This window comes from Saccopteryx bilineata, chromosome 6, assembly GCF_036850765.1.
Source record: "Saccopteryx bilineata isolate mSacBil1 chromosome 6, mSacBil1_pri_phased_curated, whole genome shotgun sequence".
NCBI lineage: Eukaryota > Metazoa > Chordata > Mammalia > Chiroptera > Emballonuridae > Saccopteryx > Saccopteryx bilineata.
In genome coordinates this window covers 209,616,007-209,682,343 of record NC_089495.1, presented here as the reverse complement: position 1 = coordinate 209,682,343, position 66,337 = coordinate 209,616,007, and the positions used below count along the sequence as shown (strand labels likewise).

The following is a 66,337-nucleotide window of genomic DNA, read 5'->3' as shown; positions in this document are numbered from 1 at the left end:
CCCCAGGATACACAGCAATGCTCAGCTGTCACAGCTCAGGAAGGGGACAGTGGGTGGAGGCCAGGGATGGTGTGCAACACCCCACAGTGCCCAGGACAGCCCTGCAGGGAGGCATCGGCCCAGATCGCCAGTGGTGCCTGCTCTGAGGCTTCGAAGGGCGATGACCCAGCTGAAGGCCTCTCTGAGGAGGTGACATTGTCATGCAGTGACCAGCCCTGAGAGGGAGACTGGGAGTGGCGGTGGGGCAGGTGGGGCCTGGTGCCTCCGCACCACCCCCTCCCCCAGCGTCCAGCTCCCAGCAGCCTCTGCCACGTTGGCCCCCACCCCCTGGGGTGAGGGGCGCAGCACATTCCTGGTGCAAACAGAAAAGGCAGGCTGCGTCAGCCCCCTGTGGTACCAGATGGCCCCGATTCCTGGAACCAGAGCCCAAGGACCTGGCTGAGGACACTCAGGGTCAGCCTTTGGTCTAGAGCATGTGGGTGCATGTCCAGCCACCAGCAAAGCTTTCTGGATGGGGGAGGAGCGCCTTGCAGATAAGGCCGGGACTTACCAGCCCTGGATGGCCATCCGTCCACAGGGTCACAGCCTCTCTGACCCTCGGTCACCCTGTCCGTCCATACTCTGCTCTGGGAGCATCACAGTAAGAGGCGTACCATGTCAAGTGCTGGCCCAGCCCAGGCAGGAGGGCACTGGGTGTTGGGCACAGAGCAGCGGGTGGCCAACGAGCCCAAGTCACATAGGTGGTGGAGGCAAGGCGGAAACAACAGCCCACTTGCTCGGGGACCCAGGGAGGCCGTGCCTCTGACTGGAGGTCACACAGTGAGCCTGGGGGAGCTGGGAGCTCTCCGATTTTAGACCCCAGACACCCCCACACACACACACACACACCAGGCCTGGGAGAAGGCCTCCATGTGTCTACATGTTTACATTCCCCTAGGAAGTATCTCCCCAGAAGAGTCTGGGACCGATGTTTTGTAAATGTTGAAACTTGAGGCAAACAGAAGCCTGGAGCTGAGCCCATGCCCTCCCCCAGGGGGTGGTGAATCTGGAGGGGGTCACCCGGCAGGATCAGAAGCCCCCCAGGCCAGCCCAGCCTAGCTGAACCTCCCTGCCTTCCCCCACCTTTCTGGTATTCTCGAGCCTTTTATGAAATTGGGGTGACTGTAGATAGAAGTGATTAGGGTGTTACTTGTATTGGAAGCACTGGTGACAGGGGTTCCCCCAGTCAGGCCTCCTGGGACATGGGTGGCTTTCACTGTCAGGATTCAGGTGACCAGGGGCCTGGTGGGTGGAGCTCCCCAAAGACAGGGCGGGAGAGGGCCATGACTCAGCCATTTCTGCATCCAGACCCCGCAGAGGGCACCTGGTGCTCCAGGCTGAGTCAGTCCCCTGTGTAGGGCTGGCTGTCTTGGGTTCCCTGTGGCCCTAAACACAGGCCCACGCCTCCCGGTTGGTCTGGTCGGTCACAGGAAGCAGGGACCAGCTGGTGAGCATCAGCTAGCTGTGTGGGTGGTCCCCCCCAGGCACCCTGAGATGACCATCTCCACCTGAAGGCCCTAGGGCACCACTCACTTCCGCCTAAGGCCCCACTCAGCATCCACAGTCCCGTCCCAGGTGGGGGTCAGCCCAGCTGAGCCTCCCTCTCCACACCTGGGAGAGGTCGCAGGACGGCCTCCTGTAGGAACCAGCCTCCCTCAGCATGTGTGTGTGTGTGTTCTGTGTGTGTGTGTGTGTGTGTGTCGGAGCAGGTGTGTGTGTGTGTGTGTGTTCTGTGTGTGTGTGTGTGTTCTGTGTGTGTGTGTGTGTGTGTGTCGGAGCAGGTGTGTGTGTGTGTGTGTGTGTTCTGTGTGTGTGTGTGTGTGTGTGTCGGAGCAGGTGTGTGTGTGTGTGTGTCGGAGCAGGTGTGTGTGTGTGTGTGTGTGTCGGAGCAGGTGTGTGTGTGTGTGTGTGTGTGTCGGAGCAGGTGTGGCAGCGCTGCCTCTTGATGGCTAATAGTCCACTCCATGCGCCCACCCTCTCGCCCGCGTTGGGCCTTTACGCTCCTTCCACTCTGGTTGTTAGAGATGGTACTGCGTGAAGTGATCGTCAGGTTTTGTGCAGACACACATTCACACCTCTCCTGGGCAAGCCTGGCAGGAAGTGGCCCTGTGACCGTGATGTTGCCCTCGTCGGGGACAAGTCCCTTCTCCAAACGCTAGGAGACATAGGTGCACAGAGGCCAGTCGTGGGGGTTGGGGGGCCCCAGGCCTGCCCAAGGGGCAGAGCATTGCTAAGGCAGGGCAGCAGTGGGGACAGACAGACAGAGACAGCAGGAGAGATGAGAGAGAGGGGGAGACAGAGAGAGAGAGAGAGAGAGAGAATCAGAGCAGAAGGAGAGATGGAGGGTGGGGGCTGGGGCAATGTGGCACACGGGGGCAGTGGAGGCCCAGCCAGAGCCCTGGGCCAGCCAGGACCCTGGTGCTACTCTGAGGAAGGAGCCACGGCCAGGCTGGACCAGGAGGGGAGGCGACGTGCTGAGGGCTAGTGTTCTGGCTCGTCACGGTGTAACGCAGGGGCTGCTGGACTCCGGCCAGTGGAGAGCAGGAGGGCCACACCTACTGAGCATTTGCGTGGTTCGTGTGTTTCCGGGAGGGGCAGGCTGACCTCGAGTTGCAGCTTGTGACCATGACAGCCCAAACAGGGTCAGGTGCCAGGAGCTGCAGGCCCAAAGCTGGCCAGGGGGTCAGGGCTAATCTGGCCCTCGAAGGCACTGGGGCCCAGGAGGCTGGGGCGGGGGGCAGACAGAGGCACTGCAGGCGGGCTCGCTCACCCAAAGCCCATCCCTGCCCTTCCTGGGAGATCAGATTCCTCCTGGGCTTGGAGGCCTTCTGGCCATATAAGGCTGTCTGTGGGCACCTCTTGGAGAAGCTGCAGAGCCTCTACCCTGCCCCCCATGAGAACCAGAGCTTGGCCAGGCCCCCAAGGACCAGGCGGGGGAAGGGGCCTGCAGGAGCCTGGGTCCTGTGGGGGAGGAGGGAGCTACACGCCAGGCCTAGGCTAGAGCTGGAGTGGGGGGAGGGGGTCCCCAGGGCTGGGATATGGAGCAGGGAGTGGTGAGGACCAGGTGGGGGGGGTACCGCTGTGGACACACAGTAACATGTGGGGGACTGTCCCATGTGTTCCTGACAGATCTGGAATCAGGAGGCCTGGGCCCCTGACTGCACACCCCAGCGAGGTGCTGGCAGGTGACCTGAGGGATTCCCCTCGAGGGTGGGGTCTGGGGCCGTGGTGGGACCAGCCCTCTCTTTGCTCTGGCAGAGGCGTTGTGGAGATGGGAGGCTCTCTGGGGGGGTGCCTGTCGGTGGCCAGACAAAGGGGTATGGACCCAAAAAGGGGGTCTACAGGAGGTAACCCCCCGGGGTAAGCCGATCGTAAGTCCCTCGATGGGCAGGTGTGGCAGTAGTCGCTCCACTGGCTTTAAAGGTTTCTCTTTGCCTTAAGCCAGCCCTACCCATGGGCCCTGTGCACATGGGTTAACACACTGAAATGCCCCTTTGGCCCCTTGTTCTAAAGCGTGAGCCTCGCTTAGAGCCCATGCTCTAAACCAGGGGTCCCCAAACTTTTTACACAGGGGGCCAGTTCACTGTCCCTCAGACCATTGGAGGGCCGGACTATAAAAAAAACTATGAACAAATCCCTATGCACACTGCACATATCTTATTTTAAAGTAAAAAAAAAAAAAAAAAAAAAAAAAAAAATGGGAACAAATACAATATTTAAAATAAAGAACAAGTAAATTTAAATCAACAAACTGACCAGTATTTCAATGGGAACTATGCTCCTCTCACTGACCACCAATGAAAGAGATGCCCCTTCCGGAAGTGCAGCGGGGGCCGGATAAACGGCCTCAGGGGGCCACATGTGGCCCGCGAGCCGTAGTTTGGGGACCCCTGGTCTAAACCAATGGTTTTCAGCCGCTGGTCCACAGACCTGTGCTGCAAAAGAGTTAACCGCTAGTGGGCCGTCCGCAATCTGGTAGGGACGGACTTTGGGTGAGCGAGCCCGCCTGCAGTGCCTCTGTCTGCCCCCCGCCCTGGCCTCCTGGGCCCCAGTGCCTTCGAGGGCCAGATTAGCCCTGACCCCCCTGACCAGCTTTGGGCCTGCAGCTCCTGGGACCTGACCCTGTTTGTGCTGTAGTGGTCACAAGCTGCAACACAAGCTGTGACCCTGGACCAGTGGCTCAAAAAGGACCTCTCTGGCCTGACCAGGCGGTGACGCAGTGGACAGAGCATCGGACTGGGACGCAGAGGACCCAGGTTCGAAACTCCAAGGTTGCCAGATTGAGTGTAGGCTCATAGACATAACCCCCTGGTCGCTGGCTTGAAGCCCAAGGTCACTGGCTTGAACAAGGGGTCACTGGCTCTGCTGTAGCCCCCCTTCCATCAAGGCATGTATGAGGAAGCAAGCAATGAACAACTAAGGTGCCGCAACAAAGAATTGATGCTTCTCATCTTTCTTCCTGTCTGTCCTCTCTCTCTGTCTAAATTAAAAAGCACCACTCTGAACCACCCTCTGCTCCCACCCCCACCTGGCTTTTTCCCACCTCCCTGCAAGTTCCTCGGTCTCTCCTCGATGCCACAGGCATAAAAGAAGCCGCAAAACTGTCATTTCTGGGAAGCATTTGAGATCCTGCTTCCTGGCCGTGTCATCAGTTTGGCTCGAATTGAAAAGTTCTTTACAGGTTTGGACATTTCCTACGTCACGGTGTGTGGGGGGGGAGGGGCAGAGGTTCTATTGTGTTCAGGGTGGGGGTAGCCAGGCTCACTCTCAGGGAGAGGGGGGCGGGGAGGGCCAGAGGATCCTAGGGAGCAGACTGACCGGAAGGGGGGTGCATAGCTGGGCTGCAGGGAGAGGGGCCTGGCTTTCATCTGAAGACAAGCAGGAGCCCTGTTTGCCTGGGGGGGGGAAAGGCGCCCGGCGGGGCAGGCCCTCAGCCCCAGGAGCTGTTATCGTAAGGGTTCCGGCAAGGGACAGCCTCTGACAATGGGGACTTCTGATTGCTGCCACCTCATGGCCCACTTTACAAAACTGGAGTCCCCACGTCAGCCAGGGGAGGAGAAAACTCTCGTATTCTCGGCTGAGGACACTGAGGCAGTGGGAGAAGGGTGTCTCAGCTGGACCCTGCCCTCGGGACTCCTGGAGCCCAGATGGATGGATATCAGGCTGGTCACGCCATGGAGAGCCCCGTACTTCTGGGCATCTCAGGGGCCCAGCCGGCCCGTCCACGGTGCTCGTTGGGAAGCAAGCTGGGGAAGGTCGTTTTGGGAAACCTTTGCGGAGAGCCCAGGACCCGGGCAGGGCCGGCCAGCCCCAGCCTCTGGCCCCTGGGCACACCTAAGCCTGCCTGTGCCCCTCTGTGTGCAGACCAGACCACCTCCCTGCCATCAGGGTGCCCGAGGCTCAGGTCTGCAGTGGGCACCCTGGGGAGTGTGGCCTATGAGCTGGGCACACAGGGGTCGGAGGCCGGGCCTTGGCCAGACCGTGTGTGGGTCAAGCCCAGCGGTGGCCTGGTTGGGGGCTGCAGCAGGGACAGGAGGACACCAGTTCTTTCAGAGCAACAAGGGGCCTGTCCCTGGTCCCTCCTCGTGCTAAAAACACAGGGACAGCAGCCCCCAGGCAAGGGGGACAGATGGCAGTCCGCTGGGTGCTCCTGGCCTGGGGAGGGGTCCCGCTGCTGCTCTGAGCCTCCTGCTGGTTCTCCAGGCTGATCCTCTGCCCACCGGCCCTGCCCCCGAGCCCCCAGGTGCTGGGCTGCCTCCCACAGTGCACTGGGCCTGCTGAGGCTCATGGGAGGGCTCCGGGCTGAGCACGGCCAACAGAAGCCACAGAAGCCAGAGCTCTGTCCTGCTGGGTTGACAGCCTCCTGATGAGGCTGCCTCCAGCTGCGAGTTCTCAGGGCGCCCAGCTGGTGCGGCCCTCCTCCCACAGACTGGGCTCGCCTTCCAGCAGCCACCCAATCGGCCCTGGCCTCCTCCCAGCTTCTCTGCCCCACGCCCGGTGCAGAGATGTGCTCACCCTCTGGGTTCCCTGGAAGGGCACCAGGAAGGGGGACGGCCCCCACTGCTTTAGACCACAGCACTAGCTCCCTGCCCTCTGTTCCTGAGAGAAATATGCGCCGGCAAGCTGCAGGCCCCCCACTCAGGCCGTGCTGCAGGGCCCCGGGGGCAGGCCCCCCACTCAGGCCGTGCTGCAGGCCCCCCACTCAGGCCGTGCTGCAGGGCCCCGGGTGCAGGCCCCCCACTCAGGCCGTGCTGCAGAGCCCCGGGTGCAGGCCCCCCACTCAGGCCGTGCTGCAGGGCCCCGGGTGCAGGCCCCCCACTCAGGCCTTGCTGCAGGCCCCCCACTCAGGCCGTGCTGCAGGGCCCCGGGTGCAGGCCCCCCACTCAGGCCGTGCTGCAGGGCCCCGGGTGCAGGCCCCCCACTCAGGCCGTGCTGCAGGGCCCCGGGTGCAGGCCCCCCACTCAGGCCGTGCTGCAGGGCCCCGGGTGCAGGCCCGCAGAGTCACTTGTTGCTGGTGGCAAGCACAGGGAGGCAGTGAGTGTGGAGCAAGTGGACAGACGCCCCGTGCAGCTGCTTCCTGGAGAGCCTCTGGTGGAGACAGGTGCGCCTGTGCCTGGCCCGCAGGTCCCCACACCTGCCCCACGCGCAGATGGGGCAGCAGGGGCTCCCAGGGATGTTCTGCAGTGGGGTAAGGGGGAAGCAGATGGGACTCCTTGGGGCACCCACACGCCAGGACTGGGTGTGCCCACCCCCACCAGGAATTCAGGACAGAACACTGGGCTGCACGATTTGAGAAGGGTGCCCAGTAATGTGGGGGAAGGCAGTAAACGACGGACCAGCTCCCTCCCCCTTGCTAACTTTGTGCTCTTGACTCGCCCCTGGGCCTTTTGGCCTCAGTTTCCCCATTTTTAAGTAGGAAAGGTGGCTGGGTGGCCCAGGAGTCCGAGGAAGGCAGGAGACACACTCGCTGGGCCACTTGGAGATGACTTGGGCAGCAGGGATGGCAGTGGGCAGAGATGGACCTCCCCTCCCCTGCCCAGCTCACCTCCCTCAAACCCTCCTCTCATTCTTCATACTGTCCCCTGCCTGGCATATGGGGGGGGCAGAGGATGGGTACCAAATTCTCCTCGGGCCCCCACTCCACCCTACTGGCCACCACTTGCTCCCTGGGCAGCTGTCTGTGGTTACCCCTCCTCCAGCTGGGTGCTCCCGCTGACTCAGCGCATTCTCGGGCAGCCGCCCCTCCTGCCGCCTGCTCTGTGCCCTTGGGCAGCGGAGGCCCGGCCTCTAGGGGGCTCTAAGGGTGCCCACCCACCACCTCGGTCTCCCCACCCCTGACTCCTCCAGGGGGGACCTTGAGGGGGGCCTGCCTAGATCAAGGGGAGGGTTCCCAGTCCCCAGCCCCCGGAATGCCAGGGCTCCCAGCTGTCCAGGGGATGCCAGGGCCGGAGTGTATGCTGTGGTGGGCGGGACATGTGTGTGGTGGGGTCCACCTCAGGGTAGGAGGGCTGGGCGGGTCAAATCCCCCACCCGGTGCTGCTACCGCTCAGAGGCCGCTATCCTCTGCAAGAAGAGATCGTAAATCAGCTTCCGAGCCGGTCTGTCTGGTGACTCCGGATTCCTCCGTCTCCTGCCCCTGCCCACCCTCTGAGCCGGCCCTCCCCCACGCGGAGCTGCTCCGGTAGAGGGGGCCGCATCTTCTCCCCCCCCCAGGTGAAAGAACTAAAAGTGCAGTTAGAGCCTTACGGAGTTAGGGAGGGTCATCCCCATCCCCAACTCTGAAGAGAGAGAAAGGCCGCCCAGCCCCGAGAGGTTCAGGGTTTGCCGGGGGCCAGGGGCAGCCAGGAGGACACAGACGGTGGTGGTGCGAGCTCCCTCGAGCAGCTGCTGGTGCGGGACCCCCGCCAGGACCAGCTGGATGAGGCCCCACGAGCTCGTCCCGCCCCCAGGACTGTCCAGGGGGGTCCCGTGTGGGACAGAGACCGGACTGGCCTGGTTCAGAGGAAGGGGGGGAAGCTGCCAGCCCAGCAGCTGCGGGGCCCATCCCCACCGCCTCGGGCCCCATCCCCACTGCCTCGGGCCTCCCTCGGGGCTGATTTGGGCCAGAAGCCTCCCAAACCCAGAAACAGCTGGGACAGAACCGGAGCTCTAGGTTTTGTCCCATTTCCTGGGCGTCCCCCAGCGGCGGCCTTGCAGGGGAGTGGCCCTGAGCAGGAGGGTTCAGCCGGGAGGATGGATTGGGGTCCACACTGCCCCCCAAGCACAGGCACCGCCTGGCTCAAGGGTGGGCTCACCCCCACACACAGCAGGTGCTCAATACAAGACCTCCACAATCAGTCTTCCTGGCACCCCCCAGACCTTGAACACCCTTCTTTCGCTGTGTGGGGCCCCACAAGTGGGCACGGGGTCCAGTCCCACCTGGTCCATTTCCCTGTTTCAGAGTATTTTTAAACCAAACCGGAGAAAGGGTAATTTATGACTGACTGGTCGCCCCAGGGAAGCAGGGGATCCCCAATTCGGGTTTCCCTGATCCCCTGAGATGGTATTCCCTCCGGGGCCCGCACCCACGGCCACTCACACGGGCGGAGGGCACCTTCTCGCACACCTGCAGGACTGGGCAGACATGGGGGCGCTGTGAGGGAATAAAACCAAAAACCGGCCTGGGGAGGGGGTGAGGTTATGCGGGGGTCTCCGGAGGGCACCCCGTCCAAGTCGGGGGGTGGGGTAGCCCCAATGCCCAGGACCCCGCGCGGCGGTCGCTCAGGACGACGTGGGTTCGGGGCGGTACAGGGGAGGATGCTCTGGGTCGTTGATGGACAGAACCCCAGGCTGGACGCCCGGCAAGTGTGCCCGACTCCCGGCCGCCGTGCCTGCGCCCGAGCCGCCGGGGGCGCTCGGCCGCCGAGAGGTGCCCGAAGTTATGGAAACAAAGAGGGAGCCTCTAGGCTGGGACAAGCCGGGCGAGCGCGCCGAGGACCGGGGGTGGCCAAGGGGCGCGGGGGTGCCTCCGGGGACCCGAGCCACGCCCTGCGGCGGCTCCGGGTTCCCACGGCCTGGCCCGGGGCCAGCAGGTGCCCCTTCCGGAGGCTGGCCGGTCGGGGTCCGAAGGGTTAAAGCCGCCGGCCGCCTCTCCCCCTCCCCCACCCCCTCCCCGTCCCCGGGGCGCGGGGCTCGGGCGCCCGGACGGGCGGGGCGGGGCCTGACGTCCGCGGGCGGAGCGAGCCGGCCGGCCCCGCGCTCACACCCGGCGGGACTCCCGCAGCGCACAGTCCCCGAGCGCGGAGAGCGCGGAGAGCGCGGCCGGGACCTGGGAGATGGCGAGGTCGCGCCCCGCGCTGCTGCCGCCGCTGCTGCTGGTCGGGCTGGCGCTCCTGGGCGCGGCGCGCGCGGCGGCGGACGGCGACTTCAGCCTGCACCCCCCCTACTTCAATCTGGCCGAGGGGGCCCGCATCGCCGCCTCCGCCACCTGCGGCGAGGAGGCCCCGGCGCGCGGCGCCCCGCGCCCCACCGAGGACCTCTACTGCAAGCTGGTGGGCGGCCCCGTGGCCGGCGGGGACCCCAACCAGACCATCCAGGTGAGTGCGGGCGGGGGGAAGGCAGGTCGCCGCGGGCGGGGCGGGACCGGAGGACGCGGTCCTGGGGCCCCGCGCCGGGCGTACCCGGGTTCGGACTCCGCAACTCCAGCCCGACTCGGCCCGGAGCGTCCCGGGCCGGGGGGAGCTTAGGTACCGACCAAAGCCCCTGCGTCGCGCCCCGCCTCTCCGGTTCCACATTTCGGGGAACGGAACAGGATCCCGGCTCCGCCGGGGAGCTGCGCGTCCCCACCCCGCCTCACCCCCCGGGGAGGGCGGGACGCAGCGTTCCCGGCCGGGACTGCGGGCGGTGGGCGAGGAAGGGCTGGTGCCCAGCCCCCGGCGGCCCCAAGTCCCGGGATGCGAGCGAGGTGGGACTCGGCCGCCGCCGCCAACTGCCTGCGGCCAGGGGGCGGACCCGCTCCGCCTTCCCGCAGGACGAGCTAGAACCTGCCGCTGGCGTCCGGGCCGGGCCGGGCTGCGATGGGGCGGGAGGGGCCAGACACCGGAGGCTCCCCCTGCAAAGGGTGAAGCCATCCCCACGGGGGTGGGGGTGGGGGTGGGGGGCGTGCAGGGACTTGGCGGGGCCTGCGAGGTGGGTGAGGGCGGCGAACAGCGTTTTTATTTTTTTGAAACTGGGAATGGAAAGTAGGGAGCTGCAATCAGGGACGGCAACTCCGCCCCACCCACAGGTGGTGAAGTCCTGCGTGGCTGTCTCCCTGGGGACAGGTGTTTTCAACTCCTGAGGGCTCTTTGGGGGCATGCCCTCCTGAGCCGTGAACCTATAGGGGGGGAATGGACTAGATGGCTCACACACGGACCCCACACACACACACACACCCTGGACTAGGTCCATCTTTCCTCTCCTGCTGAACCTCAAGGAGAGTCTTGGGGCCCCAGGGCTCCTGTAAGCTGAGCAGCCTCCTCTAGGGAGGAGAAGGTTCCAGGCCACCACCTTCCTGGTCGGAGGCTGGGGGAGGGGGGAGGGGAGGGGGAGGGGGAGGGGTGGGAAGCAGTTGGATGGTTGACTAGCTGGGGTGGGTGATCAGGGAGCCTCACCCTTCTACCCTGCCTTCTTCCGACCACCCTCGTCCCTCCAGTGGCCGGAGTCGCCGAGTGAGGACCCAGGTGTGAGAGCCATTCTGAGACAGGGCGCTCTGGGGTTCACCTGCCTGCTCCCCTCTAAACCCCGCACAGTTTGAGGGCTAGGAGGTCTCAAGCCCACCCACCTTTCAGATGGGGAAACTAAGGCCCGAAAAATTGCAGACACAGGTGGAAGCCTCACAGCCAGACCCCGTCTGGCTGGAGCAAGCCGTGGAAACCTGCACCTGCTCTGGCCCTTGGCACACCTGTTTGACATCAGAGGGTCACAGTCTAGGGAAGGAGCTTGTATGGGGTTTCCAAGGCTGCCCCAGGGGCCCTGGCGGAGCCCCCACGCCCTTCCTCGCGGCTCCTGTGAGCTGAGATTTTACCCCTCAGACTGTGGAGGCCCCAGGCCACCTCTGAGCCCCAGACGACCACCCCTCCTCTCTGCTCACCCATACTCCCTGGCCCCAAATGCCAGGCCCTTAAGGAGGGCCGGCTGCATGCATCCCTACAGGGAGGGGCCCCTCGTTTTCCCTCCTAGGAGCAGCGGCCTGGGAGCTGCGTGGTGTTCTTCCCAGAGCCCTTAGTCTCCTGGTCTGTCAAATGGGTATGGCATGAGGCCTGGTCTCACCTGGATCTGGAGGCTGGGAAGCCGTGTGTCGCACAGTGACTGCTTGGCCACCAGCGGCAGCCCTGGTGTTATGTGCCAGGGAGCTGACCCCGAATGAGAAGTGCCAGCCTGCTCACCCAGCCCAGGGTCTCTAGCAGGAGAGACCAAAGTGTCCCCTGGAAGCCTCGGAGCACATGGTGATTGACAGCCCTGCTGTGAGGCTTCCGGGGTGAGGCGTGAGCTGGACAGCCATGTGACCTTGGGAAAGTCCCCGGACCTCCGTAGTCCTCTCCTCTGGGGGCAGTGGGTCTGCTCAGAGCCCTGGTCCCCGAGTGGGCTGGTGTTGGGGCCTGGCCTGCCAACCCCGTCTGAAAGCAAGTGGCTGTGCTCAGGGGGTGCCGGAGGAAGGGGAAGCCCACCTTCTCTCTGTCCGTCTGGAGAGCCAGGTCCTGCGGCCGCCTAGGGGTGGGGTCGCAGAGGATGTGGGACACCAGACTGCAGGCTCACACTCCCCAGGGGGAGTCCCTGGGGGAGACAGACAGAAGCTGGTGGGGGAAGGGAGCATCCTAGTAAGGCCTGGGTCAGGCGGTCCCATGCTGGGGGTGGGGCGCCTAGCCTCAGGTGTGCAGAGAGGAATTCAGAGCTGGTCTTGGGACCCACAGGGGAAGTCGGGGGCTAGGCTGCTGGTGTGACTCACTGGGAGGGGAAGTCTTATCACCGCTCCCTGTTTCCTCATTCTGTTCCCAGCAGGACCCTCTATAGCAAAGGCGTGGGGTGTGTGTGTGTAGATTCCCCTGTCCACTGTGAGCCCAGGCCAGGTAGAAGGGCCGGCAGGGAGGCTTCTGGCACTGTGTGCCCCCCACCGCCCCCGCTGTGGCCACATGAGGACAACTACTAGGGTCACTGCTCCCTGACTCTCTGGGTGGGCCTGAACAGAGGCTTCCCTGGGCCTTCTCAACCCAGCCCCCACATGGTCCTCACAGGCCAGGAGGGTCTTGACCACAGGCCTCCTTCTCTGGACGGCCACCCCTCCAGCCAGAGGGTCGCGCCCACCTCCTCCGAGAAACCTCCCCACCAGCCAGGCCCCTGACAGCCCGCACCAAATGAGCAGTGCTTTTGGAGGGACACCCCTGAACCCCAGCTCTGCTCCCCACCCTGAGAACTCCCACAGGCCCCGGGAGCTGGAGCCCCCGATTTCAGGCGAGGGGTCAGCACGTGAGCTTGGCGGTACAGCCCACACGGGACCTGCCCCTTCTCTGGGTGTCCTCCATGGCTCTGTCCCCTAGAGGCGGGAGCTCTGGGTGGCGGGCTCAGGAACACAGCTAAGAACAAGGCAGGTATGTCTCCCCCCCCACACACACACACCTCCCCCACTGCGGTCTCAGCCTGGGGAGGCAGTAAATACAGTCACTCAGAGGCAGACAATTCTAGGTCTGGAGATAGAATAAATAAAGTAAGGTGATGCCCGGGGGTGGGGGGTGGGGGGGTCAGGTCAGCATCCTGGGTGGTCTACCGGGCGCTGCAGAGGAGGGGATATCTGAGCTGAGACAGAAGAGATCAGAGTGCAGAGGTCCCCGCACCAGGGTCTAGGGGCCTCTCTGCTGCCTGCTGGCCTGGTCTCCCAGGGGCGGGGGGGAGCCTGGGGCAGACCTGTCCAGGGGGGGCAGGGGGAGTAGGGTGGGGCATCCTACACTCCTACCTCCAACTGCTAGGATGAGGTCTGCCCCCCCAGGCCCCGCCCCCAGGAGGCCGGGAGGGGTCTAGGGGCTGCCTTTCCCAGACAAGGCCTCTCGGCCTCAATCGGTGCCAAGCCCCAGAGGGCCGCCTTTGTGTGCCCAGGGATGGCAGGTCTGGTTTTCTCTGGGGTAGGGGGTGGGGCTTTACTGGGCCAGCAGCCAGGGCCCAGCCCTGCCCCCTCCCCCACCCCAGCTCCCAGCACCTGCTCCTCCCCTACAGGGACAGGGAGGGCAGGCCCTGGCCAGGATGCTGCTGGGAGTCCTCTGAACCCCCAGAGGACAGGCCCCCTGGCAGGTGTCTGGGCCAGGGCAGAGACAGCTGCCAGGCCCAGGGTGGGGTCGTTCGTCCTGGGGCAGCTGAAGCAGGTGTCGGCGTTACCCCCACTCCTCGGATGAGGACACTGAGGCTTAGCAGCTGCCGTGACTTGGCTGGGCCCCAGGGCTCGGAAGCAGCAGAGCCAGGAGGTCTGGGCCTTGCTTGCTGGCTGCCCACATGCCTCCACTCTGAGGCCTGTCCCCGCAGGCCACCGGAATGGCTTAGTCTCGTCTCTCCCGAGACCCTAATCCAGATGGCCCTGGGTGGGAGCTTGGCAGGGGTATTGTGGGAGGTGGGCTGGCTTTCCTGATGTTCCTGGCCCCTGGGACCCGGTGCCTCCAGGTGAACCGGCCTTCTGTTTGTAGGGGGCATGTGAGTTGCTCCTTGACTGGCCCCTGTCCCCCTCCCCAGCTCCAGCTCCAATGGCTCCCTTTCTTTTTACTCTGTGGCTCTTCCTGCCCCAGGGCCTTTGCACAGGCTGCCCCCTGCCAAGAGCACACACCTTCTGATGGTGTATGCCAGCCATCTCCTTGGAAAGGCCACCTTGATTTTCCCACCTAAAGTGGGTACCCTCTCCTTTCCCCCTCCTAGATCCTCTATGAAGGATATGACCACTTCTCAGAGGGGCTCTATCCTGAGTCGTGAGTGAGGGGGGGTAGCCACAGCAAATGAGTGAATGGTCTCCAGATTGGGGTGGACAGTGTGATGGGTGGGAGGACGGCTGGAGGGGACAAGGGATCCCAGCCCTTCTCAACCATCTGACCGCCCCCCCCCCCCCCGCAGGGACAGTACTGTGACATCTGCACAGCCGGGAACACCAACAAGGCGCACCCCGTGAGCAACGCCGTCGACGGCACGGAGCGCTGGTGGCAGAGCCCGCCGCTGTCCCGGGGCCTGGGGTACAACCAGGTCAACGTCACCCTGGACCTGGGCCAGGTAGGTAGAGGCCCCGCTCGTCCAGCACAGCCCCCACCTCTGCATTCCTGGCCCCAGGGCTTCGAAGGTGAGGGCCTCACCTGAGCTCCGGCCCCCTGGGAGTCTGGGCGCAGGCTGTCCGTTGGTGTCCGGCTCAGTGCGGACAGAGGTGTGGCAGTGGGCACCTCGTCGGTGTTGTTGCCACCTCCCTGTGGCCTGCGTACAGGAACGTGGGTGCTGAAGGAGAGGTAGGGTTGGGGGGGGTGAGGCTGCGGGCAGGTGGAGGCAGCCAAACTCGAGCCCTGGTGTTGACTCTGAGGAATTCCACCTCGGGCAGCCAGGCTCTGGCTTGCTGGTGTGGGAGGGGCCCCAGGAATGTGGAGGAGGTGGTGGAAGTGGACATTCCTAGGATACCTGTGCTGCAGAGGCCTCCAGGCCCCTGGGGTTCGAGGTGCCCCGGGGGTGAGGTGTGCTCGCTCAGGTCCGCCTATGCAGCAGGAGGGCGAGGCCAGGTGTTTCCAAGGGACGGAAGAGTGCCCCCTTGGTGGACCCTGCTGGGTCAGACTCAGGTCCAGCGTGCGTCCGCTCACTGTGTGGCTTTGCCTAGGTGCCTTGGCCTTGGGCGTCCTGGTCTGTGAAATGGGCCAGCAATCCATTTGCCTCCTGGGACGGGAAGGGAGTCCATAAGGCTGGGGCTGTCTGGAGTCTGGGGTGACCAGGTTGATTTTGCCAGACATCACCCTGTAAGGGGTGGGGAAGGAGTCGGGTCCAGAGGCTAGAGTCCAGGCCGGCTTTGCCCACGGTGATCCTGAGGCTGCCACAGGAGACTTGGAGTGTCTCCCAGGAGCGGGCTGGGAGGGCGGCCCCACGGGCAGGGGCAGGGTGGAGGCCTACAGGCCAGGCCAGTGGTCAGGTGGGCGGCGTGGGGGGGCTCCGGGTTGGCTGCTGTGTCCGAGCGAGAAGCAGTCGGAGGGGAGGAGAGAGGGAAGGGGCCGCGTGGGTCCTCAGGAGAGGGCTGCCCCTCATGGGCTCTCTCTGCCCGGAGGTCCTAGGGCTGGTGACGCTGTTGCCCGGCCCGGGTCTGGCCGGGGCTTGACCCTGTTTCCTTTCCGCTCTCTTGTGAGGTTTCCAGTGCGTCTAGGTGCGCTCTCGTCTCCGGGCACCTCAGGGGGACCTCAAAGCCCTCTGTGACCTGGGGTCCCCTTCTCTCTGTTACTGCTGGTGGGGAAGGGGAGTCGCCCCACGCAGGGTCAGGCAGAGGGAACCTGTGCTGAGCTGGTGGGTTCTCCTTGCTGCTGCTGTTCCTCCCTCTCCCCTCCCTAGGGGACAGGCCCTAGCTGGGGACACAGTGGCCCAGTCTCCATGGAAACCCCCAGAGTGGCCTCGGGGCAGGTGGGTGCAGGGCCCAGCAGTGGGGCTGAGGTGGAGCTCCGTGACCCCTGGGCTGCCGTCTCCGTGACTGTGAACCTGGCCGGAGACCTGGAGGCAGGCGGCTGGTTCATCTGCTCTGTAGCCTGATCCTGGGCTAGGGAGGGGGTCACGTCGGCACATCCTGCCTCCAAGCCTCAGTTTCCCCAACTATAAAACGACCCGAAGGGGAAAGGGGCGGTTTCCAGGTCTGTTTGGGGAGAGGAACCCACCCATCCACCTCTCCCCCACTTACCCACCCTCTCTCCATCTACCTGGTCCTCCTTCCTGTTTTCTCTTCCCCACTCCAATGGGCCGAGGGGCTGCTGACCTCGGTCAGGGTGGGGCACAGGCACAGGGACTTGCCCACTCACATGCCCTGAAGTTGGACCGGGTCATGTAGACCCAGGTTCCAGCCCCATGGACGAGAAGATCTCAGAACTACCGGAAACTTGACAAATGGAGGTCATTGTCCCTCCTCCCTGAGTCACTGAGCGGCAACTGGGTCTCTAGAGTACCACTTGCTAGGTTGGGGACAAAGGCCACATCCTGTCCTCAGTGTCCGGTTTGGACCCGGGGGGCTGGAGCCCTGGGGAGGCATTGGGAGGTATGGTCCTGGAGCTGTCCACCTGAGCTCCCACAGGGACCCTGAGGTCTAGTGACCGCAGCGGCCGGTGCCCGCAGTCAGACGGAGGACGTTCCCCACAGCGGGACCCCCACCCCCCAGCACACGCCCTGGTGCAGATGAGAGGCAGGCAGGTGGGGCCTGGCTGAGCTAACCCGGCCCAGGGGTCCTGACCCCCGGCCTGGGGTTCTCCCGCCTTGGGCAGTCCCTCGGAGGTGAGTGTCCAGGGTGGGGCTGTGGCTTCCGTCAGGAAGTGGGTCTGAGCGGGCAGTGTCGCTGGGTACTCCCGGTGGCAGACTGCCAGCTGCCTTTGTTCTGGGATCTGGAGCGGACGCCCTGGAGAGGGGGCGGGGGGAGCCAGCACTGGGCATCGGGGAGCCTTCCCGCCGCCGGGAAGACTGAGGAAGGGGCTGTGGGCGGCATCACGGCTCCCTGGGGCCTGGTGGGTGGTCCAGGGCTGGTCCTCACACACACACACACACACACACACACACACACACACACACCCGCTGTCCACAGTCCCGGCTGAACCCCGTCCTGATCTTTCCCGTGCGGAGGGTGTTGGTGGAGAAACCAGGCTCCAGACGCCAAGTCTTGGCTGAGAGGGCGTGGAGAGGCCCGGGCCTCAGCACCCTGCCCTGCTCCCTGCCTGGACCTTGGCCAGGGACCCTCAGGCCTGAGAGAGCCGTCGCTGGTCTGAACCTCGCTGGAGGCCAGCCTCGGGAGGGGTTCTCCCCTGGACGGGGCCCGGAGGGTTCCGTGGCTGGTGTCCGAGGGGCAGTGTCCCGAGTCCCGGTGCTGTCCGGCCCGAGGTCCTCCCAGGGGCCATCTGCTCCTTGCCGGTTTTCTGTCTCCTCTCCCTGGACCCAGGGCAGGGGGGCTGCTCCTTCTGACCTCGCAGGCTCGGACCACACAGCGGGGCAGGTCCTGACCCAAGTGCCCTGCTCCCTCCCGGGGGTTCTGCCACGGAGCCTCAGGCCCTCTGTCCCTCTGCCCCTCTGCCCCTCTGTCCCTCTGCCCCTCTGTCCCTCTGCCCCTCTGTCCCTCTGCCCCTCTGCCCCTCTGTCCCTCTGCCCAGTGGGTTTAAGGACCTGGACAGCTGAGTTGAGGCCAGTGAGGTCCTCCATCTCCAGATAGCTCCCCGGTGGCCCTTACCTGTGGCCGCAGCCCATATTCCCCAGATCTGGCTTCAGGTGAGCAGTGCCGGTGCCCTGTGGTGGGGGCAGGTCCAGGCAGGGCTGCAGGGACACAGGCTGGGGGCCCGGTGGGGTGGGGGAGGGTGGCACTGAGGGAGACCGAGCCAGCCTGACAGGCTGTGGAGCCAAAAGTGTGTGTTGGGGGCTGGAAATGCCGGGTGAGGGGTCCGTACACCAGAAGGTAAGGCTGCTGACATTGGAGGGTGAGAGAGCCCCCTGGGCACCTGGGGACACTGAATATCCGTGTGGGGGGGGCCAAAATCTCAGGCTGGTCTCTGGAGGAGACGCAGGGCTTGGCCCCAGCTGGGCCATCAGAACTCCGTGCCTCAGTTTCCTCTTTTGTACACGGGGGGGGAGGTGAAGATACCTGGACACCTGTTTGAAGGGCTTTGCACCTCAGCAAGCCCCTACACACACAAATGCTTTGGCTGGACCCCAATCCAGACAACACGTCCTCAGAGGCCGGCCGGCTCCGTGCTCCCTGGGCAGCTTCCTGGTCCTGGCATGCCCGCTGGCCGGCGCTGCCCAGGCCCGGTTGGGCGCTCGGCCACATGGCCAGCCCCCTAGTCGGGTCAGCAGGGTTATTCAAGGGGAGCGGCAGGAAGTTCGGCCGAGGCTGACCGGGCTCTGGTTACAGAGTCCAGCAGCCAGGACAGGTGTAGAGGCCAGACCGGACACAGCCCCTTGAGCTGGGCTCCCTGAGGAGGACAGTGGAGTGGCGGGGGTGGGGGGGCCCTGGGGGGCCAGTGGAAGCCCCTCCTGTTCTGGCCCAGGCCCGTCCTTCCCCGTGAGACTCGAGGGAACCCTGCCTCTGCTCCTCGGAGGCCGCGAGGCACAGCATGCCTGGCCCCGGGCACCCTGTCCCCATCCCACGCGCCCTCAGCAGCCACTGCGGACCCGCCTGGGCCACGTGTCTCTGCCCCCTCTGCCTCCCACTGCCTCATGCGGGACCCGCCAGGCCTGGTGACCCCCAAAGCTCCCGCTTTCCATTTGTCTTTAAACCAGCCCACAAGTGTTGACCTCCCGCCGTACTGCTTACGGGAGACTAAACTGTTTGGGTTTGGGGTGCCCCCGGGATGAACTCCACTTCCTGTGGCCTGGGGCTGACCATCTGGCCTGACCTGGGCCACTGCAGGGGGGAGGGGGGCGGGGAGCCCTGGGCTGGGGCTGCGGCAGATGCCCACAGGGCAGGGGGCTGGGCTGGGGCTGGACAGATGCCCGCAGGGCAGGGGGCTGGGCTGGGGCTGGACAGATGCCCGCAGGGCAGGGGGCTGGGCTGGGGCTGGACAGATGCCCGCAGGGCAGGGGGCTGGGCTGGGGCTGGACAGATGCCCGCAGGGCAGGGGGCTGGGCTGGGGCTGCTACAGATGCCCACAGGGCAGGGGGCCGAGACAGCCCCCGGCAGGTTGGGGGGGCGGCTCTGAGTCCCTCCCCCGGCCCAGCTCTGGGCATTTGCCCTGCACACTAGCCGGTGAGCTCGTGCACACCCCCACCCTGCTCTGCACACCTGTTCACTGGGTGCCCGCCCTGCAGAGCCAGGCCCCTGGGGCGTCTGCCTGTCCTCCCTGCGTTTCCATGTTTTATTTTTCTAGTCCCTGCCTCTCCTGCAGCTGGGTCCTCCCTGATCCTGGCTGTGGAGGGTCAGGCTTATTTACTCAGTTGGGGGCCTGAGTCCACACGCCTGCCCTGCCCGGCCTGCTGCGATGGTTATCTTTGTCAGGGCTTTCATAAGGGGTCTCTGCGGAGAGGGCGGGCACGCTGGGGGCTGGGCCAGGTGCACTCAGCACACTGGGGTGGGGGACCCAGAAGGCCGGTCGTCACCCCAGCCCCAGCCGTCCAGGTGGGGAGTCCCGGAGGCCTGGGTGCCTCCTCTTCACCCCGAGGGGAACGGCCTGGGCGCTCACCCGGACGGATGCAGGGTCTAGGAGGGGCTTCCTGCCTCCGCTAGGCCACAGCCCGGGACCCCGGCCCAGCCCTGGGAATCAGCACCGGGCCCTGCTTCCGGCAGAGCCGGGCTGAGTCACAGGCCGCCCAGTGATTCACCAAGCCCGCCAGCGGGTGGGGGCTGGGCCCTCCTCGCTTCTCCTAGGAAGGGCAGGCCGGCCCAGCCTGGGTCTCCCAGGCCCCGAGATAGGCCAGGACAGAGGTGGTGGGGCGTGCTGGCCAGACCACTTTGCCCTCTGGGGGTTCCAGCCGCGGCCCTGCCCTTGGTGACATGGGGACCTGAGCCCAGGAGGCTGCGGGCAGCTCTCACCCTCTGCACCCTTCCTGCGGGTTTCAGAGACCCTGCTGGCATGTTGTCCAGATCACAGCCCGGGCACTGCGCGCTCCCCACCCCCACCCCGGCCTCGTGTGGTATGGCTTCAGGTGTCCTGTGCAGCATCCCGGACAGGTGACCCCGGCTTCTGCTTAGCCACCTCGGGGACAGGTGGCATCTTCCCGTGCACGGCTCTGGGAGCTGCCACACCGTCTCGAAAGGCATTGTGCCCTGACCCCTGGTCTTTGCACCTGTGCTGGGTTTGTCTTTCTGCTGCCCCTGTGCCCAGGGAGGGGATGGAACAGGACTGCCCCCCAGGGACACATGACCGTTAGTGACTGGAACCCACCCTGGGCCCCCATCAGGCATCAGCCATGGCAGGGAGGGTGCAGATGCCCTCCTGGGGGGCCTTGGCCCTCCGCAGCCAAGCTGGGCATGGGGGCCAGGGGGTGGGGGGCCAGTGACCGAGAGGCGGTCCGGCTGCCGTCCTGGAGACGTGCCGGCCCCAAAATAGCCAGATTGTTAAAAATAACCCGGGAGGCTTTGTTTGGCTTTTGCTTTAAAAGACGTTCTTTCCTTCTGCAGAGGGCCCTGCAGCCGCGGGAAAGGTCAGCGGCATTGGCAGCGGAGCCGATGGCTGGTGGGGGCAGGGCCGGGTCCGAGGAGGCCGTGCCCAGTGTGGCCTTGGGAGCCGCACCAGGTCGGGGACAGATGGGGCACGCCAGGCTCGTGCCTTTTCTCCCCTCCAGCCTGGGCCTGGGCCTCGGGGCCATGCGGCCAGGGCCCCCGTGTGACAGGTAGATGACCAGGTGGACAGGCGGCTGGAGGCGGAGTCTTGAATAGCATCCCAGCTGCCAGGCGTGGAGGGAAGGTTCCCGTGACGTCCTTGTCCTGCCTGATCAGTGTCTTCGAATCAATATTTGTGCAAGTGCCCTCAGCTGGGAAAAATGCAGCCAGCCGCCCACAGGGGTGGGGGGGAGGTGGGGGGGCAGAGCTGGCGAGAGGGGGGTGCAGCTGGTGCCTCACTCAGGGAAAGGCGGGGGTGGGCCCCAGGGGGCTCCAAGGGAGCCTGCTGTCTCCTGGGGCCTTTGGTGGGGGGCGTGCCGCCCCCCAGAGCAGCCTGTGGGGGTGACTCACACACACCCTGGTTCCCCCGGGGCTCCCCGGAATGCCTGAAGGTTGGCCAAGGTGCCGGCTGGGCGCAGGGTCCGTCCTTCAGGGTCTCACGGCCCTCCCCCAACTGAGCAGCATGGGAAAGATGACCTCAGAGCCTGGACTTGGGTGAAGAGGCTACTTGGCTTGGTGTGGGCCCATCCCTGCGGACGTCAGCCCTTCTGGGAAGGGCATGGACCCGAGACAGGCGTGTCTCTGGGGCCCGGGGACCCTGCCCCCCCCCGCTGGCATTCTTAGCAGGCGAGGCGTTGAGGGGTCCACTGTCCCCCCATGCGGTCACCATGGCAGCCTCAGGCTTTCAAGGGCTGGAGGGTGAGGTGGTCTGGGGCCCTGATCCCAGGCCCTGAGTGGGTGGCACAGGTGCCCCCTATGAGCGGCGTGTTCACCAGCGTGTCTGTGCTCTGTTTCTGGGCTCCCCACGCCCGAGTGCAGCCTGGGGGGGTCCCTGCCCCCCTGCCCCCCTGCCCGGTTTCCCTGGAGCCCGCACACCACTCAGAGCCCAGCCCGGACACGAACTGCCCAGCTTTGTTGTTTCCTTGGCTTTGGAGTCGAGGGGCAGGGCTTGCCTGCCCTCCGAGCTGCCTGGGAACCACTGTCCTTCCCTGGGGGGTGGGGGGTGGGGGGTGGAGGGTGGGGGGACCCAGTCCAGAGTGAGTGCTCCCAGGGGGGGGCAGGTGGGGGCACAGGGGGTCCTCGGGCGGCTGGGAGGGTGGAGCTTCCTTGCACACCTGCCCCCTGGGGGGCCTCGGTGCCTTGGGGCTGGTCAAGAGTGGGGGACCGGTTTGGAGTTGACTCTGAGAGTGACGAGGATGAGGTGACACATCCCGGGAGGCGGTGTCACCTGCCGGCCTGTGCCAGGAGGCCAGGCTTGTTTGGGAGCGGGGGGCAGTTAGGGTCTGGCCGCTGGGGCTGTAGCGACGGTGTGGGTGGAAGGGGGTGAGTTCTTGTCTTCCCCTTGCCCCGCCCCACGGCCTGAAGACAGGCTGCCCCCTCCCACACGCCCGGTCTGACCCCCCAGCCCCGCCCCCGCCAGGCCTGTCTCAGCTCAGAGCCTGAAGACCCAGGTGGCTGTTGGGAGGGATGGGGAGGCAGGCGGGTCTGGGCCATGGGCCAGCACACCCCCAGACCCAGGTGGGGAGGCCTCGGAAATGGCAGTGACCCCGGCGTAGGTGTCAGCGGCCGTGGGCAGGTCAGCAAGCCCAGGGGCAGCCCTCTTCTGTGGGTCCGTCTGGCCCTCACAGGAAAACCCACAGATGCCTACTGCACCGTGGGGTGGGCATGGCCCTCTGGGTACGAGGAGGGGCTTCAGGGGCATCAACTCCCCCCCCTGCAGGTTTTCCATGTGGCCTATGTGCTCATCAAGTTCGCCAACTCCCCCCGGCCGGACCTCTGGGTGCTGGAGCGGTCGACGGACTTCGGCCACACCTATCAGCCGTGGCAGTACTTTGCCTGTGAGTCTCCTGGCTGGCGCATCTCAGGGTGGCTGTTGTCACCCTGCTCGGTTAGGACTGCGGGGGGAGGGGAGGCGCTTCCCAAAGGCAGGTGGAGGTGAGCGGCTCCTGTCCTTGACGGGGGACATGGCTGGGTCTAGGGGCAGGTGGCACCTGGAGTCCCTGTTCTGTCCACGGCGCCCTCTGGACAGATGTCACGCTCTGGCAGCTCCTGAGGTGACAAGGGCAGCCAGCTTAGCCGCCCAGTCCTGAGAGCGAGGGAGCCCTGCACCCACGCTCAGTGCCCGGCCCCGCCGGGGGGCCACCCAGACCAAGCGTGTCGAGGCAATGCCCCGACTGAGCAGGCCCGAGTCACCTGTCCCCGCTGCACCCAAGAGTGAGGGCAGGGCCGTCCCCTCCGGCCAGAACGACAGTTCCCCGAGCAGGAGGGTGAGGGCCATCTCGGGGGCCCCTGTGCTCTGCAGGCGGGACAGCTCGTGTGGCACGGCCAGTTCCGAGTCCCCGGCTTGGGCCTGGCCGGGGGGCCCCGGCCCCCCACGGTGCACTCCTGGGGAGACTGCCCCGTCAGCCAGCCTGCCGCTCGCTCGTCACCACCCAGCTCTGCGGCCGGGCCCAGGGCCGGGGCCGCCTCACACGAGGCCGTGAGGCCATGGGAAGTCCAGGCGGGCGGGCAGGGCATGGCCGTGGGACCCGGGACCCTCACCTTCCTGCCCGTCCCCCCGCAGCCTCCAGGAGGGACTGCCTCGAGCGTTTCGGGGTGCAGACGCTGGAGCGCATCACGCGGGACGACGACGTCATCTGCACCACCGAGTACTCCAGGATCGTGCCCCTGGAGAACGGCGAGGTGGGCGAGGGGGCGGCAGGGGAGGGGGGGTTCCCGGCCGGCGGGAGGGTGGCGGGCGGTCAGGCCCCGGCCTGACCTCCGTCCCGCCTGCAGGTGGTGGTGTCACTGGTGAACGGGCGCCCGGGGGCCATGAACTTCTCCTACTCGCCCTTGCTGCGCGACTTCACCAAAGCCACCAACATCCGCCTGCGCTTCCTGCGCACCAACACGCTGCTGGGCCACCTGATGGGCAAGGCGCTGCGGGACCCCACCGTCACGCGCCGGGTGAGCGAGCCTGCCGCCCACTGCGGTCCCACGGGCAGGGCAGGGCCGCGCAGGGTGGGTGTGCCGACCACGCGGGGGGGTCTCGGCGGGCTCTGGCACTCACGGCGTGGCACGGGGGGCGGGTGCAGTACTATTACAGCATCAAGGACATCAGCATTGGCGGCCGCTGCGTCTGCCACGGCCACGCGGATGTCTGTGACGCCAAAGACCCCACCGACCCCTTCAGGTGAGACCTGCAGCTCCTGGCCCAGCCCAGGGGCGGAGACCTGGTTCTGCTGCCCGCTGTGTCCCGGGCCCCTGGGACCTGCCCTGGTCACCACCCCATGGTGAGGTGGCGGAGCAGCACCTGGTGCCCTGCTGCCAGCAAAGGTGGGGTTTCTGTCCAGACCCCAAGCCCAGGGCCCCAGGGAGGGGAGTCACTGAGGGAGACACTCGGCCCGAGCCTGCACGTCCCTGCCCTCTGGGCTGGGTGCTGTGCCCACCCACCTTCCCCCAGGACACAAATGACATGACCCAGTCCCTGCGGCCTCCACAGGCATGGACCAAGGCCCCCGGTTACCCCACACAGCACAGGCAGCACCTGGGGGCCACTGAGTTGGCCAGAGAGGTCGGCCTGGACATCAGCGCTGTGTGCCCCTTACCTTCCTTGCCTCCGAATCAGGCAGTCCCCATCCACACGCTGGGGTTTAGGGCCTGCTCTGTGGGGTTTAGGGCCTGCTCTGTGGCTTCTGTGGGGGCTGCACTGCTTTGTCCACACCCCAGCTTGTACGGGGGGCCCGGGGAAGCCCAGACAGCAGAGGCTCACCTCCGGCTACCCCGTCCATGGTGGCAGGCGGGTCTGAAGGAGGAAGGGCTGTGGTCACCCTAGCCGCAGGCAGGCGGCTGCCCGCTGAGGCCCTCGGGACCCACAGGGCTGTCCAGGCCAGGCGCTGCCTCGGACAAGGGTTCCTGCCTGCCAGGCCCAGGCGGAGTCACTGCTTTGGGAAACTCAGTGCCAGGCAGGGAACGCGTGAGGGCCGGGAGGGGAGCCACCGGGTAGCCAGGCCGGTCTCGGAGGAGAGGCAGGTTGGCTCCACCCTGACTCACCTGCACCTGGACGTGGATGAGCTCCGCTCACCCCGCGGGGCACAGGGCTGCCCACGGTCCCCAGAGCCACAGACACCTGCACGCCCCCCCCCCCGCGTCCCCAGAGCCACAGACACCCGCACGCCCCCCCCCGCGTCCCCAGTGTCCCCAGAGCCACAGACACCCGCACGCCCCAGTGTCCCCAGAGCCACAGACACCCGCACGCCCCCGCGTCCCCCACGTCCCCAGAGCCACAGACACCCGCACGCCCCCGCGTCCCCCGCGTCCCCAGAGCCACAGACACCCGCACGCCCCCCCCCCCGTCCCCACGCGTCAGCCTGTCTAGTCCTCCTGCGTCTCCCGCCCACCACCTCCGCCTCTCCTCCAGGGGGGCCGCTGGTGCGTGCCCCACACCGCTCTCCTCGTGCTGTGGGTCCTCGGAAACGGCTGCTTGGCCTGGCTCTCGGGTGTGACGTGAGCTGCCTGCACACCCTGGTGGGGGGTCACGCCTCTCAATACTGCAGACACCATGGCAGGTCCCTCGGTGTCTCTAGACGCTCAGAGAGGTCCCCCCCACACACACACACCCCGCCCCCCTATTCCCACGCACGGTTGCCAGTGTGTCTGCTGGAAGTTTCCGCGATCCTTCCGGGCGCTCTGTGGATCCACCCTGTGGCGTTGGGGACAGGGGTGGCGTGTTTTCTCTGGCTCAGAGATGCCTGCTTTCGGACTCGGAGACTCGACTCTTTGTTAGTTCACGGCCGGCCTTGGCGTCCGCGCGTTGGCGCCCCCGTCGTCTGTCCCTTCTCTCTCTCTGGAATTTGGGCTGTGGCGCCCCCGTCATCTGTCCCTTCTCTCTCTCTGGAATTTGGGCTGTGGCGCCCCCGTCGTCTGTCCCTTCTCTCTCTCTGGAATTTGGGCTGTGGCGCCCCCGTCGTCCCAGGATGTCTGGGTCCCCACCCCTGTCTTCCAGCCCGTCTCCCCGAGAGGGTTCTTCCCTTCCGCCGGGTCTGACCTGCTCCACGGCCCACCCGGTGACTCTTACAGTCCTTTGGTTTTTCGTTTATAGAATCAGCTCTGACAGGTTCCTTTTGTCACCTCTGCCCGTTTCTCATAGCATCCTGAGATGATGACGTTTGGATTCTTTAGGTTATCTTCTTTGACTGTTCTTTTTTTTTTTTTTTTTGGACAGAGAGAGAGTCAGAGGGACAGATTGAGACAGACAGACAGGAAGGGAGAGAGAAGATGAGAAGCATTAATTGTCCACTGATTGCTTTCTCATATGTGCCTTGACGGGGGTGGGGGGGGCTATAGCAGAGCGAGTGACCCCTGGCTCAAGCCAGTGACCTTGGGTTCAAGCCAGCAACCATGGGGTCATGTCTGTGATCCCACATTCAAGCCAGATGAGCCCGCGCTCAAGCTGGCGACCTCGGAGTCTCGAACCTGGGTCCTCGGAGTCCCAATCCGGCCCTCTCTCCACCGCGCCACCGCCTGGTCGGGCTGGCTGTTCTTCTACGGTTTCTACCCGGTTGCTCTGTGAGGTTCTTGGGGTCACAGTCTGTGTCTGTTGCGATGGCTGACCCCGCTCCTTAGGTGACACCCATGTGCCCAGGACCGGGAAGGAGCCTCCAGGGGGGGCTTTGTGAGGACTTTTACCCACCGTGCCCGGGAAACACCAGCCTGACTTTCTGTGTGAAGGTCTTAGTTTAGAGGGGCCCTGACCAAGGCTACCAGCAGCTGCAGGCCTGGGACGGCCCACCTGTGGAAGGTCATGTCATCTGCTCTCCTGCGGGGGCCCTCCGATGTCCCCTGTCCCGGGCTCTGAGGGATAGCAGTGTTGACTTCCAAGGCCCTGTGAACCCCGCTCCGGGGTGGGGGGGACAGATGCTAGAGCTGCATGTTTGGGGCTCTGTGTCTTATCTTCCTGTCTGGTCTGGGGTCAGGCGCAGCGCTGGCCCGGGACCCGGACACACTGAGCCCGGCTTGGGGCCCATTCCTGCCCCCGCCCTGGCTGACAGGCAGTCTGGGCTGGGTTGGGGCTTTGGCATGGGTGTCTGTGGTAGGTGGCTGCAGCCTCAGCTCCCAGCTGCGGCCAGCTGTCCCCCTGCCCACTGAGTCAACAGGAGCTGCTCTCCAGGACAGCGGGCAGGGCTCCAGCCCTCCCGACGGGTGTCCACCCCTGGCTGGGAGAGGAAGCAGTTCTTGGCCACCTGCCCCTGGGGAGGTGCCCTGGACGCACGGGGGCATCTGGCTGAGCTCAGGGCTGCCCGCTGAACGAGACCTGGTCTTCGGGTCCTGACCCCGGTGGGGACGGCCCAGCGCCAGGGCCCAGGGCTCCAGGCGGACCTACAGGCAGGGGCCACGGCGCGGGTCATCCAGGGCCCCGCCCCCAGCCCCAGCAGCTCCCGCCCCCACAGAGGCCCTCCCGCCCCCGCGGCCTCTGCTTCCGGGTCCCCCTGCGTCTGCGGTGGGTCTGAGCGCCCGGGCCCCTCTCCCCACAGGCTGCACTGCGCCTGCCAGCACAACACGTGTGGCAGCTCCTGTGAGCGCTGCTGCCCTGGCTTCAACCAGCAGCCGTGGAGGCCGGCCACGCCGGACAGTGCCAACGAGTGCCAGTGTGAGTGCCTGCACACGCACACACACACACACACACACGCACGTGTGCTCCTGCACGCTTACCCACGGGCAGCGCTCACACGTGCTCACGTGCACACACAATGCTCATGGAGAGTCACACACACTGACATACATGCACGGTCACATGTGCTTGCACAGCACGCACGCACACGTACGTGTGCTGTGGGCACACTCGAGCGATAGAACACGCTCTGCTTCCTGAGCCAGCCCACATTGGGGGTCGTCTGTGGGATGTGGTCTGGGGCCCCGGCCTGGTGGGGTCATGGAGGGGTGTTTGGCTGACAGCTGGGTGTCTGCCCTTCCCTCCAGCCTGCAACTGCCACGGTCACGCGGAAGACTGCTACTATGACCCCCAGGTGGACCGGCACCGCGTCAGCCAGGACCGGGACCGCGTCTACCAGGGTGGGGGCGTGTGTGTCAACTGCCAGGTGGGCCTGGGCTTTGGGGCTCTGAGGAGACCTTGGCACTAGTGAGGTGGGTGGGGCCGGGGGGCTGTTGGGTGACTTTCTGGGTGGGAACGTCCTGGACTCAGTGGTCCTGTGCGTCCACCCCCCCCCCAACCCTCCCAGCATCACACCACCGGCATCAACTGTGAGCTCTGCCTGCCCGGCTTCTACCGCGCCCCCGACCACCCCCTGGACTCGCCCCACACCTGCCGTCGTGAGTGAGGAACGGCCTGGGTGGGGCATCCTGGGGACAGGGGTGACCAGGAGCAGGGTTGGCCTGGGCACGGTGTCCTCGAGTCCTTCCGACCACTCCGGGAGGCCCAGCCATGGCCCCCCACCCTGCTGCCATCCTGGGCACGACAGCCCTGGGCTCAGGGTCTCACGACTTCCCGGCCCCCCGTCCAGGCTGCGACTGCGAGTCCGACTTCACAGACGGGACCTGTGAGGATCTGACCGGCCGCTGCTACTGCCGGCCCAACTTCACGGGGGAGCGGTGCGAGGCGTGCGCGGCGGGCTTCACCGACTTCCCGCACTGCTACCGTGAGGGCGCCGGCCGGGGGGTGGGGGCCCCGGGGGGGACCCGGGAGCCTTGCCTGCCTTTCCTCTGTGCACCGAGCTGACCAGGATGACACACCCGTCTCCTTCCCCAGCCGCGTCCTCCTCTGGCAACAGCACCGGGGCCCAGGCTCTGCCGGCCGGACAGATCGTCAGTGAGTATATCTGCGCGGTCTCCCCCAATCCTGCCCCGGGGCCCCCCTGGAGCAGTGGGGTCAGGAGTGGGCCGCACGGAGGCCCAGCAGAGAAACGGGATTTTCATCTGAGTGACGTTCATTTTGGTTCTTTTCATTTGATGCAAACCATACACCTTCATGCTAGAAAAACTGTCAAAACTCTAGGTAAGCGTGACGGCGAAGGAGGAAGTTACCCAGCAATCATCCCTTTACAAGTGATCCCTCTTCCCGTCCCCCCAAACCTCCGTGGGGATGCGCACACACTAGCTTCCACACACACACAGCAATGTGCTCCGCGGGCCGGTTCATAATTGCATTTTTTCCACCCGCCACGATCCTGTAAACACGTATCCTGTAAACACGTCCCTTCTCGTCCTGCGTTGCTAGAACGATGGAGCATCTATTTAACCCAGATCCCCATTGCTGGAGATTTAGGTGCTTTCCAATTTTCTTTCTCTTCTTTTCTTTTTAAATAATGCTCCAATACACATCCTTACAGTTCCAACTTCCTGTCATTCCTTAGTTCTTCTGTAGGAAGATTTCCCAGAGGAAGAGTCCAGCCAGGCCTGACGGGCTTGAGCTGAACCACTCAGGGCCATGGGCCCGCCAACTCACTCTCCAGAATAAAACACGATCTACCAGCGTCGGCCGCCACACTTTAAAGCCAGTCACTGTTCCCAGGGCGCAACGAGGTTTATTCATGTTGGCTTGATTTCTCTCTTGTCCCCTAGGGGGACATGCTTCTCCTCTTGAGTGTTTCTGGAGTTGGTCACTGACATGTCAGAGTCTCTGGTCAGCAGGTGTCTTCCCTTTGTCATGGGACAGGTGGTGGCTCTTGTAAATAACACTTTTCTTTTTTTTTTTCTTTTTAAAAATTTATTGATTTTAGGCCCTGGCCGGTTGGCTCAGTGGTAGAGCGTCGGCCTGGCCTGCAGGAGTCCCAGGTTCAATTCCTAGCCAGGGCACACAGGAGAGGCGCCCATCTGCTTCTCCACCCCTCCCCCTCTCCTTCCTCTCTGTCTCTCTCTTCCCCTCCCGCAGCTGAGGCTCCATTGGAGCAAAGATGGCCTGGGCGCTGAGGATGGCTCTGTGGCTTCTGCCTCAGGCGCTAGAATGGCTCTGGTTGCAACAGAGCGACGCCCCAGATGGGCAGAGCATCACCCCTTGGTGGGCATGCTGGGTGGATCCCGGGTCAGGTGCATGCAGGAGTCTGTCTGCCTCCCCGTTTCCAACTTCAGAAAAATACAAAAAAAAAAAAAGAATATAGATCTGCTCCTGTATGTGCCCTGACTGACCAGGGATCGAACCAGCAACCTCTGTGCTTCGGGCAGATGCAATAATAACGCTTTTTCGAGCTAATGTTTCCATTTTCTTTGAATAAATGCCCCCAAAGTGGAATGCCTGAATGATAGGGCAGCTCTATTTTTTTTTTAACTTTTTGAGGGCCCTCCACACTGCTTTCCCCAGTGAAGGCGCCAGTCTGCATTCCCACCAGCGGTGCACGAAGGTTCTCTTTCTCTCCACACCCTCGTCAGCACTTGTTGGTGGTGGATGTGTTGATAAGAGCCACCCTGGCACGTGGGAGGTGATATCTCATTGTGGTTTTTAATTTGCATTTCTCTGACGATCAGTGGTGACGTTGAGCAGTCTTTTCACATGTCTCTTGGCCATCTTGTATGTCCTCTTTGGAGAAGTGTCCATTCAGGTCCTCTGACCATTTTTAAAAGATTGGGTTTTTTGGCTTTTTGTGTTTTATGTTGAGTTGTATGAGCTCTTTGTGTAGTTCGAATATTAACCCCTTGTGGAATGTACCACTTGCAAATATCTTCTCCAACTGAGTGGGTTCTCATGCAAGCCGTATTTCAGTTTTAATCTGGTCTGTGACTCAAGACGATTGATTCCGTTAAGGCCTAACCTAGCAGGGACCCGCTGGTCGGAACACCAGTGCTCCCAGTCGTGAGGCCGGGCGGAAGAGTTCTTGTTTTTCTGTGTTGCCTTGTTTTGGTTTTGTGATTCACCCTGTAAAATACTTGGCGAGTGATTCATACTGGGTTACACTCCGTATCAGTTCTTAAGATCACGGGAACTTACGAAAAGTTTGACGAAAACTCACTTATCACACCATCTGGTCCCGATGCCTGCCTTTTCAGCGGAGATCTGAGATTTACGGTTTCGTGTCGTGTGCAATGTTATATGTACGGGCAGAAAGCTATACACACACAGCTTTCTGTTCTAATTTTTAAATTTCCTTTCACCCCTATTATTGTCTATTTTGGGTTTTTTTTTCCCCCTCTTTCTTCCTTCATTTGACCTAATGGAAGAGCATTGAATTGATTGGTGCTTTCAAAGGACAGCCCGAGGTTACAGTATTAAGATTGCTGGTTGGTTTTTTTTTCTCTCTTGCTTCACATAGGGGAGAGGTTTTGCTTCCTTATATAGAAATTTTTGAACTAAATCCTTTGATGCCTTCTATCTCCTTCCTGGTGGTTGATTTTTTATTTTGGATCGCTTCTTGAATTAATCATTACTTCCCGTCTCTGTTAGTTGTCAACAAAAAGGTTTGAAGTGGTGGTTCTCAAAAAGAGGTGATTTTGATCCACAGGAAAATGTCTGTCTTTTTGGTTGTTATAACTGGGGGTGCTGTTGGCATCCACTGAGTGGAGGGAGGCCAAGCGTATGCCAACCGCCCTACCTACAGTGCGCATGACAGCCCCACCCCTACCATAGTTGTGTGGCCCAGAGTGTCAGCGGTACCCAGGTGAGAAACCTGGGCTGACGCTATCAGTTTGCCTCAGAGTGCAGCTTTGGCTAGGCGTGTTCCTCAGAGTGGACTGTTGCGTTTTCACTTAACTGCATTTTAGGTTTTATTTCCTTTCGACCCGAGTTCTGTAGGCGCGCGCTTGTCGTTCTTGGTGGCTTGATTTCCTTTCCGCCCTTGCTTTGTGGGGTCAGGCCTCGTCTTACCAAACATCATGGTCAGTTTCGGTAGCCTGGCAAGTCCTGGTGTTGGTCTTGGGAATCTGACGTCTTCTCTGTTTCTCACCCTTTAAGGTTGCTCCGTGAACGTTTGACGAGACCGTGTGTTGTCTGTTGTTGGGTATGGATTTCGGTGTGTGCGCCCATTCCAGCCGAGTTTTTGTGATATTCTGAGGACAGAAACACTCGGTCTTTTTCTGTAGGACTGCGGTTTTGCCAGACTCTTTGCAATTTTAATCGTTTACTTTTCTGCACCTAAGGCCATGCTCTTAGGGACTTGGGGTTGCCACCTCCCGTTCTGCCACACACCACCGTGTCCCCCCCAAACATCGGCTTTCCCGTTTTGGGATTCTTATGGTCATTTATTTAATTTTAAATTTTAAAAAATACTTTCAATACATTCAAGTGGACACTCAATGTTATGTTGGTCTTGGGTGGAACAGCACATTTGTGGTTTGACATTTATACACCTTAAGAAGCGATCTCCCCATAGGTCTAGTGCCAGCCTGGCTCTTCATTGTCTTCTAGTTGATACGAATACAAAGTACAAGTGGGAGGAAGTGAGTTTGTGGAGAAGGGAGGTTTTCCGGCGGGGAGGGCCTGGACTGCAGGCCTCTGAGGCTCCGCTCCGCCCCCAGACTGTGACTGCAATGCCGCCGGGACTCAGGGCAACGCCTGCCGCAAGGACCCGCAGGTGGGACGCTGCGTGTGCAAGCACAACTTCCAGGGAACCCACTGCGAGCTCTGCGCCCCAGGGTTCTACGGCCTGGGCTGCCAGCGTGAGTCCAGCCCCGTCCCCGTCCCTGTCTTCGTCACACAGACACTGGGAGCCCAGCCCTGCTCTGACCACTGGTGCCCCCTCCCCACAGCATGCCAGTGTTCCAGCCCCGGAGTGGTGGACGGTGACTGTGACCGTGACTCAGGCCAGTGCGTGTGCCGGGCAGGCTTCGATGGGGCCGTGTGTGACCGCTGTGCCCCTGGGTACTTCCACTTCCCCCTCTGCCAGTGTGAGCAGGGCCTCCCCCGTGGGCACGGTGGTCGTGGGCTCAGGGCCTTGTCTGCCCAGCTCAGCACCCCTGCGGCCTCTCTGCCCCACAGTGTGTGGCTGCAGCCCCGCGGGGACCCTGCCCACGGGCTGTGACGAGGCTGGCCACTGCCCGTGCCGGCCTGAGTTTGACGGCCCTCACTGTGACCGCTGTCGCCCCGGGTACCATGGCTACCCCAACTGCCGTGGTGAGCAGAGCGGGGCAAGGCTGCGGCCCGGTAGAGGGGAGAGCGGGGTTCCTGTCTGTGCCCACGGCCTGACCCCGTGTCCCTTGCAGCCTGCAACTGTGACCCCCAGGGGGCCCTGGACCAGCTGTGTGGGGCCGGCGGGTCATGCCGCTGCCGTCCTGGCTACACAGGCGCCACGTGCCGAGAGTGCAGCCCCGGCTTCCACAGCTTCCCCGCCTGTGCCCGTGAGTGTCCCCGTGGGGGACAGGGAGGGGCAGCGTGTCCCACGGAACGCCCACACCCTCCCTCCTCCCCCAGCCTGCCAGTGCTCTGCCGACGGCTCCCTGCACGCAGCCTGCGACCCCCGTAGCGGGCAGTGCAGCTGCCGGCCCCGCGTGACAGGACTGCGGTGTGACGTGTGTGTGCCTGGCACCTACAACTTTCCCCACTGCGAAGGTGAGGTGGGCGCGGGGCGTGTCCCGTGGGGGCGTGCGTGCCTGCGTGGGGGCGTGTCCCGTGCATGCGTGCGTGCCTCCGTGCGTGCGTGCCTCCGTGGGGGCGTGTCCCGTGCGTGCGTGCCTCCGTGGGGGCGTGTCCCGTGCGTGCGTGCCTCCGTGGGGGCGTGTCCCGTGCATGCGTGCGTGCCTCCGTGCGTGCGTGCAGCTCGTGCCCTGCGCACCCTCCCGGGCCGGGTGTTCTGGCCACTGTCCCAGCACTCTGTGCCCATGCGTGTGTCCGCGTGGCTGTCCTCACGCGTGTTTGTGTGTGTCCGTGTGCTGTGCATGTGTCCACGCGCATCACGTGTGGTTGTTCCTGGACATGTCTCCACGTGCTCTGCATCTGTGTGTGCTCACATGGCTGCGCACACCCAGTGTGTGTTCACACGTGTGTTCGTGTGCTTTTTGCATGTTCATAACTGTGTGCTGGGGAGGGGGAGGGCACACACCCTCAGGGGGTGGTTACCAGAGGTGGAGGTGCAGGTCTTCATGTTTGGTGACACATGTGGGTGGGAGCCGTGGGTGGGTCACTGGCCGGGGAATGACCATAGCCCGATGTCTCCACAGCTGGCTCTTGCCACCCTGCCGGCCTGGCCCCAGCTGATCCCTTCCTTCCTGAGGTGAGCCCAGGTCAGCCCAGGTGGGGTTGAGACCACTGCTTCCCCGGCTGATCGGTTGCAATGGCCCCCTCAGGGCTCACTGTTCCCCCGGCTGGTCGTCTGTCCCTACTCCAGGGGCTGAGGGTTTGTGGATGGGAACGTAGGGGCCACTCTGACCCTCAGTCTCATCCTCCCTCAGGCACAGGCCCCCTGTACGTGCCGGGCTCACGTGGAGGGGCCAAGTTGTGATCGCTGTAAACCTGGGTTCTGGGGGCTCAGCCCCAGCAACCCTGAGGGTTGCACGCGTGAGTCTGCCCAGAGGGGGGTGATGGGGGCTGGAGGAGATCCCTGTGGGGGGCAGGGAGGAGAAGGCTGGCTCACAATGCCCAGGCCCTCCCGGCCCCTCCCCAGCTCTCAGGCCTGCTCTACCCCTCCCCCAGGCTGCAGCTGTGACCCCAGGGGCACGCTGGGCGGAGCTGCTGAGTGCCTGCTGGTGAGTCGAGGGCCAGGCTGCTGGGGGCCTGGGGACAAGCACATTGGGGACCCCCCCATCACACCTAATCCTACCTTCTCCCTCAACCTCCAGGGCAACGGCCAGTGCTTCTGCAAGCCCCACGTGTGCGGCCAGACCTGTGCGGCTTGCAAGGATGGCTTCTTCGGGCTGGACCAGGCCAACTACTTTGGCTGCCGCAGTAAATGCCCTGTTACCAGGCCCTCAGACCATGCCCTGGGGGGCGGGGCGGGGCGAGCTGAGGCCCAGGGAGGGACGAATAAGTCAGAGGCTAGCAGGAGAGGCCCAGGTGCTGGACTGGCACCCACTGAGCTGCTCCTGGATGCCCAGCCGGGCCCTGACGGGGAGGTGGGGGCAAGCTCTGCCCTCAGGCACCTCCCCACAGTCCTGCACCAGGGCAGACATCAATAATCAATCCCCGTTCCCTTGCCCCCGAGCCTGGACTCGGAACCTCCCTTGTCCAGAGTCCCACGGTCTCAGCCCATTGTTCCTGACAGGGCGGATGGAGGCCCAGGGGCTGGTCTGTGAGCTGAGAGCAGGGTCCTGGGCCGGGGCCATGGGGGGTGGTGGCCTGGGCAGCACTGACCTCACCCCCTCCTGTACAGGCTGCCGGTGCGACGTGGGTGGCGCGCTGGGCCAGGGCTGTGAGCCGAGAACAGGGGCCTGCCGCTGCCGCCCCAACACCCAGGGCTCCACCTGCAGCGAGTAGGTGCCCCGCTCCCGCTGGGGTGGGGGGAGCAGGGGCGGGGGGGGGGAGCCGGCCCCTGGGCTGGCGTCTGCCGCCCCAACACCCAGGGCTCCACCTGCAGCGAGTAGGTGCCCCGCTCCCGCTGGGGTGGGGGGAGCAGGGGCGGGGGGGGGGGGAGCCGGCCCCTGGGCTGACGTCTGCCGCCCCAACACCCAGGGCTCCACCTGCAGCGAGTAGGTGCCCCGCTCCCGCTGGGGTGGGGGGAGCAGGGGGGGGAGCCGGCCCCCCCCCGGGCTGGCGTCTGACGCCCCCGCCGCGGCCAGGCCGGCACCGAACCACTACCTCCCGGACCTGCACCGCCTGCACCTGGAGCTGGAGGAGGCGGCCACGCCCGAGGGCCACACCGTGCGCTTCGGGTTCAACCCCCTGGAGTTTGAGCACTTCAGCTGGAGGGGCTACGCCCAGATGTCCCCCATCCAGGTGGGCGTGGGGCTGCCCGTGCCCAGCGGGGGGGGGGGGGGCGGGGGGCGGGGGGGAAGGCAGGCCTCTGAAGCCACAGGACTGGGCTAGTGGTGACTCCGGCCATGAAGGGGTGACCCCGGTTTCCCACGCCACACCCCCACCAGCCCAGAATTGTAGCCAGGCTGAACGTGACCTCCCCTGACCTCTTCTGGCTCGTCTTCCGATACGTCAACCGCGGGCCCACGACCGTGAGCGGAAGGGTCTCTGTGCGGGAAGAGGGCAAGTTTGCCACCTGCGCCAACTGTGAGTGCCCTGGGGGGGCCGCTCCTCCGCCCCTTCCCTCGACCTTGGCCCCCCCCCCGCACTCTGCACCCCTCCCTCCCACCCAGCCCCAGCCCCAGCCCCAGCCCCGCATTGGGGCCATGCATTGGTGGGGACGCCAGCCCGTTCTGGGGCCCTGGCATTGGTGGGGACGTCAGCCCGTTCTGGGGCCCTGGGCGGGTGGCGTGGGGTGGGCTGGGGGCCCGTGGGGCGTGTGCAGTCTCACTGTCCCTCCCCTTCCCCCAGGCACGGAGCAGAGCCAGCCGGTGGCCTTCCCGCCCAGCACTGAGCCCGCCTTCGTCACCGTGCCCCAGAGGGGCTTAGGGGAGCCCTTCGTGCTGAACCCCGGCACCTGGGCCCTGCTCGTGGAGGCGGAAGGGGTGCTCCTGGTGAGGCGGGGGCCGAGCGGGGTGGCGGGGGCCGAGCAGGGCGGGCAGGGCCGCAGCATGGACCTCCCACCCTCTCGCCTCCAGGACTACGTGGTTCTGCTGCCCAGCGCCTACTACGAGGCGGCTCTCCTGCAGCTGCGGGTGACCGAGGCCTGCACCTTCCGGCCAGCTGCCCAGAGCTCTGGGGAGAAGTGAGGGCCAGCCCGTCAGGGGTGGGGGCCTGACCCTCCCTGTGCTCAAGCCACTGGCCCTGTGCTGACCACAGACTGTGTCGCCCCCCAACACACGCAGTTGCCTCCTCTACACCCACCTGCCTCTGGACGGCTTCTCCTCCACCCCTGGGCCCGGGGCCCTGTGTCTCCGTGACAACAGTCTTCCCCGGCCCTGCCCCACGGAGCAGCTGAGTGCCTCCCACCCGCCGCTGGCTGTGTGCCAGGGCAGTGACGTGAGTCCCCTCCCCACGGAGGGGTCAAGGCCTGGGGGGCGGGGTCTGTGTGGCGGTGACAGGGACACAGGCAGTGGGAGGGACTCGTGTGCTGAGGGTGTGACCTTGGGAGTCAGGATGTCCTCGGGGCCCCAGGTCTTCAGCTCACGGTGAGTGCGTGGAGGGTCATCTGTTCACTCTGAGGTGCGGGCCAGACCTCCGGGCACCGTGCTCAATGAGGAGGCCGGCGGGTCTCGGGTGGGCAGGGGGCGCTCTGAGCGAGCAGAGGTCAGAGGGTCAAGCAGGTTCTGCGTCCTGGGAGAAGGACACTGCCCCGTGCAGTAGGGAGCTGGGAAGGACAGGTGGCCAGGCAGCACGTGGGGTCCCGTTCTCCAGGTGGGGGCTGGGGTGGGCCTCTGAGTGCCTGTCCCCACAGGTGGACGTCCAGCTGCAGATAGTGGTACCCAGGCCAGGCCGCTATGCCCTCGTGGTGGAGTATGCCAACGCGGAGGCCCGCCAGGAGCTGGGCGTGGCTGCACACACCCGCCAGCGCCCCCCCCAGCACGGGAGGCTCACCCTGCACCCCTGCCTGTACAGGTGTGCCGGAGGAGACGGACGGACTCAACTCTGGGGTCCGTCCGGGTGGGAGGGTTCGGGCCCCAGGGCTGCCCACCTGCTGACCGCCCGCCCTGCCCTGCCCCGCCCCGCCCCCAGCACCCTGTGCCGCGGCACCCCTCTGGATGACCAGCACCACCTGGCGGTCTTCCACCTGGACACAGAGGCCAGCATCCGGCTCTCCGCCCAGCAGGCGCACTTCTTCCTGGTGAGGCCCTGACCCCTCAGCTGCGCACCCCGCTCCGCCTGACCCCCATGGCGCCAGATCTTTCAGACGGGTTTAAACCTACACAGAAGAGCAGAGAGAAGGGTGCAGTGAGCCCCGGTTCCCCCCCAGCGCGGGACCTCTCTCGGTTCTTCCGGGACCCCTCACCTGCCGCGTTAGTGTCTCCCCGTGGGGTGCAGTGAGCCCCGGTTCCCCCCCAGCGCGGGACCTCTCTCGGTTCTTCCGGGACCCCTCACCTGCCGCGTTAGTGTCTCCCCGTGGGGTGCAGTGAGCCCCGGTTCCCCCCCAGCACGGGACCTCTCTCGGTTCTTCCGGGACCCCTCACCTGCCGCGTTAGGGTCTCCCCGTGGGGTGCAGTGAGCCCCGGTTCCCCCCCAGCACAGGACCTCTCTCGGTTCTTCCGGAACCCCTCACCTGCCGCGTTAGGGTCTCCCCGTGGGGTGCAGTGAGCCCCGGTTCCCCCCCAGCACGGGACCTCTCTCGGTTCTTCCGGGACCCCTCACCTGCTGCGTTAGTGTCTCCCCGTGGGGTGCAGTGAGCCCCGGTTCCCCCCCAGCACGGGACCTCTCTCGGTTCTTCCGGGACCCCTCACCTGCCGCGTTAGGGTCTCCCCGTGGGCAGATAGTGTCTTTTCACCAACGACATCCTTGGCCACCTGAGGGCAGGTGTGCCGTGTTGGCGTAGGCGGGGAAGGGAAGAGGGAATCTTCACAGAAGCCCGTGTCTGGGTAGAATTCACCAGAGCATTCCACCGTGGGAACAGGGGCCCTTCCCCGGAGTTGGGGAGGGGTCCGTGTCCTGGGGGCCCTGGAGCTTAAGGCTCAGCGGCGTCAGGGCCATCTGCTTGTATGGCAACCTCGTTAGTCAACTCATCGTGGTTAGGTCACTGTCAACCCTCGCCACTCGCCACCTCAGTCCTTCTCGTGGGGCCCGGAACCAGGCGTCAGGGCCTGGTCAACACGAGACAGACATGTGGCCTGGCCCCGGGCGAAGTGTTGTACCGTCCTCTGCACTGCGCTTCCCCGGGCTGCAAGAAGTTAACCGGAGCGACACAGGCTCCATTTTTATAGCTGCAGCCAGTCCTGAGGAGAGGCCGCCCACCCGCCCGCCCGCGAGGGTGGCCCCGTGCCCGGGCGTCAGGGCTGCGGACCCCACCCTGGGCTTTTCCGTGTTGCTGACGGACACGGGCCCTGCGGCTGTGCCTGGTCTGTCTGTGGGGGGCCCGCGGTTGTGGTTGTGTCCAGCTGTCCACACGGGAGAGCACCCACAGCTCACAGGACGCCCGTGGGCCTCCTGGGCAGCCTACCCTCCAGCTGACAGCACCCTGACACTGCCTCTTCCGGAACTTTCCGTAACGACTCACACAGGGTGCACTTCTGCTGGCCCCGTGTGGGCGACGGCTGTGTGGGTCACTGCTGCCAGGTCTCATGTTGTCACCCGTGCATCGCGGTGGGTGGCACGGGGCAGAAATGCCCGTTGTGAACCCACCCTGGGCGCTTGGGGAGAAGGCAGCCGGTCAACCCGCAGATGGCCATGGGGGGGCGGGGGCGAGGAGTGGCCTTGGGGGGGACGCCTGGGAGGGGCCCTCGGGCCCCAGAAACTGCAGTGGAGGGCGGTTGTGCAGCTGGGGGAGGGCTCAGGAGAGCCAGGCAGGGACTCGATGCAGACAGCAGGACTCGGAGGGAGGGCCAGGCAGGGACTCGGAGGGAGGGCCAGGCAGGGACTCAGTGCAGACAGCAAGACTCGAGGGACTGCATCCACGCCCCCCCATCCGCGCCTGTCCCTCTGCCCACACAGCACAGCGTCACCCTGGTGCCCGCGGAGACGTTCAGCCTGGAGTTTGTGGAGCCCCAGGTCCGCTGCGTCAGCAGCCACGGGGCCTTTGGCCCCAGCAGGTAGTGGGGCCGCGCGGGGCGGGGTGGCCGGTGCGGCCCGCTGGCCGGGAGGGTGGGGTGGCCGGTGCGGCCCGCTGGCCAGGACGGAGGCTCATCGTCCCCGCGCCCCCGCAGCGCCACCTGCCTGCCCTCCCGCTTCCCGAAGCCGCCGCAGCCCATCGTCCTCAGGGACTGCCAGGTGCTTCCGCTGCCGCCCGGCCTCCCCCTGACCCACTCGCAGGAGCTCGCGCCGGGCGCACCCCCGTCCGGACCCCAGCCACGGCCCCCCACCGCCGTGGACACGGAGGCCGAGCCCACCTTGCTGCAGCACCCCCAGGCGAGGGCCCGGGCCCGGGGGCACGGGCGTGAGCAGGGCGGGGCTTACGAGAGGGCCCCCCAGCGCCCCCACACCCCTGCCTGCTCACGGAGCCTCTCCCGCCTTGCAGGGGACAGTGGTCTTCACCACCCACGTGCCCGCCCTGGGCCGCTATGCCTTTCTGCTGCACGGCTACCAGCCGGCCCACCCCACCTTCACCGTGGAAGTCCTCATCAACGGGGGCCGCGTCTGGCAGGGTGAGTGGCCGTGGGACATGGCCAGGGGACAGGGTTCTGGACCAGGAGCCGGTCAGGGGTCCCTCGTCCACACACGGCCCTGTCGTGGGGCCACCCCATGACGTGGACAGACGGATGCTGATTGTGTGGCTTTCGTGGCCCGGGGCAGGGCGCCTGTCACCTGGCTGTGAGGGACAGGTCCACACACGCCCCCTTCCTGCCGTCAGTTCTCAACCAGGTGTCCGCGGGCTCATCCGGACTCTGCTCCTCACACCTGTTTCTGAGTGAGGGGCCACCCACCACACACTGGTGGCTGAGGGCTCACTGTGGTGACGCTCACGTCCTGTGGGGGCCTCGTCTCTCCCGCGTGGGGACTCCTCGGCCATGCCCGGCTCAGGAAGAGGCCTCGGGGCCAGCGTGGCCTCTGTGTGTTGGGGGCTGACTCACCTTGTCCAACCCCTCCAGGCCAGGCCAATGCCACCTTCTGCCCCCACGGCTACGGCTGCCGTATCCTGGTGGTGTGTGAGGGCCAGACCATCCTGGACGTGACCGCCAGTGAGCTCACTGTGACCGTGCGTGTGCCCGAGGGCCGCTGGCTCTGGCTGGTGCGTCCCGAGCCTGGTGTCCCTGCATGTGGCCCTGCACCTGCTTAGCGACCAGCCCTCCCCACACCTGTCACTCCACTGTCCATCCCTCAGCCAGGGTGTGTCCCCTGCCTGCCACGGCCCAGCCCCGTGCTAGGCGCCAGGGGCTGCAGCCTCGTAGGACCTCCAGGTCTGCCTCGTAAGACTCTGGGGGGTGGGGTGTCGAAGAGCCAGGACAATGCTCACCAACCCCCAGGTCCCTGCTGGTCAGAGTGGGCTTCCTGGAGGAGGTGGGACCTAGAGGCATGGAGAGGGAGGGTCACTGGGAGACTGGGTCCCTCCTCACACTCCCCAAGCTTCCGTTGAGCCGTAGAGGCTGGCCTCCCCTCTGAACAGCCTAGGTGGGGACCCAGCACCTGCCAGTTTTGCCAGAGAGGGCTCAAGGCTGGGGTGTGATGCCACCGCGTCTTAGCTGCCCGGCCAGACCGTGGCCAGTTGCAGAGACGCCCTGAGGATGAGCTCCAGCCGGCAGGCTCCAGCACACTCCCCTGCCCCGGGCGGGCCCTCTGCTGGGCCCACGGGAGGTGACCAGACCCTGGTGCCCTAGGAGTACGTGCTGGTCGTCCCTGAGGACGTCTACAGCCCCAGCTACCTCCGGGAGGAGCCCCTGGACAAGTCCTATGACTTCATCAGCCAGTGCGCCACCCACGGCTACCACATCAGGTGGGCAAGGCTCGGGGCAGGGCAGTGGGGGTGGGGGTGGGGGGACAGAGATGGGGGAGCTGGCCTCATCACCTGCCCCCCGGCCCCAGCCCCACCAGCTCGTCCCAGTTCTGCCGAGATGCCGCCACTTCCCTCTCTCTCTTCTACAACAACGGGGCTCGGCCTTGCGGCTGCCACGAAGTGGGTGCCACCGGCCCCACATGTGAGCCCTTCGGGGGCCAGTGTCCCTGCCGCGCCCACGTCATTGGCCGAGACTGCTCCCGCTGTGCCACCGGCTACTGGGGCTTCCCCGACTGCAGGCGTGAGTATCTCGGTCGACGGCGGCGTTGCCAGCTGGAGGGGTGCCGCCTGAGCTTGGGGGGGGACTTCCTAGTAGAGGGGGGCCCACCAAGAAGTATGGACAGTGGTCAGGAGAACATTCTGGAGCCTGGAGGACCAGCCTGGCCACCTCCAGTCTGCAGGATCTCGGGCAGCTTCTGGCCCAGGCCTTGGCAGGGTTGTCTGGAAGTCTCCAGGGACGAGACGGTGATTCTGGCCCCACGTCAGAGACGCTGCCTGCGACTCGGGCCCAGAGCTGGGTGGGACCAGGCTGGGAGGCGGGGTGGGGCGTCCCTGACGGTGCCCCCAGGGCTGCGGCTGGGGCCCCCGCGTGGGACAGAGGGGCCAGCATCCCTGTGCGTGCTCCCCGCAGCCTGCGACTGCAGCGGCCGCCTGTGTGACGAGCTCTCGGGCCGCTGCCTCTGCCCGCCCCGCACCGTCCTGCCCGACTGCCTCGTCTGCCAGCCCCAGACCTTCGGCTGCCACCCCCTGGTGGGCTGCGAGGAGTGTGACTGCTCGGGCCCCGGCGTGCAGGAGCTCACCGACCCCACCTGTGACAAGGACAGCGGCCAGTGCAAGTGAGAGCCGGGGGCAGGTGCCAGGCACCCTCGAGCTGGTCCTGGGCTCCGGCCGGCACGTCTGGATCCACAGGGTCCTGATCCCAATCTCCCCCTCATGATCGCTCCTGGGGTTCAACAGGACCCTCTCTCTCAGTTCTGGGGGGCAGGGCGGGGGGCTGTTCACCATCTCTCACCTAAGCGTGAGGGGTCTGGGTGGAGGGGAGGCCCAGCCAGCTTCTGAACCCCCTCTGGCAGGTGCAGACCCCACGTGGCTGGGCGCCGCTGTGACCTGTGTGCTCCCGGCTTCTACGGCTACCCCAGCTGCCACCCCTGCGACTGCCACCAAGCCGGCTCTGCGCCTGGCGTGTGCGACCCCCTCACGGGCCAGTGCCACTGCAAGGTGAGGGTCGGCCGGCACCCTGCCCGCCCCTCGCCCCATCTCCTCCACTGCAGCTCATCCTCTGGGCGGCTGGGGCTCCCTGCAGGTGTTTGGGAGAGGCGCCTGTTGGCGAGGGAGGGGTGACAGCGAGCCAAGGTGGTGGAGGGCCCGCACACAGCCGGCCAGCGGCCTCACCCTGTGCTCCTCCCCCAGGAGAACGTCCAGGGACCCAGATGTGACCAGTGCCGCCTCGGGACCTTCTCCCTGGACGCTGCCAACCCCAAAGGCTGCACCCGGTGCTTCTGCTTTGGGGCCACCGAGCGCTGCCGGAGCTCCATCCACGCCCGCCAGGAGGTGCGCGAGGCTGCAGAGGGGGCCGCCCCGCCCCGGGGTGGGGGGTGCGCTGCTGCCCAGCCAGCAGGGTCTGCCACAAGGGGGGCCCCGTGACATGCGAGGTGCTCACCGAGTGTCCCACCCATGTGGCCTGCAGTTCGTGGACATGGAGGGCTGGACACTGGTGAGCAGTGACCGGCAGGTGGTGCCCCACCAGCTGCGGGCAGACGCGGACCTGCTCCACGCAGACCTGAGGGACCTGCCCGAGGGCTTCCCTGAGCTGTCCTGGCAGGCGCCACCCTCCTACCTGGGGGACCGGGTGAGCGGGCTCGTCGGGGCTCAGGAGGGTGCCCGTGCCCAGGAGGGTGGCATGCGGGTGCCGGGAGCACAGCCAGGCCCAGCCCTGGAGGTGCTCCAGAAACTCCCTGGGTGACTCTGGGCTCAAGGACAGGGTCTGGCCAGGTCACAGTCCTCTGTCCGGTCTCCAGGTGTCATCCTACGGGGGAACCCTCCGCTACGAACTGCACTCGGAGAGCCAGCGGGGGGACGTGTTCATCCCCACTGACAGCAAGCCGGACGTGGTGCTGCAGGTGACCGACACGGTGGGCGAGGCTGGGTGGACAGGTGGGAATGGCCGAACCAGGATGAGGAGCAACCCTGACCACACACGTTGTTTGCCCCCCCCCCCCCCCCAGGGTAACCAGATGAGCATCATGTTCCTGGAGCCCGTGTACCCGGAGCCTGGGCATGTGCACCGCGGGCAGCTGCAGCTGGTGGAGGTGAGCAGAGCTGGCCGTGAGCCCACCCCTCTTTGGACCCCGCTGTGGCCCAGGAAAGGCCAGAATGGGGCCAGGACTGCTGGGCCCACACTCGCCACACCTCACTTCCCCGGTGGCCCTTGGGGCAGGGCTCCCACACTGCTGGCTTTCAATCCCTGCTCCCTGCGGCTCCTGCTGCGACTTGCCCGAGCATGTGCCTTTGCCCCGTTTCCCTTTGGATGGTTTGTGGTCTTGATCTTTTTAGAGGAGTTCTGTGTCATTTCTGACACATAGGCCACACCCCACTTTGGAGAAGTGGCCGTCTCCTCCCAGTCTGTCACTCGCCGGTCCTTCTCTAAGGTGTCTTCTGATCGACAGGCGTTCTTATGTTTCGTGTACCCCAATTTCCAAACCTTTCATTTGCAGTTAGTGTTTCCCTGTCTCCTCTAAAAGAAAGCGTCTCTCCGCAGTCAGGAAGCATTCCCATTTTCTTCTAAAAGCTTTTAAACTCTTTGCGTGTCTGAGATCTGAGCGGACCCGGAGTTGGTATTTGTGCTCGGTGTGAGGAAGGGATCCAGGTCGCTCCAGCTCAGAGTAGAATCCTCTCCTGCTCCGTGTGACCTGAGCACCCGCCCCCACGGGAGGGTCTGTCCTGAGCCCCTGTCTGCCCCACTGAGGACCTGTGGTGGCCCCACAGGGCAACTTTCGGCACACAGAGACCCACAGCGCCGTGTCCCGCGAGGAGCTCATGATGGTCCTGGCTGGCCTGCAGCAGCTGCAGATTCGTGCCCCCTTCTCCAAGATCTCCTCGGCCATCTCCCTGCGCAGGGTGGCACTGGAGGTGGCCAGCGAGATGGGCAGGGGGCCTCCGGCCAGCAATGTGGAGCTGTGCATGTGCCCTGCCAATTACCTCGGGGACTCATGCCAGGTGAGGTGGGACAGGGAGAGGGGGCGGGCAGGAGGCCACAAGGCTGCCGCCCACCATCTGTCCACCCCACCCACACCCCTCCGTGGCCCCCAGCATCCACTCATCGCCCTTGGTGTCACCCCATTCTTCTCTCCTGCCCGCTGGGTGTCACCCTTCCAGCAGCCTGACCTTCCCACGTCAGGCTGAGCCATCCACTTGCTTACCTGCCTTAATCCAGTCAACCCCTGCCGGCCCTTGAGCCACTCACTGCCCCGTCCACGTCCACCCGCTGGTCTGCCTGAGTCTGACCTACAAGCAGGCCCCTGGCCCTGCCTCCTTTCCTGACCGCTGATGCCCCCACCCCCAGGAATGTGCGCCTGGCTATTACCGGGACAGCAAAGGTCTCTTTTTGGGTCGCTGCCTCCCCTGCCAATGCCATGGTCACTCAGACGTCTGCATCCCTGGCATGGGCATCTGCATGGTGAGTGGGACCTGGTGGGGAGGGAGGGCAGCCACTGGGGACATGTGTTACTCAGTAGTGGTTATGACACAGAGGTCTGGGACGGTCTGCCTTGGGCAGAGTCCCCCACAGGGCTGGGGGTGGGAAGTGGGGCCCCTGCCGTCAGTGCTGACCTGACCCGTCCACCCCAGAGCTGCCAGCACAACACGGAGGGTGACCACTGCGAGCGCTGCCAGGCCGGCTTCGTGCGCAATGGGTTGGAGGACCCTTCGGTCCCCTGCGTCAGCTGCCCCTGCCCGGTTTCGGTGCCTTCTAACAAGTAAGCAGGTGGAGTCAGCACTGACCTCTGCAGGCTGGGACAGCTGGCAGGGGGCGGGGACCCCAACCCCTGGGGTCTGTCCCAGTCTGGACACGGGTGCTCAGGCAGAGTGGGCAGGGGCGTGACAACCACCTCCGTTTTTGCAGCTTCGCCATGGGCTGCGTCTTTTCAGGCGGCCTCACCCAGTGTCTCTGCAAACCCGGCTATGCGGGGGCCTCCTGTGAGCGGTGAGCGTGGGGGGAGCCGACGTGAGTGCTGCGTGGGCAGGGCCAGCACGCATGCGCATGCTGGCTGCGGGACGGAGCGCAGCCACGGGGGCCACTGACCCCGCCTCGCCCTCCCCGCAGGTGCGCCCCAGGCTTCTTCGGGAACCCGCTGGTGCTGGGCAGCTCCTGCCAGCCCTGCAACTGCAGCGGTAACGGGGACCCCAACCTGCTCTTCAATGACTGCGACCCCCTAACGGGTGCCTGCCGCAGCTGCCTGCGCCACACCACCGGGCCCCACTGCGAGTCTTGCGCCCCCGGATTCTACGGCAACGCTCTCCTGCCCGGCAACTGCACCCGTAGGCCCGGGGGAGGGGTGTTCCAGTGTGGGGGCGGGGGTGCTGAGTGCCCCCCGGGAGCAGGCTGTGTCTAATTCCAGGCCCAGAAGAAAGAGGGTGGACCCGGCCAGCCCCCACCCCCACTGTCAGACCAAGGGCGGCTTTGGGACTGTCCTCTATGAAGGCGACCCTGGTTTCTGGCAGCCTGGGCGGCGTGGGGGAGGGCAAGGTGGGGCAGTGAGTGGGCTGCTATGTGGTCAGGGCAGGAGGTGCTGGCAGCCCGGAGCCGGGCAGAGGCTGAAGGGTTCCTTCAGGGGCAGGTAGGGATCCTGGGGAACCGGAGCTCAGGAAGCAATTGTGGGAGGGGGGCTGGGGTTGGGGGAGAGCTGCTGTCACAGCCCCACCTTCTACAGGGTGCGACTGCTCCTCATGTGGGACAGAGTCCTGTGACCCCCACAGCGGGAGGTGCTTGTGCAAGGCTGGTGTGACTGGGCCTCGCTGTGACCGCTGTCAGGTAGGGCCGCCTGGAGGGGGCGGGCCTCGGTGGGTAGAGGCGGGGCCTCTGGGCTGGCAGGGCGGGGCCTCTGGGCTAGTGGGGCGGGCCTCGGTGGGTAGAGGCGGGGCCTCTGGGCTGGCAGGGCGGGGCCTCTGGGCTGGTGGGGCGGGGCCTCTGCGTTAGCGGGGAGGGGCCTCTGGGCTAGTGGGGCGGGCCTTGGTGGGTAGAGGTGGGGCCTCTAGGCTAGCAGGGCGGGGCCTTGTGTGCCACCAGGGAAATTTATGGTTGAAAGAGTGGAGGCAGCTGGGTCTTGAGGACTGGGCAGAGCTCTGACCACACCTATGCCCACAGGAAGGACACTTTGGCTTTGAGGGCTGCAGGGGTTGCCACCCATGTGCCTGTGGACCAGCCTCCAAGGGCTCAGACTGCCACCCCCAGAGTGGACAATGCCACTGCCAGCCTGGGACCGGGGGGCCGCAGTGCCGAGAGTGTGCCCCTGGCCACTGGGGGCTCCCTGAGCAGGGCTGCAGGCGTGAGTGTGGTGGGCGGGGCACCGTGGGGTGGCGCACCTCAAGGTAGCAAGTACCCGGGGACCCTCTGCCGGCCACTCACCCCATCCTACCCTTCGTCCCTCAGGCTGCCAGTGCCAGGGGGGCCACTGTGACGTGCACACGGGCCGCTGCACATGCCCCCCTGGGCTCAGTGGGGAGCGCTGTGACACCTGTAGCCACCAGCACCAGGTGCCGGTGCCTGGCGGGCCTGGGAACCACGGCGTCCACTGTGAAGGTGTGTCCCCACACTCACCCCTGCTTCTCTGACCTCACTGCCTCACCCCGGCGCTGACCTAGCGACCCCGGCGCTGACCTCAACTCCCAGAGGAGTCCTGTGGCCCCAGCTCTCCCTCGCACTGTTCCTGGGGTCCCCACACCTGTCCGTAGATGGACCCTAACACCCTCCTCGTGCTGACCTCTGACCCTCACCCACCTAGTCACCTGAGCCCAGCTCAACATGCCCATATCAGCTTCAGAACCCCCCGGCTCCCTCCCTGCTCCCGCGGCAACCCCACGCCCTGCGCTGACCGTCCTGCCCTGCCCACAGTGTGCGACCACTGTGTGGTCCTGCTGCTGGACGACCTGGAGAGGGCCGGCGCCCTGCTGCCCGTCATCCGGGAGCAGCTCCACGGCATCAACACCAGCTCCGTGGCCTGGGCCCGGCTGCGCAGGCTGAACGCCTCCATCGCTGACCTGAAGGTACCGAGGGGTGGCCCCCTGGGCCTTCCCGCCCCAGGTGGCAAGCCCTCAGTGTCCCCTCCCCTCCCCCTCTCCCCAGAGCCAGCTCCGGAGCCCCACGGGCCCCAGCCACCAGACGGCACGGCAGCTGGAGACACTGGAGAGACAGAGCGAGAGCCTGAGGCAGGACGCGCAGCAGCTGGACAGCCAGGCAGGACCCCGAGACCCCCTAGGGGACCCTTTCCCCTCCGTAGGCTCTTCTCACAGGTCCTCCTCCCTGGGCCCCAAACCGTCCAGTTTCATTCTCACCCTCTGCTCAGGCCCAAGGCTGCTTCCTAGGCCCTCTCCAGCCAGCAGAGGCTGTGAGCTGATGGGTACCATGTCCACAACAGGCTGCCGGGGCCCGAGGCCAGGCTGGACAGCTGCTGGACAGCACAGAGACCACACTGGGCTGGGCACAGACGCTGCTGGCGACCATCCAGGCTCTGAACCGAACCCTGAGCGGTAGGGGCTGGCCCAGATGGGTGGGGGGACAGGGTTTGGATGTTTCAGGGCAGAGTCAGGAGGTGGGAGAGGCAGAGGGAGACGGGGGGTGGGGGTGGGGGGGTGGACCCTGGAGGACAGGTCAGGGCTCCCCTTGGGGACACTCTGCCTCACTGGAAAAACTCGCTGACAAGCACCTTCTTTCTAAACTGAAGTGTGTCCAGAGGGGCTGGCCAGGAGAGGAGACCAACGCAGTAGTCTGAGCAGAGGGACCGGGGGCTGTGGGGCGGGGGCTATGGAGGCGAGGGGGTGTGGGCAGGAGGACCAGGAGGGGCCGGAGCTGCCCAGGGTGTGCCGGAGAGGCTCGGGTGGGGCTCCTCGGCCTGGAAGCTGGTGGGTCGAGGTCTGCCCTGGGCCTGACAGCGCCCCCTCAAATCCTCAGAGCTCATGACGGCCCACCTGTCGCCCGCCAACGCCTCGGTCCCCTCAGGCGAGCAGCTGCGGGGGATGCTGGCCAAGGCAGAGCGACTGCTCGGGGAGATGAGGGCACGCCACCTGGGGGCCCCGCGGGCCGTGGCGGAGGCCGAGCTGAGTGAGGCCCAGAGACGTGAGTGGCGTCAGCCCACGGGGCCGGGCGGGGGAAGCCCCAGGACTCGGCCCCAGGGCGGAGGTCAGCGTGGGGTGGCCGGGTGGCTACCGGGAGCCAGTGCCCAAGTGACCGTGCCTGTACTGGGTCTCCGCCAGTGCTGGCCCGTGTGCAGGAGCAGCTGACCAGCCGCTGGGAGGGGAACCAGGCGCTGGTTGCCCAGGCCCGAGACCAGCTGGCCCAGCACGAAGCCGGCCTCATGGACCTGCGAGAAGCACTGAACCGGGCGGTGGCCACCACCAGGGAGGCCGAGGAGCTCAACAGCCGCAACCTGGAGCGCTTGGAAGAGGCCCTGGTGTGGCCCCGCCCCTCCCACGTCCCCCTCCCCTCCCCTCCCATCCCCCCCACCCCCCTCCCCTCCCCCCACCCCTCCTCTCCAGTGCCCTCCCCTCCATTCCCCTCCCGTCCCCCCACCCCTCCCCTCCCGTCCCCCCACCCCTCCTCTCCAGTGCCCTTCCCTCCATTCCCCTCCCGTCCCCCCACCCCTCCCCTCCCATCCCCCCCACCCCTCCCCTCCCCCACCCTGCCTCTCCAGTGCCCTCCCCTCCCGTCCCCCCACCCCTCCTCTCCAGTGCCCTCCCCTCCCTCCCCTCCCCTCCCCCGCTCACCTTCCCTCCCCTGTAACCCCCCCCACCCAATCACCCCCCTTCATCTCACATGACTCTTGGTTTTTATCCTCTCCTGCTCGCCTCTCATCCCTCCAGCATGGGAAGCAGGAGCTGTCCCGTGACAATGCCACTCTGAGCGACACTCTGCAAGCCGCCAGAGACGCCCTGGCCCGGGTGTTCGAGCTTCTGCAGGGCATGGACCGGGCCAGGGAGGTGAGCACGCTGCCCCTTCCGGGCCTGCACCCCAGACGGGCTTGGATGCTCATTTGCACACAGAGCATGGCCCTTGGGGTCCGGGATCCAGAGCCGTGAGTAGGGGGTGGGGAGGAGGGTCCCACTGAGCCTCTCTACCCCCAGGAGTACGAGCACCTGGCCGCCAGCCTGGACGGGGCCTGGACTCCCTTGCTGGAGAAGATACGTGCCTTCTCCCCAATCAACGGCAAGGTGGACCTGGTGGAGGCCGCGGAAGCCCACGCGGCCCAGCTGGACCAGCTGGCCCACAACCTCTCCAGGTGCAGGGCCCAACAAGGGGCGCCCCAAGGATGCAGCCGGGGCCCTACCAGGGCGGTCGAGGCCTCAAGGGGACACAGTTGGTCCAGTGGGTCCCGGAGGGAGAAGCCATGGTCCTCCCTGGAGACGGAGCCCCACAGACAAGCTGGCCAGCTGCTGTGATGGTGGGAGGCCCGTGTCCACCTGGGCCCCCTACTAACACACACCCTCGGGCCCCCCGTGCCTCCCCCCCACACACAGCATCATCCGTGACGTCAACCAGGACCGCTTCATCCAGCGGGCCATCGAGGCCGCCAACGCCTACAGCAGCATCCTGCGGGCCGTGCAGGCTGCGGAGCAGGCCGCGGGCCAGGCGCTGCAGGAGGCGGGCCGCGCGTGGGCGGTGAGTTCCCGGCCTCCCCGCGGCCCCCGCGGAGCCCCGGGCCCCCCCTCCGCTCCCGTCGGGCGGGTGTGACCTGTGTCCTGTTCCTGTGTCTGCAGATGGTGGTGCAGCAGGGCCTGGCGCCCCGAGCCCGGGCACTGCGGGCCAACAGCAGCGCCCTGGAGGAGGCTGTTCTTGGGGAGCAGCAGAGGCTGGGCCGCGGTGAGTGCCTGGGTCTGTCTGGGCGACCTTCAGCCTCTGGGCACAGGCGGGGTTTGGGCATTGTCATGGTGCTGGCTGCCCTGTGGACACCCTGCTCCCCACTGGCTGGGCATGTCCGTCTGTCCGTCCCTGTCCCCCCTGGGAGCCCTGCATAGGCCCCCTGCCCCCCCGCTTGGCTTTGTGAGGGAGCCCTGGGACTGTGGAGGCGCCCAGGTCAGAGGACACGGGACCAGCTGGCAGTTCTTCCCGCTGTCCTAGTGGGAGGGCTGTGTGTGTGACCGGTTGTCGGATCAGAAAGGGCGGGTGGGGGGTGGGGAGGGTCCCTCTGTTGCTAGACTCGGAGTTTCTGTGGTTTCATCCATAAAATGGGGAGCATTAAGTTTTGCTGTGGGTCTGGGAGGTGGCCCCAAGACTCGGGGTGCTCCGGTGCCTCCTCCTGAGCCGAGGGTGCTGGTGTCTGCGTGACTCCATCTGTCTGTGTGCACGTCAGCCTGGGTCTGCCCTGCTCAGGAGGGCCCAAGTGGGCTGCACCTGTGCACAGGGGGCAGGGGCCCCTCGAGACTGAGGCTGCCTCCCCCACAGTGTGGGCCACCCTCCAGGGCACCGGGACCCAACTCCGTGATGCCCGGGCCAAGAAGGAGCAGCTGGTAGCCCGAGTCCAGGAGGTGCAGGCCATGCTGGCTATGGACACAGGTGGGCTGAGCCTCCTCCCTGCCCTTCTCCTCACCGCCTGTCCCAGATGTGAATGGACACTGGCCCTGCAGGAGGTCACTCCAGCCAGTGCTGTCCAGGAGGGCTCTGCACTGGGGACATATCCATGCCTGTGCCATCCAAAACGGTGCCCAGGGCAGCTCTAGGGAAACTCGAAGTGGGCGGCCCTGGGGACCCACCACCGGTCAGGAGACAAACACCAAACAGACCCACGCAGCATATGAGGATCAGAAGGGCCCGGAAGTGTTCTGGAGGGGGGTGTGCAGCCGGGTCACGGGCACTGGGAGAGGGCGCAGTCTGTAGGCAAGCAGAGAGGTGGATGTGGACACAAGGGGACCAGTGTGACAAGCCAAGGGGCGGCCTCGGGGTGGCAGAGGGAGCCCAGTCAGGCTCGGAGCCGAGGAGCAACAAGTCTGACCCAGGTTTGGAGGACTCGCTGTGGCTGTGTCCTCCAGAGTAAAACATCACCGTGACCACGGCCGTGGGGGGTGCAGGGGGCGCTGGCAGGGCCATGGGAGATATGATGGTGGCCCGGGGGTGACAGTGGTGGCTGTGGGGAGACACGGCTGAGCTGAGGCATCAGGGTGATCCCTGCTCTGGCCCAAGAGGCTGGCGTGGCAGAAGCCATCTGACAGGGGATGGAGGGGGCTTGGTGGTGTCCCTGATGGGAGGCGAGGCCGGAACGGTCTTGACTTGAGCCTGCCCTCTGCCCGCCACAGACGAGACGAGCAAGAAGATCGCTCACGCCAAGGCCGTGGCCACCGAAGCACAGGACACGGCCGCCCGCGTGCAGTCCCGGCTTCGGGACATGCAGAGGAACCTGGAGCACTGGCAGGGCCAGTACACGGCTCTGCAGAGCAAGGACCTGGGCCAGGTGGTGCTCGATGCGGGCCGCTCAGGTGGGCCCCCGGCCTGGGCAGCACCCCCGAGAGCGGGCGGGCCAGCGGTGGGGAGGTCAAGGTCCTCAGGGGACGCCTGTGCACCCCTCTCCTCCCCCCCCCCCCGCAGTGTCCACCCTGGAGAAGACCCTGCCACAGCTGCTGGCAAAGCTGAACCTCCTGGAGAACCGCGGGGCGCACAACGCCAGCCTGGCCCTGTCCGCCAGCATCGGCCGCGTGCGGGAGCTCATCGCCCAGGCCCGGGGAGCCGCCAGCAAGGTGGGCGCCAGGCCCAAGGGGAAGGAGGAGCCTCCGGGAGGCCGGGTGCGGATGCTGATGGGCTGTGCACCCTCCCACACAGGTCAAGGTGTCCATGAAGTTCAACGGCCGCTCAGGGGTGCAACTGCGCGCCCCACGGGACCTCACGGACCTCGCTGCCTACACCGCCCTCAAGTTCTATCTCCAGAGCCCAGAGCCAAGGCCCAGCCGGGTCTCCGAGGATCAGTTTGTGTTGTACATGGGCAGTCGCCAGGTACTGGGCGGGCTGGGCGGAGGCGGGTATCAGGTTGGAGTGGGGGGCGCCATGTTGGGTCCCTGTCCTACTGAGTTCCCCACCCCACCCCTACAGGCCACTGGCGACTACATGGGTGTGGCTCTGCGTAACCAGACGGTGCACTGGGTGTACCGCCTGGGGAGTGCAGGCCCCACCACCCTCAGCATCGATGAAAACATTGGGGAGCAATTTGCAGCCATCAGCATTGACAGGTGGGAGACCAGCCCCTCACCCGGTGCTTACCCACCCACTCCCATCTCCCCTCTGGGCAGGGTTGAATGTCCACTCCCAACACCTTGGCTCTGCCCTCAGGACCCTGCAGTTCGGCCACATGTCCGTCACAGTGGAGAAGCAGATGATGCATGAGACCAAGGGCGACACCGTGGCCCCCGGGGCCGAGGGGCTGCTCAATCTGCAGCCCCAGGACTTTGTCTTCTATGTGGGAGGCTACCCCAGGAACTTCACGGTGAGCCTGTCCAGGTCTGGGCGCGCAGCCGTTCCCCCTGCGCTTTGTCTGGCCCCAGCGACTCCTGCGGGGTGCCTGGGGTGCCTGGCTTCGGTCTGTCTCCCACCCCTGTACTCTGAGGTCTGGCTCTTGGGTTTTTCCCCGGGTGGGTAGGCGCTGTAACTCTGTGCTGTGCCCACAGCCCCCGGAACCCCTCCGCTTCCCCCGCTACCGCGGCTGCATTGAGATGGACACACTCAATGAGCAGGTGATCAGTCTCTACAACTTCGAGAGGACCTTCCAGCTCAACACAGCGGACGACAAGCCTTGTGCGCGGTATGTGCAGCCTGGGGCCCGCCCCTCCCTCACCCCGACTTGGCCCACCCTCCACTTGACCCTGCGACCTCTGACCTGCAGTTCCAAATCCACTGGAGACCCGTGGCTCACGGACGGCTCCTACCTGGAAGGCTCCGGCTTTGCCCGCATCAGGGTGGAGAGTCAGATCAGCAATACCAAGCGCTTCGAACAGGAGCTGCGGCTGGTGTCCTCCAACGGGATCCTCTTCTTCCTGCAGCACGAGGCAGGCCTGCTGGCCCCGCCCCACCTGGCCCCTCCCACAGTCCCGCCCTGGCCCTGCCCCAAGATGGCCCCTCCCACAGTCCCACCCCCTGAGCTGGTCCCGCCTATAGGGCAGGCCCTGCCCTCCCAGGCTCCACACTGTAAGCCCCGCCCTCTATGGCCCCGCCCTCACAACCCCACCCACGGTATAAGCCCCGCCTCCTAGGCTCCGCCCATCGTGCTGACCGTGCCCACGCCCGCAGGGCCAGTTCCTGTGCCTGGCGGTGCTGGGTGGTCGTCTCCTGCTCCTCTACGACTTTGGCGAGGGCCTGAAGGAAGCAGTCCCGCTGCAGCCCCCGCCACCCCTGACCGCGGCCAGCAAGGCTGTAAGGATGGAGAGGAAGGGTTGAGACGGACGAGGTTGGCCAGCAGGAACACCACAGACCCTAGAGCCCCTCCCCCCCACCCATGTCTTGCCGTCCAGATCCAGGTGTTCCTGCTGGGGGGCAACCGCAAGCGCGTGCTGGTGCGCGTGGAGAGGGCCACCGTGTTCAGCGTGGAGCAGGAGAACGTACTGGACCAGGCCGAAGCCTACTACCTGGGGGGTGCGCCACCGGACCAGCTACCCCCGAGGTGAGCACCTGCGGGGCAGGCATGAGGGGTGGGGCCCAGACTGTCTCAGCCACGCCCTCCCTCCCTCCCCAATGCGGGTGTCCCGATACTGCTTATGCCGCAGCCTGCGGCAGCTTTTTCCCTCCGGAGGCTCAGTGCGCGGTTGCGTCAAGGGCATCAAAGCTCTGGGCAAGTATGTGGATCTCAAGCGGCTGAACACCACGGGCATCAGCGCCGGCTGCACCGCAGACCTGCTGGTGAGCACACCCCTGCCACACACACACACACACACACACCACACACGCGCGCGTGCGCGCTCCTGCACGCCCCAGCCAGCGTGCTGGAGTCCTCGCTGTGTCCTCCCCAGGTGGGGCGGGCCGTGACTTTCCACGGCCATGGCTTCCTGCCCGTGGCGCTCCCGGACGTGGCGCCCCTCACCAGCAGCGTGTACTCTGGCTTCGGCTTCCGCAGCACCCAGGACAGCGGTCTGCTCTACCACAGGGCGTCCCAGGTGAGCCCCACCCAGCCTCGTCTGACCTGCTGGCTTGCTCCCCACGTCTGACAGCCTGTCCTGCCCTGGATCTGACCTCCCTCCAGCCCTCCCCGGAGTCCGATCTGCAGCAGCAGCAGTGTGAAGGCCCGTGGGGTTGGAGGGAGTTAAAGTCTGAGCCCCTGGCTTGGCCTGCTGACCTGACCACTGTCCCCAGGATGGGCCATGCGAAGTGTCCCTGCAGCAGGGCCATGTGACGCTCCGGTTTGTGAAGACCGAGGTGAAAACGCCAGGGCGCTTTGCTGATGGTGTCCCTCATTACGTCACTTTCTACAGCAACGCCACTGGGTGAGCCTGGAACAGGGTGGGCTGTAGCTGCGTGGGGGTCCCGTGGGGGACTTTGAGGGCAATCTGGTGCATGTGGGGCGGGGCAGGGTGAAGAGACACTGTTCTCTCTACAGGGTCTGGCTCTATGTGGACGATCAGCTGCAGCAGATGAAGTCTCACCGGCGGCCGCCCAGGCCCCAGCCCCAGCCCGGGGAGCCCCCCCAGCTCTTCCTGGGAGGCTTCCCTGAGCCCAACAGCTTCCGGAACTTCACCGGCTGTATGAGCAACGTCTTTGTGCAGCGGTGAGCTCAGCGGGGTCGGAGGGTGGCTGCTGACCCCACCGCCGGGTGCCTCCGGCTGCTGACCCCACCGCCCGGGGGCCTCCGGCTGCTGACCCCACCGCCCGGGGGCCTCCGGCTGCTGACCCCACCGCCCGGTGCCTCCGGCTGCTGACCCCACCGCCCGGGGGCCTCCGGCTGCTGACCCCACCGCCCGGTGCCTCCGGCTGCTGACCCCACCGCCCGGTGCCTCCGGCTGCTGACCCCACCGCCCGGGGCCTCCAGCTGCTGACCCCACCGCCCGGGGGCCTCTGGCTGCTGACCCCACCGCCCGGTGCCTCCGGCTGCTGACCCCACCGCCCGGGGCCTCCAGCTGCTGACAGTCCTCCGCTGCTCTCCGCAGGCTGGTGGGGCCCCAGCGTGTGTTTGACCTGCAGCGGAGTGAAGGCGGCGTCAACGTGAGCTCAGGCTGTGCCTGGGCCCCAGACACCCGGACACCAGCGGAGACCCCTGCGCCTCTAGGACTACAGGCCAGAGCGGCTCAGAGGGTGGGCACTGGGGGTATTGTGGGGTGGGCACTGGGGGTATTGCAGGGTGGGCGGAGCTGGGGTGGGCACTGGGGGTATTGCGGGGTGGGCGGAGCTGGGTGGGCGGAGCTGGGGTGAGCACTGGGGGTATTGCGGGGTGGGCGGAGCTGGGGTGGGCACTGGGGGTATTGCGGGGTGGGTGGAGCTGGGTGGGCGGAGCTGGGGTGAGCACTGGGGGTATTGCGGGGTGGGCGGAGCTGGGGTGGGCGGAGCTGGGGTGGGCACTGGGGGTATTGCGGGGTGGGTGGAGCTGGGTGGGCGGAGCTGGGGTGGGCGGAGCTGGGGTGGGCACTGGGGGTATTGCAGGGTGGGCGGAGCTGGGGTGGGCAGAAGATGGCCTCCAAGCACCCTTACGTCCCATCTAAACCCACAGACCTCCCGGTACAACCGGCAGCCCAGCGAGGACCCTTCCTGCACACTGCCCAGGCCCCTCAAGGCCGACCAAGATGCCTACCAGTTTGGGGGCCCCCTGTCCAGTTACCTGGAGTTTACAGGCATCCCGGCAACCCCTAGACACTGGTAAGGCCCGACCAGGCGGGATGGGCATAGAGGGGCCATCCCTGGCTAATGCCCACCCTGCTTCTAGGTCCCACCTATCGATGCTGGTCAGCCCTCGCACCCGGAGGGGACTGCTGCTCCTGGCTGTGCCGCGGACGGCAGGCAGCCCCTCCCTGGCTGTCTTCCTGAGCCACAGATACATCGTGGCACAGACACACGGCCCTGGGCCCGAGCTCCGCGTTCAGAGCCGCCAGCGTCTGCGGGCTAACCAGTGGCACGAGGTGAGGGGCTGGAGAGAGAAGGGACGGAGGGAGACGGGGCCCTGGAGCCCCCACCCTGATGTCCCTCTTGCTGCCCAGGTGCTCGTGCGATGGGAGAAGACTCGGATCCAGCTGACGATGGACGGAGTCTCGGTGTGGAGCCTGGAGGAGCCGGACCAGCAGCACCAGGGAGCGCAGGGCCCCCAGCCCCACACTCTCTTTGTGGGTGGTCTTCCTGCTGATGGCCCCAAGCTCCCGGTGAGAACCGCTTCGCCCCAGCCTCCCCTACCTGGTCCCCAGCCCAGCTCACCATCCCCCGGGACCTGACCCCACGTCTCCTTCTCTGTGTCCCCATAGTCCTTCGTCAGCAGCTCCTGGTTCGGCGGTTGTGTGAAGAGGCTGAGGCTGGACGAGTCGCCCCTGACAAAACCCAGCCGAACAGTGGGGGTCACGCCGTGCTTGTCAGGGCCCCTGGAGAAGGGCCTGTTCTTTGCTGGCAGCAGGGGAGCGGTCACTCTAGGTCTGTCTGCTGTGCCCCACTCCCCACACCTGCCCTGGGCTTGGTGGGGTGGGAGCCATGCCCAGGGAGGAAGGGACTGGGGCCTGGGCGGGCCCTTCGCCCCTCACAGTGCCTCCCCGCAGACTCCGTGGGGACCGCCTTGCCCAGCGTGAGCCTCACCCTGGAGGTGCGGCCCCGGGCGGCGACAGGGCTCATCTTCCACCTGGGGCGGCCTCAGCCCCAGGCACCCCCCTTCCTACAGCTGCAGCTGCTGGAGAAGCAGGTTAGTTGGGTGGGCGCTGTGACCCAAGGGCTGAGTTGGGGTTGGCAGAGCCATCCTGACGCCTGCCCCCCACCCCAGGTCCTGCTGTGGGCAGACGACGGTGCCGGCCAGTTCTTCACGCTGGTGACGCTCCCCCGGGCGCTGTGTGACGGACAGTGGCACCAGCTCGAAGGTGAGCTGGGCCCCCTCCCCCATGACCAGACACTCCCGACAGGCCCCACCCGTTTCTGCAAAGCAGAGACCAGGAGGGCCTTGGGAGGACAATGACAGAGACCAGTGGGGCAAAGAGCCCCCAGCTCTGCGGCTGGTGAGAGGGCCCCCCCAAAGCCCAGCCACAAGGAGCCTGTGCCCTACAGTGACCAAACGTGGGAACACCCTCTGGCTGAAGGTGGACCACCAGAGCAACCAGACCCTGGGTCCCGTGCTGGAGGCCTCAGACAGCACGGCGGTGCCTCTGCACCTGGGAGGCCTGCCCGGTGAGTGTGACCTCCACCTGGGAGTGGGAGGGTCTCCCTGCTCTTGTCCCACCCTCCCGTGGTGGGAGGCCAGTTGGAAGGCAGTCGGCGCTCCAACCCGTCTCCCTTCGTCTTCCCCGGCACCCCAGAACCCCAGGACGCCCAGGCCGGGCCTCCAGACTACCATGGCTGCATGAGGTATCTGAATGTGAACCGGTCCTTTGTCACCTTGCCTCACTCGGCGGGTGTCCAGGGGGCAGTGGGGAGCAGCTGTCCAGCCACATAGCACAGCCGCCCCCTGGGACCCAAGTCCTGCAGGACGGCCACACCGAGTCCGTGGGCACGCCGCCTCTCAGGAGCGCCAGCACCAAACAGCGTGCGGACGCCCTCTTGGCCAGTCTGAGATGGGTGTGTGTGGCCTTATCTAGACTCTACATGCCTCGGGCAACCTCACTCCTGGAAATGTTTAAGTTATGTCTGACTTTTTAAATGAAAGGGTAAAATACAATAAAATGGGTTTTTTATACCTTTTATCTTTTATTTGTGATTTTTCCTTCCACCAGTTTTTCATAGTTTAATAGTTTGAGTATAAATCACTGGTCCCTTCTCTTAAAACAAAAATTAAGAAGGAGCTTATCTGACTGTTGACTTTAAGTTCAAAGAGGAAAACCACGTGACGGGCACACCTCCCGAGTCAGAGCGCCCAGCACTGCCCGAGGCCCAGCCCACAGGGGGACAGGCCCGCACAGCACCTCCCGAGTCAGAGCGCCCAGCACTGCCCGAGGCCCAGCCCACAGGGGGACAGGCCCGCACAGCACCTCCTGGGACAGAGCGCCCAGCACTGCCCGAGGCCCAGCCCACAGGGGGACAGGCCCGCACAGCACCTCCCGAGTCAGAGCGCCCAGCACTGCCCGAGGCCCAGCCCACAGGGGGACAGGCCCGCACAGCACCTCCTGGGACAGAGCGCCCAGCACTGCCCGAGGCCCAGCCCACAGGGGGACAGGCCCGCACAGCACCTCCCGAGTCAGAGCGCCCAGCACTGCCCGAGGCCCAGCCCACAGGGGGACAGGCCCGCACAGCACCTCCTGGGACAGAGCGCCCAGCACTGCCCGAGGCCCAGCCCACAGGGGGACAGGCCCGCACAGCACCTCCTGGGACAGAGCGCCCAGCACTGCCCGAGGCCCAGCCCACAAGGGGACAGGCCCGCACAGCACCTCCTGGGACAGAAAAACGAGAGTTGACAGATAAAAGAAAAGAATTTTATTTATTAGCAAGTTGGAACAGAGGTAGAGGGCGTGCGACGGACCACAACGCACTGCTCATGCGCACAGCCAAGAACCCTGCCCCGTCGAGACAGCAAATAACTTAATCTAAGCTCATGTCCTCCTCTTCGTCCTTCTTGTCCTTCCCGTCACCCTCCTTCTGCTCCGGCCGGGCGCTGTTCTGCATTGCTTTGGCAAATGCTTCCACATCTGCAACAATGCACAGACAGCCGTGAAGCCGCTGTCCCGAGCCCCGGCCTGCCAGGGCGGCCGCGAGGCTGTGGGGGGGCCTCCCTTTGACTGCAGGAGGGAAGCAGGTCCCGCCATGGCTGCAGGTGGAGGAGCAGGTACTCACCACCCTTGTTTGCAGCCTCCACAGCCTCCGCGGGTAGCCCAAACTGGCACATGAGGGGACCCAGCTGTCCCGAGGCCAAGGCCGCACTGAACATGCCCAAGGCCTGCAAGGAAGGAAAAGCCAGGCGCCTCTGAGCAAGGGTGGGGGTGGGGGCCCCGGGGACCGGCCCAGAGCCACTCCCCGCAGCGTCACCACGGGCTGGGCGCGTGGCGTTACCTGCTGGAACTGGGGGGAGGTCAGCGTGTTCTGGATCTCGTCTGCGGTCTGTGGGAGAGACTCCCCGGAGGGCAGGTAGGGCAGCAGGCGCTCCTGGACGTCCGCGTTGGCCAGGATGGGGGCCATGATCTCGGGCGTCAGGACACTGGCCAGGTCAACTAGGGTGCAAGCACATGCCGTCGGGGGCATGAGGCCGGCCCTGACACCCACACGGGAGGGGGACAGACTGAGCCGTGATGTGCTAGCCATGGCGTGGAGACGAGGGCAGAGTGACACACGTGCAGGGCGGCAGCAAGGCCATGCCTTGGGCCAGTGCGAGCGGGCAGGGGCAGCAGGCACCTTCACCCCCGGAGCCGGGGCCCACGTTACCTTGCTGGCCGCCTCCCGGCCCGGCCGGCACGTTCATAGTGGCTAGGATGCTCTGGAGGTCGCTCAGCTGGATGGGCTGGGCTGGGCTGGCTGCCGTGCTGGTTCCATTACCTGAACTGGGCGCTGGGCTCGGGCTGGTTGCCGCGGCAGCTGCCGGAGCGGAAGGGGCAGGGGTGGCGCGGGCGGAAGAGGTGGTGGAGGACGGCGTGACTGCGGCCGACTGGCTCCGGGAGCTGGAGGAGCAGAGAAGCTGGAGCCATGGGCGCCCACACCACCCCTGTCCGTGAAAGGACGCTCCCCAAACCCTCGTCTGATCTGGATCTCCGAAGTCCAGTCCCCTCGAGGATGAGGAGTGCAGTGTGGGCGGGGGCAGGGCTCACCTGGATGAAGAGCTGCTGGCCGGAGGCCCTCCACTCCCCAGTAAGCTGGCCAGGCCTGGCCCAGTCAGGGCCCCCAGCCCACCTACAAGAGAGCAAGGGGCACGCTCAGATTCTGCACCCCCTGGAGGGCCCCCCTGCCCCGCCAAAGGAGCAGAGAGGCCCGGCACTGCAGCGGAAGGCCAAGGGGAGGCGAGCTGGGCAGTGGTGCCCAGACCCAGGGCTCTGGAAGCCAGCCCTGTGGAGCCCGATGGCCTCTGTCCCGCCTGTTACTCAGGATCAGGGCAGCAGCAGTACAGAACCCAGGAGAAAGGAGCAAGTGCTGCCTGGCTGTCCGAGAGACACCCCCAAACCCCCAGGCGGTGCTGGGCGGCCGGCAGGGAGCACACGTCCTCAGCAGCCCTGCTCCGGGTCACAGCTGGGGCCTGCCTGGGGCCCTGGAGGGTCTCAAACACCCAGCTCACTCAAAGCAGAAGGCATGTGGCCCCCCCTCAGGGACAGTGGTGGGGGTGGGGCGGGGGACACACTCACAGAGTCCTCAGAGCCAGCTAGGAGCTTAGGGGGACAGACTAGAACACGGAAGGGCCCCAGCGGAAGGCGGGGACTTAGGAGGAAAGCTCCAGGGCGCAGGCAAACGTTACCCAGTCCTCCCAGGCCGGCGGGTCCGATGAGCTGCATGAGCTGGCTGTGGCTCATGTTCCCCAGCAGGCTCTGCAGGCCCCCCTCACCTGCAAGACAGGGGCGCTCAGGCTGGGGCCTGCGGCTGCGGCCCGCCCCCCAGGAGGAGCTGCACTGCCCGGGAGCCCACCCTGAGTGCCGCCTGACCCAGCCAGCCGGGCGGGGGGGCCCTGGGCCGTCCCTCCACGTGGGGACGGGAGTGGGGGGCTGACTCAGGAACGGCGAGGGGGCCTCTAGGTCGGACTCCGTGTCTCCACCTGGACAGCGGGCCTGCGCCTACCGCCCAGTGCAGACAGCTCGTGGCCTCCACTCCCGCTGGTCCCCAGCGCCCCGGGCATCGGAGGGTTGTTCAGGAACTCGTTCACTTTCCGGCAGTGCTCCTCGTCCTGGTCTGTCTTGGGCTCCTGTTGGAGGTGAGGACCACAGCCACAGCTGAGCGGCCTGCCCACCACTCCCTGGCTTACAGCGGAGGGACCCGAGGCTCTGACAGGTCAAGTCCCCTGCCCACGATCACACAGCACCACGGAGGGAACGCAGCAGTCCCACAGACGGACAAAAGCACTCAGAGCACTCCCCACACCGGGACGAGGCCCCGCCTGCGGACCCCACACGTGGCCCGGCCCTCACACCCACAAACCCTCCCTCCATCTCTATCACAGCACCGCCCAGAGGTCCGCCTGCCCCGGGCCGCGCAGGAGTGTTGGCCGTCATCGGGCAGTGTCACCCTGTCAGTGCCTAGCTGCCCCAAGACTCATCTGTCCAACAGTCACCGAGCATGTGCTGGGGACAGACACAAAGGGAGGGGAACCATCAAATGAGCAAAACTGGGAAGAAGAGCAAGGCCAGTGGGTGTAAACATCTGACAAGACTTCTTGGCAAAACTGCAGGAACAAGCTCGACCCCAACGGCTGCGAACCCCAGCCCCCCGCTGGGTCTGCAGAGGAAGCCCTGCTGGGCACAGGCGAACAGTTGGGCCCCCAAGAGGAAACCCTTTCCTGCCAGCTGCAGAAAGTGCTGGGGGCCGGCGGCAGGGTCTGCCTCCGGGAGAGAGCAGGGTGACACCTGTCACAACTGCACACACACACACACACGCGCACGCACACCATGCACGAGCAAGCCACGCCCACGCCCACACAGACCACCCCCACACGCGAGTGCCCTGACACAAGGGCACTCTTCACCACACTGTAGCAAGGATCTGACACAGCCGATGGCCAGGTGCTGGCAGAAAGCACGGCCCAGGCTGGTCTGATGGAAGGGCACCCACAGCTGTGGGCATGAGGGGGCCTGGTGCACTGACCCCACTGGGGGAAGGCAGGGCTCCGAAAAACTTGGCAAGGACACTGCATTTCTGCAAAACGTACAGCACAGAGACTACACGCGGTCAACCTCGCTTCTGCCCAGGGTCCTCGTGACCCTTGTGGGGGCACTGGGAGACCAGCAACCAGAACCACATTCCCTCCGAGACCCTGAGACGGGGCCTAGCCTGGAAATCACCATCTGTCTGCCAAGGAATTCTACACCTGGGAGGCACGCAGGGCCCAGCCACAAGTGCCTGACTCTGAAAGCAGCCCTCCACACCCCGCACCCAAGGCCACGTGGCCTCCTGAGGCTCCACAGACGCACGTTAGGCCAGCACCAGCTGGCTGCGAAAGCTAGTTCCACCACACGGCGAGGTGTCTAACCTCGTTTCAGGGCAAAATGTACACAAAGCTTCCCCCGCACCTGCATCCAGAAGAAGAGCCGCTTGGACCCGGCCTTGAACTTGAGCACGTAGACCCTGCCGCTGGGGCACTGCGGCACGCGCTTGAACTCACAGTCGTCAGGGAAGATGATCAAATCCTGCAGACCCACGGGGGGGGGGGGGGGGGGGGCAGTCAGCACCACGGGACCACATCACGGTGTCCCAGAACCATCCAGGAAGACACACCGGACCCTGGGTCTCAGTGTGGGGCGGGAGCAGAGGGCCCAGGTCTCCGCAAGGTGGATGAGACGAGGTCAGGGGCACCCCGCCAGGGAGGTGTGGGCCAGGGGCAGGGGACATGGGCTTCCCTCTCCTGAAGGACGTTTTACTAGAAACATTTTGGGAACTCTGACCTACTCCTGAACTGACCAAGAACACTGGGTAGGACTAGTGGAAGAAGCTGTCTGGTGGGCTGGGACAGATCTGGACTTTCACCCGGCTACTCAGACTCTGAGCACCTCATCCTCGAGTGCAAAGCAGACAGTCAGGAGAGAGACCTAGACAACTGGTGGGACTGGGAAGACCCATGGGCCTAGGGCAGCGGACTGGCAACCCTACAGCACCAGCCCACACCCTCCAAGGCCACTGGGGCTGGACCACCGCGCTGTCCCCCAGAGGGCAAGCCCAGCAGCAGCTCCGGTCCTTGTGCAGGGCCAGGGCGGCCTCGGGAGGAGGAGCCGCGGACACTCACGTCTTCCACGTTCCCCGACGTCCTGTCCTTCCAGCAGAAGTGAATGAGGGAGTCATCCGTCTGCTGGATGTACACGAGCCCTTTCCTTTTATCTGGGGTGACAGTCGTCCCTTTTAACGACATCTTTCCTGCCCGGAACTCCACCAGATACTTGTTGGAGGACCCACGGGAGCCTGGCACCAGGCTTGGAAACAGAGCGCCTGAAGTCGTCATCCTGAAAGCGAGGCGGGCGGGCGGGCAGACCGGTCAACTCCAGACCGGCTCCGGTCCAGGGAAAGCGCCCCGCTCGCTGACCCCCCGGGGGCCGGGCGTCTGGAGAGCCCGAAAGCCGCCCGACACCTGCTCCGAACAACCGGGGGGCGGGGGTGGTCGGGGCCTGCGGGGCCCGAGCGGCGGGGCCGGCGCGCGGCTTCTCACGTTTCCCGGGGAGCGGGGTCGCGCGCGCACCCACGGGGGCCCCGCACCCACGCGGGCCCGCTTGCTGTAAACTTGGTTCTCAGTCTGCGGCCCCCCGGGGGCCTCACGCTCGGCTGAGCGGAAACAGCGCCGTCCTCGGACGGGACGCAGGACTGTGGGCTCAGGCGCGATCTCCGCCAGACACGGGCCCGGGCGGCAGGTGTGCCGCCCCAAACACAAACCGGCCCGGCGGGCGGCCCACCCCCGGCCGCGCACCTGACGGCCCCACGCCCTCGGCTCCGCGCGGGGCGGCCCGGAGTCCGAGAGCCCCCGAGAGGCCTCTCCCCGGCCCCGCGCACGGTCCCCCAGTTCCCCGGCCCCCCGGGAGCGCCGGCCCCGCTCACGGACCCCGGGCCCCAGGCCCCCCGGTGCCTTCCGCCCGCGGGCCCCTCTGCCCCGAACTCCCCGCCCCGCTGAGCTCCGCGGACCCGGCGCCCGGCCCGAGGGGCCCCCCACGGCGCAGGGCCCGCCCCCCGCTGCCCCCGTGCCCGTCCCCGCCCCCGGCCGCCCCGCTCACCTGGTCCGTGCGGGAGACTCAGCCGAGAGGCGCAGTCCGGGTTCGCTCTTCCTCCTCGGCGCCTGCCGGACCCCGCCGGAAGCCCCCGCTCGCCCCGCCCCGCCCGCCGCCGATTGGACCTCGTCAGTCGCGAGGCTGGCCCTGACCCGCGCGCGAGTGGCGAGAAAGGCTGTCCATCGTCCACCCCGGCCCGCCCCCACGCCGGGAGCTCTTTTCCGGCGGAAGCGCGGGCCGACGGCCCTCGGGCCAGAGCGTCCCCTATTGTTGCTGTGTCATAGGGGTGCGGCGGCGGCCCCTGGCGGCGACGGCCGGAAGGGCGGGGCGGGCACCAGGTCCCGGGACGTAGGGGAGAGAGTCACGGGGGCAAGGGACTGAGGACGCGGAGGAAGGCGTCGCGTCCTCCCGGCGATGTCGGAGCGCAGCCCGGACTCGGCGCGTGGCCCGCGGTGCCCCAGCCGCACCGGTCACCGTCGGGCCCCCCGCGTCCCCGGTCCGCGGCCGCAGCTCCCAGGGCTCCCGTGTGGGGGCCAGACCAGCCAGGGGCCGCTGGCCTCCCTGAAGTCCCCCGCTGCCCCTGTCGTTAAGGTGACCGATCGTCCTCCTTTAGGGAGGATAGTCCTTCTTTTTCAAGTTCCGTCCTCCCTGGAAAAGTGTCCTTCTACCAGTCCTCCTTTTTGTTATTGGAAGACTCATCTGTAAATGTCCGTGTTCACTCGATCCGTTGCGTGTGATGTGACATGTTTGTATCTAAATGAGTACTTTTTTCTTAGTTATTACTAAAAATTAATAGGCATGTAAGCATAATGACAATATAAAGTGTTACAAATGTTTTTATTATGCATTGATATTACAGTGCATTCTTGTTGCAATGAATCAAATGTTTCTTTTATTTACGGTATTGTTTTCTTCCATTTATTTTTGTCCTCCTTTTCATTGTGAGAAAGTTGGTCACCTTACTGTGGTCCCCAGCTGGACGCCGCGCCCCTGCTGGCCCCGCCTGCTGCTCCGTGACTTACTGTCTGTGCATCCGCAGAAGGTGCTTTTGGCCTTTTTTTTTTTTTTGTATTTTTCTGAAGCTGGAAACGGGGAGAGACAGTCAGACAGACTCCCGCATGCGCCCGACCGGGATCCACCCGGCACGCCCACCAGGGGCGAAGCTCTGCCCACCAGGGGGCGATGCTCTGCCCCTCCGGGGTGTCGCTCTGCGGCGACCAAAGCCACTCTAGCGCCTGGGGCAGAGGCCAAGGAGCCATCCCCAGCGCCCGAGCCATCTTTGCTCCAATGGAGCCTTGGCTGCGGGAGGGGAAGAGAGAGACAGAGAGGAAGGAGGGGGTGGGGGTGGAGAAGCAAATGGGCGCTTCTCCTATGTGCCCTGGCCGGGAATCGAACCAGGGTCCCCCGCATGCCAGGCCGACGCTCTACCGCTGAGCCAACCGGCCAGGGCGCTTTTGGCCTTTTTATAAAAGGCAGGAAAGTGGAAAGTGTTTCCATTCACTCTTATCTTTAAGATGCCCATTCACTGGGCTCCTTGTAGCCCCGTGACCTACGAGGTACAGCACCCTCCTCCATTCCCCTGTCCTGGGATCTCGGGTCACATTCTTGTTTTCAAAAACATAGCTGTTTTCCATTTAAAATGCCATTTATATTTGTAAGTAATGGATTTGTTCATTTTAAGTAGTTTGTATATTTTATTTTTTCATTTAAATTTCTCATGTGGCCCTGGCTGGTTGGCTCAGTGGTAGAGCGTCGGCCTGGCGTGCTGAAGTCCCGGGTTTGATTCCTGGCCAGGGCACACAGGAGAGGCGCCCATCTGCTTCTCCACCCCTCCCCTTCTCCTTCCTCTCTGTCTCTCTCTTCCCTTCCCGCAGCCAAGGCTCCATTGGAGCAAAGTTGGCCCGGGCGCTGAGGATGGCTCCATGGCCTCTGCCTCAGGTGCTGGAATGGCTCTGGTCGTAACAGAGCAATGCCCCAGATGGGCAGAGCATCACCCCCTGGTGGGCATGCCGGGTGGATCCCGGTCGGGCACATGCGGGAGTCTTACTGCCTCCCCGTTTCCAACTTGGAAAAAAAAAATTTTCTCGGTTTC

General features: G+C 65.4%; 2 protein-coding genes across 4 annotated transcripts; one reads left to right on the top strand and one right to left on the bottom strand.

The window, feature by feature from the left end:
* Window positions 1–9,267: 9,267 nt before the first annotated feature.
* Window positions 9,268–58,097, top strand: LAMA5 (laminin subunit alpha 5). 2 transcript variants are annotated; one of them, XM_066237644.1, is made up of 80 exons: window positions 9,268–9,614; window positions 14,143–14,295; window positions 22,266–22,383; window positions 23,109–23,227; window positions 23,321–23,491; window positions 23,620–23,717; window positions 27,058–27,173; window positions 27,503–27,621; window positions 27,763–27,853; window positions 28,045–28,179; window positions 28,290–28,349; window positions 31,985–32,125; window positions 32,216–32,353; window positions 32,445–32,579; window positions 32,669–32,803; window positions 32,877–33,014; window positions 33,623–33,675; window positions 33,854–33,959; window positions 34,095–34,147; window positions 34,241–34,346; window positions 34,771–34,870; window positions 35,177–35,333; window positions 35,480–35,618; window positions 35,883–36,025; window positions 36,110–36,216; window positions 36,317–36,470; window positions 36,886–37,046; window positions 37,164–37,272; window positions 39,087–39,184; window positions 39,299–39,500; window positions 39,610–39,736; window positions 40,181–40,320; window positions 40,907–41,022; window positions 41,112–41,323; window positions 41,714–41,918; window positions 42,156–42,300; window positions 42,493–42,633; window positions 42,770–42,931; window positions 43,101–43,202; window positions 43,308–43,391; window positions 44,068–44,298; window positions 44,645–44,758; window positions 44,929–45,056; window positions 45,203–45,283; window positions 45,404–45,618; window positions 46,011–46,111; window positions 46,445–46,625; window positions 46,730–46,879; window positions 47,192–47,343; window positions 47,423–47,533; window positions 47,715–47,826; window positions 48,248–48,412; window positions 48,550–48,746; window positions 49,156–49,272; window positions 49,417–49,571; window positions 49,810–49,951; window positions 50,050–50,152; window positions 50,735–50,845; window positions 51,583–51,762; window positions 51,872–52,020; window positions 52,103–52,273; window positions 52,370–52,506; window positions 52,607–52,760; window positions 52,942–53,075; window positions 53,157–53,319; window positions 53,561–53,683; window positions 53,782–53,930; window positions 54,034–54,166; window positions 54,277–54,420; window positions 54,617–54,747; window positions 54,861–55,028; window positions 55,408–55,552; window positions 55,965–56,110; window positions 56,178–56,370; window positions 56,449–56,607; window positions 56,707–56,869; window positions 56,992–57,131; window positions 57,210–57,303; window positions 57,488–57,607; window positions 57,736–58,097. In XM_066237644.1, exons 1-80 carry the CDS (start codon window positions 9,354–9,356, stop codon window positions 57,870–57,872), a joined length of 11,049 nt encoding a protein of 3,682 aa, XP_066093741.1. In that variant the 5' UTR covers window positions 9,268–9,353; the 3' UTR covers window positions 57,873–58,097. The 2 variants fall into 2 exon arrangements, with proteins under 2 accessions (XP_066093741.1, XP_066093742.1); XM_066237645.1 differs by lacking the exon at window positions 9,268–9,614 and adding an exon at window positions 13,654–13,731.
* Window positions 58,098–58,823: 726 nt separating this feature from the next.
* On the bottom strand, window positions 58,824–64,344 carry ADRM1 (ADRM1 26S proteasome ubiquitin receptor). Of its 2 annotated transcripts, none has more exons than XM_066236749.1 (10): window positions 64,252–64,344; window positions 63,279–63,492; window positions 62,569–62,685; window positions 61,124–61,247; window positions 60,807–60,893; window positions 60,169–60,250; window positions 59,789–60,021; window positions 59,420–59,577; window positions 59,204–59,306; window positions 58,824–59,058 (listed from the first exon to the last, which is right to left on the bottom strand). In XM_066236749.1, the coding sequence occupies exons 2-10, from the start codon at window positions 63,489–63,491 to the stop codon at window positions 58,952–58,954; spliced, it is 1,224 nt and encodes a 407-aa protein (XP_066092846.1). In that variant the 5' UTR covers window position 63,492; window positions 64,252–64,344; the 3' UTR covers window positions 58,824–58,951. The 2 variants fall into 2 exon arrangements, with proteins under 2 accessions (XP_066092846.1, XP_066092847.1); XM_066236750.1 differs by having other exon boundaries at window positions 59,900–60,021.
* Between the last annotated feature and the right edge of the window lie 1,993 nt (window positions 64,345–66,337).

Coding starts and splice junctions, on each gene's coding strand:
- ADRM1 (XM_066236749.1), bottom strand. CDS start 63,491: ATGACGACTTCAGGCGCTCTGTTTCCAAGCCTGGTGCCAGGCTCCCGT. Junction 60,022..60,168: donor GCCAGCAGCTCTTCATCCAG/GTGAGCCCTGCC, acceptor CTGCTCCTCCAG/CTCCCGGAGCCAGTCGGCCG. Junction 59,307..59,419: donor CCTCCCCCCAGTTCCAGCAG/GTAACGCCACGC, acceptor CCTTCCTTGCAG/GCCTTGGGCATGTTCAGTGC.
- LAMA5 (XM_066237644.1), top strand. CDS start 9,354: ATGGCGAGGTCGCGCCCCGCGCTGCTGCCGCCGCTGCTGCTGGTCGGG. Junction 52,761..52,941: donor GCTACCCCAGGAACTTCACG/GTGAGCCTGTCC, acceptor CTGTGCCCACAG/CCCCCGGAACCCCTCCGCTT. Junction 56,870..56,991: donor CAGGGGAGCGGTCACTCTAG/GTCTGTCTGCTG, acceptor GCCTCCCCGCAG/ACTCCGTGGGGACCGCCTTG.